General features: G+C 32.0%; 3 protein-coding genes across 3 annotated transcripts; 1 reads left to right on the top strand and 2 right to left on the bottom strand.

Annotated features, from left to right (window-relative positions):
* Window positions 1-34,235: 34,235 nt before the first annotated feature.
* On the bottom strand, window positions 34,236-36,368 carry LOC119661931. Its single transcript, XM_038071447.1, has 5 exons — window positions 36,099-36,368; window positions 35,654-35,822; window positions 35,499-35,594; window positions 34,484-34,677; window positions 34,236-34,417 (listed from the first exon to the last, which is right to left on the bottom strand). Exons 2-5 carry the CDS (start codon window positions 35,706-35,708, stop codon window positions 34,373-34,375), a joined length of 390 nt encoding a protein of 129 aa, XP_037927375.1. The 5' UTR covers window positions 35,709-35,822; window positions 36,099-36,368; the 3' UTR covers window positions 34,236-34,372.
* Window positions 36,369-40,923: 4,555 nt separating this feature from the next.
* On the top strand, window positions 40,924-42,069 carry LOC119690004. Its single transcript, XM_038104970.1, has 4 exons — window positions 40,924-41,067; window positions 41,139-41,240; window positions 41,382-41,536; window positions 41,603-42,069. Exons 1-4 carry the CDS (start codon window positions 41,010-41,012, stop codon window positions 41,741-41,743), a joined length of 456 nt encoding a protein of 151 aa, XP_037960898.1. The 5' UTR covers window positions 40,924-41,009; the 3' UTR covers window positions 41,744-42,069.
* Window positions 42,070-58,218: 16,149 nt separating this feature from the next.
* On the bottom strand, window positions 58,219-59,916 carry LOC119688708 (tRNA-splicing endonuclease subunit SEN34-like). Its single transcript, XM_038103375.1, has 5 exons — window positions 59,826-59,916; window positions 59,173-59,241; window positions 58,844-59,116; window positions 58,737-58,782; window positions 58,219-58,636 (listed from the first exon to the last, which is right to left on the bottom strand). The coding sequence occupies exons 1-5, from the start codon at window positions 59,914-59,916 to the stop codon at window positions 58,219-58,221; spliced, it is 897 nt and encodes a 298-aa protein (XP_037959303.1).
* Between the last annotated feature and the right edge of the window lie 12,173 nt (window positions 59,917-72,089).

Below are 72,089 nucleotides of genomic sequence, written 5' to 3'. Positions count from 1 at the left end.
TTGCCCAAATTTCAGTAATCTCTTGTCGTAACAGGCTATAATGCAAGCAGTGGCGACGTTATGCGTCAACTACCACCGACGGCCTCCTTCCGAAAAGGAGATATCAAAATTTTAATTTCAAAAAATTTGATTATAATTATTACTATACACAAGGGCTTAATTTATTGACCTTAGAAAACTTATTATACTACGACACTATATATAAAAATGAAGTTTGTTTACAAGAATAAACACAATGGATTGAATTAAAATTTCCACACAACACAACGTTTCTATATAAGAGTGTTAGTATATATATTTTTCACTTCGAAATTTCGACGAGACGAAATGATTTTATGAGTTTCACAATATAGTTATAGAAACGATTATATCCCACAAATAACTATATTTATCAACATTTATTTCATACGACTATTTTTTAACTTCCACAGATCATACTCATTTTGAGGTGTAAAAATATGTCAAACACCTATAATTCTTACTGTCAAAATTGGTCTATTTTATAAACAACAGCTTGGAAATAAACGTATCGCTATGATCAGTTGACTGATATACACATTAAGTTCAAAATGTGACGGTTAGCTATATCTTGTACGCCATTGCTTCTTTCAAGTTAACGATGTTGCAGATATAAATTGAAGATTTGTGTTTTCATTTTATATAACGAATATAATATTCAGTTTATTTATGCAAAATCATAAACTTAAAAGAAGCGTTAGGGGACAAATTATATCCAATTATAGAAAAATGTTTACAACTATGCCTTATATAGTTAAACGAAAAAGTTATTGCAGATTAAAAAATCAATGTACACGATATGAGTAACATCATTCTTAACTAAATCGTAAGTCTCACTATTCACTCAGTGATAAATAATAGTGATCTAATAAAACTTCTACTATATACTCCTAAAATATCATCATACATTCTAAATTTGAAAATTGAACTGTCAATTATATTACTCTGAATATTAAGTGGTTAAATGAAAATTCACGAATATTCCATTTGACAAATTCCAACAAAGATCAAACGATTTCAGTTTCCAATATGCCTTGTGTTCGATATGACTATCAACAAAGCACAACTCCGATTTTTTTAAGTGTGTGGTTTAAATTTAGGAATTTAATGTTTCTCTCAAGCGCAATTATGTTCCAGAAAATTAACAAACTAAACATGCAGTACATTCACAACGGTTATAGTAGACAACAGTTTTAAGTGAAAATCCATTTTTTTTTCTTAGCATACAATGAAACTATCTTTTTACTGATGTTGAAAACGTGAAATTCTTAAATAGTGGATATATGGCAGTAGTTCCATTTCTCCAAAAGTTAAAAAATGTACTTCTAGCCTTACTGATTATGGAATTATTATCTTTATCTGCTGTAGTATGATAATTTAGAGACATGTTGATTGCTAATGTACCTTAACTGTTTCATAATTAAATGGAATGAGAAGATGCATTCCAAAACTGGAAATTGTTATATCCATAGTTCTTCAATCGTTTCCAGAGGGTTTATTATTTTTAAGTGATTTGAAGGCATTTAATATTAAAACTTTCTTTAAACGTGTCTAATAATCTGGTAAGGCATCGTGAACAATGTGCCATTATTCTATAATTAAGTGATCATTGTAGTTACTTATTGCAGCTTCACTTCAAGTTGTTCTTCTTGTCCTTGATAGGAATATTCCATTTCTTGTAAGATCCTGATAAATAATGGCTTTTAGTTGAAAGCAAATTGAAAGTAATGAATTTAATATCGTGAATTTTAGGTGTTATGTAGCGTAGTCACTGGCTGAAAACAACAATACTCTTAACATAACAACGATTTGTGTATATAATAAAGTAGCATGGATTGTAAATATTTTAATTAGCCTATTTGTCATTAAATCCGATGTGTCATCTTTCATTAGTCATTAAAAATTAGTCTGTTTTTAAGGGATCGATCTCTTTATTAAGGATAAATTCTTAATAAAGCATCTTATATCAACCTGAAAAATATGTTTTTTTTGGATCAAAAGACAGCAGCTTCCGAGGACACTTTTACCATGTCAACAATAACAATAAGATGTAGTTAGTGGCTTTTATAAGAAACGGAGAATATTTATACACCATATTTTCAAATTTTAGATCACACTTTTGCTTTATTGTCCTCTGACTGGATCCGTTAGCGTATTCTATCATGTGATATATTGCAAATTTTAGCATTTCGACTGTTAAGAACTGTAAAAGTTTTAATCAATTTCAATTTCAACATTAGAATTTCTATTTATTGATTGAGATAAATCTGACTATAAAACTCATTGCTTTAGAGAAGATAATGTCTGGAGTACAGGTAGTTTAAAATTTTTGATTTTTTTAAATTTATCATTATTTAAGAAAATTTATCTAGTTTGAAGAAGCATATCTATTGTTCATCCATGGTTTCAAATTCATCGCATTCCTAGATTTTGCTGTCTCTTACGGACGTCCGGGTTGTCCACCCCTGGAGTGGGCATATGCTGATTGAAGTTAAACAGTGCATGATAGCGGTACATTTCTGTTGTAAAAAATATTCACAAATGATAACGTAATGATACACAAATTATGAAATGCCCAAGCTAACAATAATTTTAAAATAATTCGGATTTTTTTTCAGTTATATGTTTTTAACACTCTGCTTCTCGTTAAATATTGAAATTGACAATCCCTTTAATTTTTTGCATACCTATATACTACTTTGTTGAGAAGCACTCTGTAGATATACACATAGTAATGTTGAATTAAGATGTCGAAAGGAATTAAGATGTCTCCAAAGTTATGTCAACATTATTTGCGGCTGCATTAAACCTTCGCCAACCAAGCCAATACTGCCAGTTACAAAAACAAAACCAAAAACAAAAACAAAAACAAAAAGAAAATGAAAACGACAATAACAACATCAACATTAAGTAGTACTCATAATCACTATCGCTTCCTGAAAACTTTACACCCCATATTCACATACTAAGCAAAACTTAACTGTTTGCCTTCCTTGAATACTCGTATTTGTTTTTATTACGTTTTCTATTTTTCTTGTGGAAAATATCTAAAGTGATTTCCTTTTAGAATTTTCAAAAACTTTCGTTTAAGGTGTTTGCTTATAACTGCCATATGTGCATATGGATGTGTATATAAGTATGGTACGTGTTTGTAGATCAGATATTAAATGTGCACACATAACCATTAGCAGAAGCGGCTTTAGCTATTGGTATTGGTAATGCCATGGCAATAGCAATGCCAACATAATATAACGCATCACATTACACAACTCCAAGCGTCACACAACTACCACCGCAGCAACTGTAACGGCTCTAATGAACCAGTAGCTCCGGCTCGTTCTACCACCTGAAGCAACAGCAGCAGGACGAACAATCTGTAAAAGCATTTGTGCTCTTAGCCGCAACTATTTTAATCCTTAATAACTTTTTAGCATGTGACTTTATACATACAAAATGTCAAAAATCGCACACTCACGAATGAGTAGACTCAAAGATACTTAAATCTATTGGCTAGGAATCTTTTTAAATATTTTGATTTTTAATAACGTTCTAATCTAATCTTTGTTTGGGTAAAACATTAAGCCAAACCGTCGTAATTACTTTGAAGTGGCAGAGAAGAGAAGTGGAAGATAAGGAATAAGTAAAACCGAACTTAATAATACCGAAATTGTACATTAACAAGTAAAAAGGGATCAAAGAGCCCTTTAAGGAACATTTGCTTTGCAATTATTTGCGGTGAATCTGATTCGTGCTATAAACCCAGTATGAAGAAGGAATTTATTTATCGCTACTTGTTTAAGCAAAAATCTTATAGAAAACGACTATTTATCAACAACTGTACTTTAAATAAGCTTGAGAGAATCCTGCCCATTTCACCCAAAATATTGAAGAGACATCTAGTTATTCTCAAAAGTGAAACTCAACTATAAACGAAAATAAGTTATATTCTTACGCTTTATTGTGCACTGGACTTCATCGAATATTAATAAGAAATATAGAGACTTGAAAACATGTCACATGTCACATATGTCATCTGTTGGGCATATGACATTGAATAACTTATTGCCAGTTTCCTAATTATTGAGACGGTATATTTTGCAATAGTTCACATAATTCAAGTAAGAATCGTATGCTTATATATACGTGTATATCCAAAACCAATAAAAGATATGAAGCAATCGGGATCATCAAAAATAGTCAATCATATGAAATACTTTTTGTTGATTCGGACATAAGTCATAAGAAATGCTTTAAGAAAAAAAAAAGTTAGAAACGAAAAGGAAATGGAGAAAAGAGAGACCTTCTTTAAGTTAGAAGGATCAAATACTGAATAACATATCGCAACTTTTTGTTTTAGTTTGAAGTCATCGTGTGAAATACAGAGGTGATTGGCGGGGAATATTGGACGCGATAATGGCTATTTAAGTAAGTAAGGAAGGACATTCAACTCATCAAAAATGTTTCAATTGCTATGAAAAAGTCGAAATTTTACTAGGTACGTTTACTTGATGCATATGATAATATACCAGATTTTTTTCTGAATTTTTATATTTAAAATCTTTTATAGAAAAAGGTAATTTTGTGTTTATAGGTATATAAATTTATTCATAAAGTTCTTTTCTATATGGAATTTGCTGAAATTTCTAAATATTTTAAATACATAAATATTGAAAATGAATACATTTGAAATAATATCAAACGACCTCATTATTAGAGTACAGTTATTATATTATTAGAATCCAATGAAATATATATATATTTCATAAATAAATCAAAATTTAATGCAATGCGTTTAATTTTGTATTAATTATGCAGTTATTCCAATACATAATTAAATTTTTAAGTTTCTTACGTATAATTTTTGTTTGATAATTCTGCCCTTCATTCCAACAGTGTTTCTATATTCTTTGGGAACCTAAATGTAAAAAGTATGTATATGAGAAATGTGTTAAAGACTTCTAGGATATTATTTATGTGCATATTGATTTATTTTTAAAAAGGAAGACATTTATACTGTTGGTGTATATATGTATTATTATGTATCTACATATCTGGCATTTATATATTATTATATATATAGGTATTATTAGCTCTATTTTTAATTAAATTAACTTACAGTTATGGCATTTAAGCCGTTATATATATATATATATATATATATATATATATATATATATATATATTATACTATTGTAAAATATGATTTAGGCGCTACTATCTCAAAAACAGTATAATCAATTTTATAATGATTTGGATATCTCTTTATTAGATATTGGATCATTCAATATCACTTAGTTAGGCGTCTGATGTCCATTGAGTTACTTTTAGTTTTACGGAAAAGCTTATACGTGTAAACATTTTTTTTAAATTTATTCGGTTTCGTATAGCATTATTATTATTTAGCGAACATGTTTTGCTAACAAATTTTTACTCCCATCAATCACTATTTTTCCGTAATCGATGTTCGGAGCGAGACATTTTGTACTTCTTTCAACAAAATTGCACAATTTTATTTATTATCATTTTCAAGCTTCAGCGTTTTTCCTGAAAAAATCAGTGCTTAGCTGGTTGCAAAGGACGATTATAGAAAAATGGGTGCCTGATAGGTGAAAGATATTCCGCTAAAAATCTTCAAAAGAAAAAGTGGAAAGATATTGATATATGAAAAATAAACAAAAAATAAACGTAAAATGAACATTAACTGTTTTTAAGATAATAAGGATTTATACTGAATCTTTCCTTTAAAATCCGTAATTAGATAAAGATTAGATAGAATTAGATTAGATTAAATTTGCTTATTGGATATGAAATTGTTCATTAAAATATTTAATTAAAAAACTTCTTGTTCTTTTTTTTGTACCTAGTGATGCATTATCTATATGAGAAGCTTAGGTATATTTTATTCGTTATATTAATATCAGAATTGCAATTAATTAATTTTTCAGATAATATCTCTAAACAGAAGTATATTATTTATATCAGTTGATCAGTTGATAAGTACAATAAATATTGCTATAAAAAACAATTCACAACTTTTTTATATTTAATGCTACAGTAAGGTGCTTCAATATATAACAAGAAAAAACAGATCCTTTAGGTACTAAAATATTTGAACCCACATGAGGGCTTTGAAAATTAATTCCACGAAGAAACCTTTACGATTTTAAAACCAAGGAAACAAACAATTTCTGATATCCATTTTTTCAATCAATCCATTTCTTGTTTTTTGATTTTTCAGTATGAATGGAGGGGTAAGAGTGTATAGGTGGGCCGCTGCTATAGAAGGGGAATAGTTTATCTATTATAAACTATCGACAACTAGATTTGTCGAAACGACAAGTAAAACGATACAATTTGGTAGCTAATCTTGGCCTTTGAATAATATTTTTAATGTGAATTTATTATAAAACTCTGTAATAATCATTAAACTGATTTACTTATGAACAGTTTTAATATTTCAATACTCAGTTATTCTGTTAATTGCATAGAAATTGATCAATTCGAAAACAAGAAATGATCGACAAATATCAACAACGACTTCAGTTTTTAACCGCTTTGGCTGATCAATATCGTTACCCAAGATAGAAATGTACGTTTAAAAGTGTCGAAATAGTTTGTTTATTAATTAAACTAATTAATTAAAAAATGAATTTACGCAGAATTAAAGTTTTTTCTAGGGAATAAATCTTGTTTTAATTTTTTGATCCATTTTAATGGAATAATGGTGTGAGGAGTGATTACTTTATTGTGCTACTTAGAAATAACGAAGCGAAATGCTTAGTGCCGGTATTGTAGACAAATTTCCTGTCTAGTACAAAAATCACGGTCATAAACAAAGGCTAAATTAAGTTTTTACTATAGAACTAGAAGTTATGAACGGAACTCTGTGATGTTAAGTTACAAACACTGTGTTTTAGTTGTAGGACGTCTTTTAATGAAGTACGTATCCCATAATGTGAATGAAACTAACTTAGTAGAATTCCCTCTAATATCTGCTTTTCAAAAGGTCCCTGTAAGACATTGATCTCTCGTTTCGAAATATTGATCATGTTGTTTACATATATGCATAGAAACCAGTAATTATGGTTATTGAGTAAAGGAATACTGCAATAAGGAATATAAGGAATATATATTTGTTCGCAGACAAAATTTAAAATGAATACATAAAAATCTTGCCACTTTCCACCCAGTGTAGCCGTAGAGTGAAAACATAAAAGTTATAAAATTGTGTTTTACTTGCTCAACAAAAGACGCCAATTTTGTAAAAATCCCAATCTATTATCCATGTTATCATCATATGACTAAAATTTTTATTTTGTCGTGTTGTAAATCTATTTAAAAATATAATATATAAATTGGAACCTATAATAAGAAGATATCTACCTTAATACTAACTGCCTTTGTCTAATTGAAGAACTCCATTTCCCTTAAATAAAGTTCAATTAATTAATGAACAATATAACAGTTGAGATTAGAAAGTGATAAATACAAAAAGAAAAAAAAGAATATTTTATGCCGCGATTCAAATTTATTGAAAATTTTAGTTCCATTTTTCCTCTATGCTATATGCCGATTTATATCTATTAAAACCATTTATATCAATTACACTAATACAACACAGAAGCCATCTAATGGCAACTATTACAAGCAGTTTTTACTTTGATTACGCAAAATCTGGTAAAAATTAAGACGTGCTAGATGGCGCTTGTGGAAATGTTCAACCTTAAAAACCCATACTTTATATATTGCACTATATAGCATTAAAAAAGTTATGCACAATAGATAAGTTAACGAAAATCTGTTGTCATATGGGCATGCCCGTTATTGGGATCGTGTCTATTTTATATATGAAACAAAACATTGACTTAGTTACATTCAATCTGAATACGAACAACTTACCTGTGTATTTTTCCAAAGCTGTTCATTACAAATAACGTTTCTCAAGTTCCTTTTAATTGGTTTCATAAAAAATCATATAACAACTAATATTAACTAGTACTAGTTGCTACTGAATAAATTATAACCCTTGATTTGAAGATTTAATCACTATCTGAAGGATAAGTAAAAAAATAACTTCGATGACAAATTTGCTTCAAGAATTTTTTTTTGACAGCCTCATGGTCAATCACAGTCTCATCATTTTCATCGTACTCGTCTGATGCTTCATATCCACGTTCATCAACCGTTTCAGCGTCTGGACTTTTCTGAATATCATCTAGCTTATCTTTGCTATCTTCGATTGCCGGAGGATCCATTTTGGTATGGTTCGAATAAGTTACTATTGAATTTAGGTGATTGCGAATTTAATATGAATTTAAAGAATTAGCTAACAAAAATAAATGTACAAAAACATGAAATAAAAACAATATTTCAACTAAAATCATTTATTATTAAATCAATGCATTGTTGATTTATAAATTTAATTATTATTTTATTCATTATTGATTCGAAGAGATTCGTACAGATCTCACAAAAAATTAGAGTTTCACTTAAAATCTAAATTGGCAATAATATATTTGTCGTGTGTCAGATTGACATCCAAAAAGTCGTACTTATTATTAACATTATTATTCATTATTCTTCAAGTTCTTCTGTAACTTAAAATAATTTTTATTAATTTACACTGGTTATAAGTATTGCTACCGTTTAACAAGACTTGAACTTCTTCTTCAAAACGAAGTGCTTTATTAAAAAAAAAAATACTAAATATATCTCTAAATATCGAACATACTCCAATAATATGACATATATTTTCTATTTCTAGCGTTCAATTGTTTTCGTAATAAAAATTATGCATAATGTCATATTGTAGCTGTGGGTACATGTCATGAGGTCCCGACCTAGCATTCGCGACAAAGGAATCGTGTTCACTCCTTTTGTACAAAGTTATAATATTATTACACAATAATTTAAGATCCATACTCTGAAAACTGGTTATTGAAAGACCCAGTTCTACATACATATTTTCCCAATCTTTGGCCCAATCTATGCCTGTGACACGCGAGTACGATTGAGTGAAGTTGAAACCTTGCAAAAGGTTGTTTTTGATATTTAAGCAAGAAAGTTATTGCCAATTTATTTTGTAATATTATGATTTTTTTAAATAAATTTCTTTGCATTTAGTGAAAGAAAATAATATTCTATTATAAACTATTATGTTCTATGACAAGAAATCTACTTCGAAAAGAAAATAGATTTAGAAACAGAAAGAGTTTCTATTCGAAAGAGGAGAGTTGTATTTTAAAGCCAGCGATGAAAACTATAAATAAAGACAAGTAAAGCAATTGAGTTAAGTAACAACTTCTTAGGTATGTCAGTCCAATAAAAAGATCCTTATTAAACTTTTTGCGGAAAAACTCAAAGGTTTAAGGTAGATCTCTAGAAGATTTACATACTCATAATAAAAATTCAGCTGAAAATTAGTAGGAGATGAAAGCTTTTTCATATAATGGAAAGACGATCTTGGCCACTATTTCAACAATAAACAAACAAATACAATTGATTAATTACTTTACCTTCATATTTGCTCTAAAACGTTTTGATCATATACGTCATATACGTCATGTATGTAGTCATTCTATTCTATCCTAAGCATTTTATCGAAATCATTAACCAGTTATCCACATAGAGAAAATTAAGTCACAAGAAAGAAAAATCGTCATCGAAAAAGAAGTGGTAGTTGGTAAAGATAGCGTAAAGATAGTCTATGTTTGTGGTGAAGTACGCATAGAGCAGGGGCGTTTGGAGAGGGGTGTTGCATCAGACTGAAGCCGAATAACGGGTTGATGTTGTCATTTTAGCAAAGTATTTATTGCATATTAACCATGTATTCTCGAGTTGTTTGTTCCATGAAATAAATGAAAAAATCTAACGGAAGCATTTGGAGGTCTGTTTTTATAATTTACACAGAAGCAGGACGTCAAAGTATAGTTTGTTCAAAAAACTATGCAATCAAGTAGTTCCTTTTTACGAATTTCAGCTTTCTGTTATTGGTTCCAGATAGCACCTCAGAAATGTTCGAAAGTTATATGTACAGAAAGTACTCTGTGTATTTGTGCTGGGTATATGACGACACATTAATCATCTGTATGGTCAACCCAAAAATAAATTTAACTTATAATTGAAATACTTTATTAATTATCTATTAACTTTAAGTTTTTAATTATATTTTTTTCCAAAAGCACAATTTAATTGATGATTTAGAAGTCTCAATAAAACATTTATTGCAACAAACGCTCTCTAAAATGAGAACCTCTTAAGAAAAAATCATTTGAATCAAATTCTTTGAATATTTTAGTAATATATTCAGTACATTACTCACAAGTGGTGTAATTCCCACTTACAACAATTTATAAGCAAGTGCGGGTGGGAAACCCGCACAAATGTGGCAAATTCCTTGTCAAATTTAATATTGGAAACAATTCGTTCAAAAGCCATACAAGCACCAAACCGAAAGTAGTAAAATAAACTATTCCCGAAATGAGAAACGAACACTCTCGATAAACCATTAATGAACATATACTACTCGATAGTACCGTACACACATATAAAAATAAATATCAACTTACAACGCTTCATACAGCGCTTCGTACAAACTAATTCATAAATGCACTGCTGAGGAGTTTCTTTGAAAGGTTAAAAATCAAATCCAGAATTTCTTTGCCTGCTCCAAACTACTGAGAAAAACTTCGAGTACACCATATAGTATGTATCTGAATGCATTTCTATAGTTGCATAAATTCATAAATGACTTAAGGATATGCCTTCGTACGTGTAAATATGCAAGAAGGTATGCTATAGATTACAAAGCAAAAAATCTAACAAATACAAAATTGAAATACAAATAGAAAAAAATAAAAAAAATAAAAAAAATAAAAAAAAACTAAAACAAAATTGCCAAAAACTCAACAATCGACTTTAAAGGCTTCTTTCTATATTATTATATTTTATAATACAAACACATTCGTACGGCAAACACAAACGCTGCAGTGAATTATATTTTATTTGTTTTACAAATTGTAGGAAAGCACAATTCCATTTACTTATACACATACATACATACACACATACATTTAAACACAGCTACATGATCACATTTCCCACTTGAGGTCTCACGAAAAGGCAATGGTTCCACATGCAAATATGCAGATGCTTCAGCACATAGCCAAATGAGTAAGAATAAGACGAAGTTTATGTTATTATGCGTTACACAGGAGCATACAAATAGCAATCGACATAAGCGGACTTTGATGAATGGGTACGAAGAATCATTATAAATTAAGTAATCTAAAGTCCAACTATTACTTACCATACAATGAACACATATTATCAACTCGAACCCATAAAAACTTCAATCTCTAATAGTTCTAATTCAGAGCAGGGTTGAAGTTTGCATTAGTGGTGCAACATCTGCTCTAAGACTCAAAGCCACATCACAATAACCATGAACACTGTTCCGTTTTAAAACTTTTCAGTCCAATGTCGAATTTCCATTCAGAGATGTTTAGCTGTCACGGGGCCCCTCCTTCGTTAAACCCTCCCTGTTTAACCAAATATACTGACGTATCAGAAAATAGGAGTGGCGGAGGAAGCGGAATTTTCTCAGCAACGCTGAATATATTCTCTTACTATAGGCTTCCAGATCACTGTAGTATTTTTCAGGCATAGATGATCATTATTAGGGAGACTATAGATTTTATAGAAGTAGATGTACTCAGATAGTACTTAATAGGAATATATGCATACTATCTGACAGTCAAACTGCATTAAGGTCTCTAATCTCAGTCCAGTTTATACTCGTATCTAAAACAGTCATTGACTGCTACGCATGGAGACGTAATACAATATTTCTATTTAATTTAGATTCCTGGTCATACGAATATTTTCTGCAATTTTAAAGCAGAAGAGCTAGCTAGACAAGAAACTATTCAGAACACCTAAACAATCTGGAATGAACATTTAATAAAAGATCTGTATGCAGTTTGGCCACTTTCCAACTGTCTCACTTAGATGTCCCGTGGAGACATCAGTCTTGTAGTAGGTTTACTTACAGGTCACAGCATTTTAGATTACCATTTTAGAAGATTAAATCTCCCTTTCAATCACACCTGTCGCAATTGTGTTGAGGACGATGAAAGTGCCTCTCATCTGATTTGTTTCTGTCCAGCAGATGCTTGCGGCGCCGCGTTACCATTTTAAGTGCTTTCTTTTTTGAACAACAAGACCTCTTGTTGCCAAATAGTTTTTTGTAAATAGTTTTGAGTACTGAGTTTTTATATATACGGTAACACAATGCGCTTATACACCTAAGTCGATCCCTTGTAATCTAATTTATTTCTACATTTTTTAATCCGAAAATATAGTATTTATATATCGCATACAATGTAATTTATAAATGATTAGAAGAAAAAAGCGCTTAATATATACAAATATACAATTATGATTAAAGATCAATTTACATTAGCTAATCCATGAATATTTTCACTTCATATTGAACAAAGAAGAATACAGTTGTTTTCTGTCTTTCCAACTTTAAGTCCGCCTGTGTAATAAAGAAGGTCTGAAGATGTTCTATGCTGCAGTACCTCATGAACATTGGAGGAGGTTCTCATACTCTTGCAGAGCTGCTAGAGCGCTTAATTCACTGCTTCTTTTGACGTCGACATCAGCAACAAATTCCGATAGCTCCTCACGTGTATGTAGCGAAATAATTTGTACAATCGAGGAATTATTACGTTTTTACAAATTTATTTCAGTTTCAAATGTACACCCACAAAAAAGATCCAAAACAGTGCTCTAACAGTGCATAAAAAGCAACTTTATCTAATTACCGTGGGTGGAACAGTCATAGTGAGACCAACAGCAAAAGTCAGAACTAAAATCAGAGACTCGAGCATTATTTGCCAAAATAAAGTATGAAATAAAGGACAAAGTGTGAAGTTGGTTTGTTCAGTACAGGCAATTATACCAACTGGAAGATTCTCGCGCATTTTTCAACTCGTTTGCTCCACTGTAAGGAGCTCATAATATTTTAAACTGCGTATAATGTGTACATGTGTGTGTGTGTGTGTGTGTGTGTTTTATAAGGATGTGTGGAATTATCCGGTATTTGGCACTTTTGTTTATTTCTTTGTGATGTGGCAATTGTATATGGAGACGATGGGTGCATGTATCGCAGTAGATGGGTGCATGTGCTCCATGCATGAGTTGAGGCATGAAAACTGTGCGCAACGACTAACAGTGTTTGGTATGCAGACGGTGCTAAGAATGTTAATACAAAGGCTGGCAGTGGGATAAACAAAACTGTAGCATGAACTTCGTTTTCTAGCAATGCTCTGCGAAAATTTTTAATAAAAATATCAATTGTGGATGATGGTCAAAAGTCATTTCAACAACACTAAATTATTATTATCTTCAAGAGGTTGCACATAAGAATCATAAATGAAAAGTAACTAAACGGAACCAAATTTTTGAATGTTCTAAAAAGTTTCCGAGTATTGCACATGTGAAATGATTTCCGTTAAAACTTTTATACTAACACTAGACTTTCTTATACAAAATAGTGCACACACACACAACAACAAAATTATTTTAATTTACTTTTACTCTACAGAGCATCCACCTAATACGGTGGAGCTTCACTAGGCTAAATGAATATTTAAAATCAACGCATCTGAGGGATAGTACAAGGGATAGTACTACAAAATAAGAAATAAAATAAGTACTTAAGAGTATCACTTATCTGAAAGCCCGTCTCTAACGCGAAAGAGATTTTTTTGCAGTGACACAAGATCATTGCAAAGCACTCCACACAATGACTAATCTTTCGGAATATGGAACGTTTAAAACTTCATTATGTGCAATTGATAATACATAAGTCAAAAATAAATGCCAACTTAGTTGCGATGCAAGAAACCCTTTGGGACAAAACTATATAACAATATTTTTCGTTCCTTTTTTTTTATAGAAGTTAAATAAATATGTTTAAATTCCAAAGTTATCAAACGCTTTTAATAGACTTCAAGTCAATCAATTTTTGGGTTATTCTTTCACAAATCGGACAACTTTTTGACCTCATGATCTCCGATTTGAATGAAATTTATTTTATGAGCTCATTTCATAATATAAGAAGACCCGTATCTTTGGAAAAAGTTTTGTATTTTTTTTCTTTCTAGGAGATACGGACTCATGCGGTTTTGTAAATTGGCATTGTAGACACATGGTAGAAATGGTAGAAACTTAAAAGTTATTGCGTTTTAAAGATAATTGATTGAACTTTCAAGAAATTGTTTGAATAACTAAGGTTGCTTATAATTAAGTACTAATATTACACGTTAAATTAATAATAAAGAGTGCTTCGAATTTGTTATACAACGGACTGACTTCCTCTTGAGCTATTTTCGACTTTGCTGTAAGTATTGCCTCATCCATGCCATGAAATTTTCATTCCATGGAACTGCAAACATAATTCCTGAATTTTCTTATGCTGTTCACACCTTCCGGAAATCGTAACAACGTTATGACAGTGAATTCGAATCTTTCGAAATTCTCGAATACTTCCAATGCTTCATCAATGTGCAATACCTGTTCTTACTTACCTAAGCACATAAGCGTACCCAAGGCCGAACTTAGAGGGACGGGGTGTTGATCGCTGGTATATGACATTATCATGTATTTTAAAATGTGCTCGCCACCAACTTTTTTCTTTTTGGCTTATCTTAGCCAGAATATTTCACATCTAGTTCACTGAAAACTAGAAAATTAGATTTTGTTCACAAAAAGTTCTTTTTATTTGTGCAATTGTATATACACTTCACTTTGTATATGAACGTTTTAAAAATTATGTATAACAAGTTCTGTGGTTTGTTGACATATGCCTGGTCTATCAGTGTTAGGGGATGTGACACTGCGACCGTCGGCTCTATTGTGCCCCCCTTCTGGGTTTAGGTTAGGTCTTTAAGCCCTGTTGCGTCAATAGTATAAGTAGTATACTACTTTACAGTATAACTTACTTTACAGAGTTTTATTACCTCTTCCGTAGAAAAATACATTCCCAGGAGCCTATTTCGTATGTGCATTAGCAAAGGGCATTATAGCAGCACATGTGTGGTCGACTTCTTATTCTCTTGACATAATCTACAGTTTCCATCCATAAGTATACCCAATCTTGTAAGGTGGTGTTTTAGTCTACAGTGCCCTGTTAGGATTCCTGTTTTGATTCTAAGTTTTTATTTTGATAGGTTAATACAATCCTGGTATCTCTTATTGTTATAGGTACCAATAAGTGATTTGGATTGTTTTAATCCTGGCATATTATTCCAGTAGGCCTTTTTATTCTGGTTCTCCCTTATTTTTATGAGAGAAAGGAGCATATTATTTCCTAATCCTCGAAAAGGTTTCGGTCCCATCATCGGTGTGGCTGTTCGGTGTGTTAGATGTGCTGGGTTGTGGTTGCGTCAAATTGTGTTGTGTTATAAGAGTCCAAATAATTATGTTAAATTAATAGTTAATTAATTAATAATTAATTAATAGTAGTCTAAGGAAAAAGCTGTTTAACAGTAACACTCTATTTATAATGTTTTATAATTTAACTCTGTATTATCCACTATATCAGTTTTAAAATAACTATGTATTATTCTCTAAATCAGTTTCAATGTAATTTTATATTATTCCTTAATGAGTTTTAAACTATCTTTGTATTATTCACTTAATCAGTTTATAAAGTGTTTTTTCAGGCTAATTGGTCAAATCTTTTGTTTTTTGTATTGTTGTTAAAAATATAAATAAAAATTAAGAAACAAAAAGAAATTACAATTTAATTTTGCAATAATTTTCATTTTTCTTTTTTTTTTGTTGATAGTTCGACTTTAGTCTAGAATCATCATCAGGAAACTGATGACTGTAGACTAAAGTCGAAATATCGAAAAAATAAAAATAAAAATTGTTGCAAAATTATTTATTTATTTATTTATTTATTATAAATAATTTCAAAATATAAAATCTTATAACTAAGATCAGAAAAACGAGCGCTAGCTGCCAGGGCCTTCAGCTCGGATATTATAAATTAAATTTTATTTACTAGATCACTGGCTCTAATATATTTATACATCAAAAGTATATTTTTAACAGTGATTGTTTTTAAAACGCTGGTTGGTGAGATATTGGGAAAGATATCACTCCGAATAGAATTAAAAGAATGACAATCGTTAAGTATATGATCTATGGATGCTGTGCTATTACAAAATGAACAGTTTGATGGCTGATCGCCACTCAAAAGATGTTTATGAAAAAGCTTTGAATGTCCTATTCGCAATCGGATAAAAATCTTACATTGTTGACGAGTGCATGATTGTGGTTATAAAGCTTTTAAACCACTGGTATTGATCAACTTGTAGCGATGGTTGTACACTGACCATTCCATAGCCCATTCGTCTTCCATATGTTTGTTTATAAAATTTAAAACGTCTTTTCTTTCGGATGTCTTGAATAAGAACAAGGGAGAGCGAATGGCAGCAGAGGCAGCTTGATCTGCTAGTTCGTTTCCTTTAATTCCTGCGTGTCCAGGAACCCACATGATTTTAATTTTGTTTGAAAAACATATGCAATTGTTTCTGGTAGCGCAAATAAATTCGGTGTTATTATTGATATTTTTTACAGCTTCAATTGTAGATTTGCTGTCGGTATATATCAGAAATTTGCCTTTGTTGCATGTTGCGTGGTCAGTAGCAAGTTTTATAGCCAGAGCCTCTGCAGTAAAGATGGAACAATGGGGTGCAACTAATCCAGTCGTGATTATGGAGCGATTTTGTTGTATTATAGCAAATGTGACATGATTTTTAGTTTTTGAAACGTCTGTGTACAATAGAGTCCAATTGTTTTTTATATAGCAATCAGAGAATTCTGCAAATAGTTGTCTATACATTTTGGTGGTTGTGTTACTTTTTCCATAAGTTTGCAGGTCGATTACAAAAGATGTTGGGCTAAGAACCCAAGGGGGCTCATGATTTTGTATCGTACGATGAGGTTTGATGTCGAGGTCGATCAATTTAGCATATTCAATACACCGCACAATTGTCGACTTAACTCTATTTGTTCGCTGGAATACATTCACAACGTCTTTATGTAAAATAGCGTTGTTGCTGCACAGTAGTTTAGGAATAAGTTTATAAGTTGTTGACTTAACTCGATTTGATATTGTAGGTAGCCCAGCTTCTGTCAATAAGTTTTTGATTGGAGTTGTGGGGAACGCAGCAATACTCCTTCGAACGGCAGCATGAGCAAAATTAAATTGTATTTTTTTTTTATTTTTAACAACAATATAAAAAACAAAAGATTTGACCAATTAGCCTAAAAGAAAACATTTTATTAAAATTGTTTTGTCACAAATAATTAACATTTAATCAGTTAATATAATTTTGTATTATTCACTTGATTAGTTAATATAATTTTGTATTATTTTCAATCTCTCTAACAATTTTCGTCTTAAAATTATATTCACGTAAGTTGAATTAGAAGCACAAACCAACTTGAGAACAGGCAGCACTCCAATTCTCCTGTAGACTACTCTTAACTACTCTTAACTCTTTTAACTGCTGAGCCCAATGGCTCAACAGAGTTCAACTGCCCAACTGCAGGTTAGACTATTACTGACCTCTAGACTTCTGCTTACTGTCTTATTTAAAGCAAAAATTTCTAAAAGTCGTACCTATGCTGGATGCCGTAAATTCAAAGAACCCCAATTATCTCACTTTAATTATTAATTAATAGTTCAATTATTTAAAAATTTAAATTGCATTTATTTTCAATGACGTTTGCAGCTTGACACAATTAACAGAAAACCAAAATTTAGCATTTAGTACCGTCAAGCTGCTGAGCTGACCTTGGTTTCTGCTATTGTGCAAGCCACAAACGATGCTGCCTACTTTTAGGCATGCTTCCTGATCGAATAGAAAACAAACCAAGAACGTTTTCCATAGTCTGAGCATTTCGACTCACAACAATATTATTCACAATCATTTAAAGAATAAAATATTTATTGCGTGTGATTTTATTTTATAATTAATGTATTTTATTAACAATTCATCATTATTTACAATCATTTATAATAATTATTTACTAGCACTTATTAACAATAACGTACACTAAGAATCTCTCTTACGAAACAATTTCTGATTAACTTCTCTTCGACACGTGCTTCAAGGTTACTCGTTCGCTTGTTTGCTTTTATTTGAATGTCGAAATCGTCCAGAGTTGCCAACTTTATAGAAATTATTAATGCACCATATATTCTTACCAATAATTTGAAAAAATTATTATTCTTTTTCGAAACTTTAACTTTAACTTTAAATTTTATTACGTGTTCTGCATATGTAAGCCTGACAAAATTTCCAGTTCTTCCAGAGATGCCATCAAAAGTAGTGCTTATTTTATATTGTTCTTAAGTCTTTACAAAAGAAAAGACCTGTTATTATTAGAATTATTTGTATAATATGCAGAAAAAGTGTGCATTACATGTATGTAGCAAGTTTCATACTGAAGGGCTTTGTCTTTGAAAAACGTCGTATGGTGGGGTCCGTTTCCACTATTTTTCGAGGTAAAGGGTATCAAGGGATTGTCTACTGCAATAGTTTTGAATTATGGAAATCGCTGGATTGAAAAAAAGTGTTAATAGTTGCAACTTAATGTCTGTTATAAGTCAACTTAAGACTTATATACTTAATACATACACTACTGTTGCCTTTATCTATATTCTTTTTTATTGACAATATTTCTCGTCCTAGGTTTAGCAGCTGTTAGGTTTTTATAAGCAAACACAGTCCAATTGAACGAAAGTGAATATCTTCGGTCGTGCAAAGTTCATCATGCGCTGCTCTGCAATTAAAATGGCAACAAATTTGCAAGGCACACAATTAAAGAGTAAAACAATAATAGCATCAGTATGAACAATAATAATAATAACAACAACAACAACAACAACAATAACAATGCAATTAGCGCATCTAATTAAAGGCACTAAATTAGCTAAGAAATAGCAAACGTACCAAGGACCAATGGAGAATTCGTACAGACGCGAATGTAATTTCAATTACGCTATCTGTGCTCGGTGTGACAGCATATGGCGGTGCAATTTTTCAACTTCCACAAGCAAATCGTTTTATTGCAGTTTTTGGTGGGGTCTAAGCGGTTGCCGAGGTGTAGAGTTGTAGAGTTGTAGAGCTGTGGAGTTGTAGAGTATGTACCGTCAAAATGGGTGTACTCATCTCAAAAAAGACAAGCTACATAAATGTTAGCCGCCATTTCGAATCGAAGCCAATCAAGTGAAATTGAATTGAGTCGGCTAAAGTCGAATTGAGCTAAGCTGAACTAAACTGCGCTCAGCTGAATGTAGCCACGGGCCGGAGTTTTAGAATGCCCGCTTCCGTTCCATTTTTGGCGAGTGATTGGAGCTTCGCAATTGCCATTGCCATGCCATTGCTTCTCAATTGCCGTTTGTATGCTGTAGCAGTTTTTGAGTTTAATTGTTTTTGTTCGTGAAAAATTTCATTGGTAATAAATATCTGCGGATGTAAATTATACGTTCCTGCATCGCCGCGCTGCTGTAGTGTGCCGCAGTGCAAAAGTTGAGAAATTTTTGAGAATTACAATCTGTGCGCAGTGATAATTGCGCGCAGATAAATACTTTCTTATGGCAGCGGCTCGTAATTATCACAGACAGATTAGAGCGCAGTGCTTAATTGCCGCCCATAAAGCGTGGCGCTATCTTAGCCTGGATTACCACCAAACTATTAATGTAATAAATATTAGCCAGAGAGATGCTTTAGGTGACTGCCGCACACTAATAATGGTACAACGGATATTGCCCCGACTGTGATGCTATTGGTGTGAGCCGAGCCAAGTGCCAGCAACTGCAAATGGGACAACGGCAAGAAAAACAATGAATTTTGCAACATGGAATGCGAATAGCAAAGGCAGATATCGCAAAGGATTTTAATTATTCGTCTTTGCATATTCATTTCAAAATGTGAAATCGCGTTTTAAATTCAAGGAAGCTCAGAAAAAAGTTCTAAAAAAACTTTCAAAAGAAATTGAAAGAGAATGAAAAATATTGAAACTGAAAAATAAATGAAAATTAACTTTGGAAAGAAAGTTTATATATTAAAGGAATTGCGAACCCCGCTTCCACTTCACTATAACCGTATTGCGGCCCAAAGAGCTGCGGATGCAGATAAGCTTAGTTAACTGGCCAAGTCATTGCAAAATGGTTGCTCCCAAAGAAAAAGGATGTTTATGCGCGATTAGCGAAATGATTTAGTATTGAAGTAGTAAACAGAAATTAAATTAAAATAGTAACAAATACACGAAAAAAGGATGAAGCGAATGCATTAAATACTTCCTAGGTGAATTATTATAACATTATTTATGAATAGTTAGTTTCGGTATTAAAGTGGAATATAAATGATTTATGGATGATGGGCTAAGTGACTAATTATTATTTGCCAGGAGCAAGTTAATGGAATTGTTCATAGCAGCTCAACGGTTCCACAATATATTATTATAAACCCTGTAGTATTAAAAAATCTCCTATACTTAAATCTATTCTCTTACTTACGATAATAAAAGGAACATTTTTTTCATATTATATCCATATAAATAACGCATTCGTGAGACATCCTTATATGTACAATTTTTTTTGTTCTTCCGATAGAACCTGATCCATTGAATTTAAAAGCAAAGGTGGGATCGCTTCATTGTTATAATACTGGATACATGCATTTTTCACAAAATTTTAAGATTTATTACGACAAAATGATTAACATTTCAGTGTTACATATCGTCAGCCACTACTTTTACCCATCTTTGAATACATTATGTGACTTATTTGAAGGAATGGGCTCTTCAGCTTGACCATGTGTTACTAATCTTATTAAGTGATACTCAGAAGAAGCGATTATATAAGTAATTTATAAATAATACCAAAACAAGTGAGCTAAACACCTGCCTTTACTTGATACTATCGTATCAAACCAATCAAATAAATATTTACGGTTTCATACTGTTGACTTAGTCACAAGTAATATACATTTTATTGTCTTTAGAACTTTTGAAGTTAGCCCTAAGTTAGTTCATTTAAAAAATATACATTTTTGTGTACACTGCAGCTTTAAAGTTTAGAACTCATATTATTTTGCGGCATATATCTATTTGCCACAGTTGTGAGAATAAATATATTATCTATATGTTTTTTTTTAATCTCGATTGAAACTCGTTTACTTAGTTATATTATTCGCCCTAATCTAAAGATTCTGCATGAAAGATACTAGTACAATTTTAAGTTTTAAGAGTTTTAAGAGTGCGTAGCTCTTCCGTTTAGTGGATCATTTACCGGAAATTTTTCGGCACCGTTCTTGTGTTAAGAATACTGTTGAGAACATCTATAAAATTCTGTGGAAATTGTGATGCCGAATAGCACTGAACTCAGCGGCTGATCTTCTATATATAGAAGTATATAATTGAACGAGATGTTACTTTTTCTGAGATTTAGTTACTCACTAAAATGAAACCCTAAGCATTCCCTCTGTAATAGATAGCCCTCACTCTTCACTAATGGGGAAGTTATAACTTCAACTGTTGCCGGCAGAATATCTCGGAGTTCCAATGGGGTCTTCATCGGCGCAATATACCGATGCGTGTGTGAAGAACAGCGTGGTGTTAAGTCTTCACGGCAGATATCCACGTAAAATTCTGGACCTTCATTCTTTCTGTACTGTTATGTCCTTTAAGTGACTGCCTCCATTGACTTTTCAAAGGCTTTTTCAAAAAATGATGCTGTCATTTATAGCAACAACAGACCATTTACGTTAATTATAACAATATTTTCTTTTTGATTCCCAAATATCTTTATTTTTGTTGTTGCTTCTTAGTAACATATATTTTAAGCACGAGTACTGAACCCGGAGTACATAGTATTCAATTGATTTACTTTGTTAATATGTATATAGAGCGTTTTATAATGTTTCGAATGCATTATAATATACGAGTGTATAAAAAATTTGATATAAATATATATTCCTCAAGTCTATATAAATTGTATAGACTTGAGGAAGAATATTCTTAGTGTTTGTAGTGTTCTGTTGTATTCACATAGTAATTAAATACACAATATCATTTGGAAAAATTTGATAAAGAACGGAATGGATTATTTTATCTGAATATGCGTGACAGATATTATTTTTAAGAACTCTTAACCAAAGATACAAACATATTAGATTTATTTAAGCTACTCTTAATTAAAATGTATTTTATTATACCTTTACTTTACACAAAGAATTCCCAATTTAAACTGCTTAAATCTATATTAATTCGTATGAATAAATCAACTTAACAAATCGTCACATCCACATAACCTCCGACTTCTTGCTGTAAATTAAATATTCTATTTATGTAAATCTCACTGTTTTTTTAGGTTGCTTCGTAGAAATTTAGTTACACCTTCAAAAATTTATAGCTTCAAGCCATGTCTACTGCAGTGCGAATGCTTCGAGAATATAAATAAATTGTCCGAGCACGCATAAAACAGATTATTCCATACGAAATATCAAATGTAATTACAACGCAGTGAGCACATATGTAAACGTATCCTTTTTAGCCACTCACAAAACAAAAGGCTCGATGCAATCCATTATTGTATTAATTAACAGAAACAGGATCACCAATCAGGAGCTTGATTAATGATGTCACTACGAGTCGTAAATCTCGATTTTAAATTGTGTAAATTTGGTTGCAAATATATGAGATACACATCACTGCCGCTGCTCCTACCACTACCACTACCACTGCCGCTACTCTACACTACTCGTCTACTCCTTACTCCTCACTCCTTGCTCCTAGAGTTCCTTATGTTGCTTTTTGCTTGAACATTTGCAACACTGCCATTACCATTGCGGTTGCCGTTATTGTTGTTGTTGATGTTGTTGTTGATGTTGTTGTTCTTCTTCTTCTGCTGAATGCAATCCTGTTTGTTTTATTATATCGTAAGTAAAGCACTTAGGCTTGTAAGGATACTAGTACAGTATATATGGTATTGCGTATGTGCATGCACGCATACTTTGTTCATTTGCCGAAACAAAATGTCTAATGTGCCTACACAGTTCCGGTGAGAAAATATATTTCCGCTTGTTACAGCTACCGTCAGCGTTGGGGATATGCTGTATGCCATTTGACTAAGAGCAATGATGAATTGTTTGGATGTGTGTGTATGCATTGTATTTAGACCAATATACAAGTAATGTGGCAAGTCTCTGAATACCTGTTGCGCTTTGTAATATCTACATAAGTTGAATAAAGAAAGGCTTATTAAAAGTGCTGTGGCATAATCACATTAGAACCTTAAAGTGTTGACCTTCAGCATTATACTATCTGTACTGGAAAGACAGTGTACAGCAGGATTTAGAAAAAATGAACACAAAAAATTGTAAGACAAAAGCAAAAAACATAGCAGAATGAAAGTATGTTGTTAAATAGGTTTAGGTCCTACATGGACTGTATAGTCGGATAACGATGATGATATGTTCTTTCTTAAAAGAATCTATTACACTTTAGAATTTACTAATCCATTTGGGTAAATTCGTTTAACATAAGTTTCTGCACATCGACGGCGCTAATTTCGCTTAAAAAAATTAACGTAGCAAAATTAAAACATGATCAGATATACTTTTCACTTTTGCCTCTCCTCTTCTCTCCTATTTTCTCTATTTTTATTTACATTTTTCTTTTCCGATAATTAGTTATTCTGTCATTGACAAACAGTGATATATGTTATTTGTTATATTTGAAATAATTATGACTCCCTTATGTTTTCTACGATGTCGCTGACCCCAGCTAAAAAAGGGGAGCTTCTAGACTGAAACCATGAGGATAAATGAATCAGAAATCAATTGCTCCAATAATAATATGGAAAAATATGCGTTTCCCGTCAATGAAAGAAAAATGCCGATAACATTGAAAAATAATCCCAGAAGATTAGAAGAAAGTCAGCTAAATTAACTTATATTAAATAGAAACAATGCCATTCTTAGTTTACTAATTATTCCAATTTTTTTACATTGTTTTCAATAACTAATTTCTTAATTAATTACTTTTAAATATCAAATCACAAAATCTGATTAAAAACACTTTAACAAGACAAAGCAGCATGGCTGTTCCTTTCTTGGCTAGTTTGTTCGCGTATTCGTTTCCGCGTACGCCAGTATGGCCCCGTATCCAAAGTATCGTCACCTGATTTGATTCGTCAAGCAGATTTAGCTTATCAAGGCAATCTAACATAGTCTTGAGGTTACGTGATGCCAGTTCAGTGTTTTGATCGCCGCTTGGCTGTCTGTCAGTATTGCGATATTTTTACCCAAGTAATTTCGTTCAATTGATAAGTACGCATTTCAAAATTGCATAAATTTCCACTTGGAAGATACTAGTATTTTTCCCTAGCGCTTCCCCGAGTTTCTTGCCTGATCCGACTATGTCCGATCCGACATCTTCCTCCGTAAGCGAGCCGTCAGTGAACTCATTATACATATGCACGCCAGTTTTTGTAGCCTGTTTAGTGCGTAAGTGTTGTTCTGTTGTCTAGTTTCATTTTCATAGATGAGTGCCCCATATTAGATAATAGGTGTGATGACCACCGAATAGACTCATCGCAGTATTTTCAGTGTAGAGCCCCAACGTTTTCCTGCTATGGATCTACAGGTCAGAAGAGCTCTAGTGGATTTCTTCGTGATCTCCTCAATGTGCTGTTTCCAGTTGAGTTTTTGGTCGAGATGTATGTCAAAAAACTTGACTTATTTCTATCTCAATTCCATCTAGTCAGATAGGCTTCAGATGTTTGAGTTTGTATTTTTTATTTTTTTTATAATTACTCACATTTACCTTTGTAACTCTCCAGTTCTTGTTGCGCTAGTTAATGTTCTAACTTAATATTGCATTCGCGCAGCTCAGATTGATTATTATTTAATACACTCTCAGCAATTCCATATTCTATTACTGTAGGTGCACATTTAATATCATGTTCTTCCTTACTCTCAACCACTCCTGTGCATATGAAAGACATGCGCTCGTTAAACTCCTTTTTGCTTTTGTCCAGAAGCTCAAGCGTTTTTTTCTTGTTCTACATCTTGTAAAAATATACTTTAAAACACTTGTTTCGATTATAATACTGAAATACCAACCTTTTGTGTTTTAATCCGTGCTTTTTCTAAAGTTATTCCAACTGTTGACAATCTAAAGTTTTCCAAATTCATTTTCCCAACTTAATTGATATATAACCGATCCCCTCACCAATAAATGTTAAATTGTTTGCGTTTATGTTCCTCGGAAAAAGTTGACAATTCTGTATTATTGAGTAGGCTAACTCTTCGATTTTTCTTTTGAAAGGGGTTTAAGGGGTTTGTTTTTGCGATCCATTTTTTGTCTCGTATTATTACTTATGCTGTCTATTAAATTTATGTGAAAATCACAAAAACAATATACATTATTCCAAACGAAATTTCTTCCTCTACTTCTCTCTTTTCTTCGTTGTCTTTGTCTCTGATTTTGTTTTCATATTTCTTATAGCTGAATTAGGGGCATGTAAGGACTGCAGTCACGTCACGCATTGTTTTTGCTTTCAACGCAAAATGAGTCTTTTCAAATTTTTGAAGACAATTGTCAACAACAATTGCAATGGCTCGACTGCAGTCACGACAGGGAACGCAAAGCAAAAGAGCATCAAAGCACAAACAACACTAGTTTAGTTGAATCATTAAATGCCAAATGCACAAAAAAAAGCAAGTCTGCACCTTTGAATGACACTCAACAACATGCCGCCACGCATCAAAATTTTGGTAAGCACAACAATCAGCTCGCCGCCAACATGTTGTGAATGCTTCCGTCAGTCAATAGCAAATTTTTGCGTGGTTATTATCATAGTAACAGTGTGCGCAAACACACCTGCTATGCAAAAATTTTGCTTGACTGACAAATCTTGACTACGAACTTGAGTATGTTCGTATGTGCAGTCGCTAGAATAAAATTGATCAAGAGAGTGCGCAACTTGTCGTAGCAGCTGCGATCAGGAATACGAGAGCATGTTTATCGCGAATAGCGGGTGCAACTAAAAAAATTTGTGCGATAATGGGAGTACTTTTCCAATAACACTGTCATAATACAAGTGAGCATAAGGGAAGAAACAAAAAAGATATGTATTGGTATGAAATTTGAAATAATGCAAAACCATTTGTGGTTCTCTTTTTCACAAAGTTTCTTTAAAAAAAATGTAAAGTTTAAATTAAGGGTACTCATCTAAACTGAAAAATGCCTTATAAACCTTATAGACGTGTAAATTTATCTACTTTATAAATTAAGAGTCAAATCTTGTATCAAAAATAGTTGACGCAAACTTGACAAATTAAATGAAAATTTTACCGGCTAAATTGATCGCATCAATTTTTTTACTGTCAATTCAGATCTTTACAATATCTTTGTAAATCCTTTTTGCAAAGAAGATACTTTCTGAAGAAGAAGAAAGAGGAAAAAAATTAAAAATTTTATCATGTTTGGAGCCAAATCTTTGTAGGTTCTAATGATCTGATAATGACCAAAATAACTACACAAAAGACGATCTAAAAAATGATGTCTAAGAAAATTTTAAGATAACACGTTTTACATTAAAAATACTACTGGCTCAAAAAGTATTGGTTTTTGATCAACTTGTTCTGCTTCCGACACACTTTGTGTCATTATAGACCTTACTGACGGAAGTTATTATAAGATGCTTATTATTTTAATTTCCTTGTTTAATAAGTCGTAAATAAGTGGTAAGTAAAAATATAAATATTTAACTCCATCGGTTAACAGAGACCTTAATTGTTAATTTGCGTGGATTCGAGAATTTTAAGTTATTTATTTTTATCGCATATAATAATTGAGATTACGCCATTCTGTTCTATAAATTGTAGTAGAGAGGTTAATGGAGTTTTCAGTTTTTATCACATTAATTAAAAAATGGTCCTTAAAAACAATTAAAATTAAGTACTGTTAAAAAAAGCATAATAAAACTCTAATCCCATCAACTCAAAACAACTTCAGTAGTGTCCTTAAAGAGTAACACAATAATTTCTAATACATTCTCTCTTCTATAATGATTCATCTGTGGCCTTAAAATATGCTTCAGATAGTAATTACTAGGGGCCAAAACTGACAAATACGGATGATGCGGAAGCAGTTTGAAGACTAATTCGTATCTTGGTGAAAGAACTCTTTATTGTATTTCATGTTGTGCCGGTTTTCTACATCAAACGCATTAGTTGGGCCATGTAACGATCGTTATATGTACAAAATTCTATACGCATCCCAAAATATGCACGCCATAACCTTTCCAGCAATCTGTTGCGTTTCTGGCGTCTTTTGTCGTGGTTCGCAGACCGCTGTTCTCTTAACTTACTGTTGCTTAGACTCTGGAGAGAATTAAATGATACAAGTTTTGTCCATTGCTATCTACCGATGCAAAAACTCCTTTTTTATCTTGCTTTAATGTTTCCAAACAGTTCTTAGAATTAACGAGACGAGAAACACATATTAAAAATCAGAAAATTTTTAGAGCAATTGAAAAAACATCAAAATGATTACTATTTAAGAAATAATGAAGGTTCTTACTTATGCAGATTATTATCCTACTAGCCTTTTTCCTATGCACTCTACTCACTCTATATATGTGCGAGAATATAAGTAATTTTTGATCGAATTTGCAGATGAGTAGGTAGTGAAGAGATCTGTGTAAGATGCTTCTTAATGCATTCGCCTTTTCTAGACTTGTCTCAACATTTATTTTCAACTGTTGCAACTGTAAATAGAAGAACTTCTGCGCCGAGCTTAATTCGTATTTAAAGTAATTTTTAATTAAGGCACTGCGTTATCTTAATTTATGTGGATATTGTGTAAATAATCATATTTGGTCATTTATTATCATATACTACAGTCAACGAGTACAATTAAGTACTCATACGCCCCCACACACCAGCACACCAGCGCACCAACACACCAACACACCAGCGCACCAACACACCAAAGTGGCTTTACTCGTACTCAATCACAGCATTTGCAATGATAATGCATCTAAAATGCAAATTTCAATTTGAATTTTGTAAAATTTTAGTCTCAACTATAAACACAATTTATTTATGCACTTTTTGGGTATTAAATTATTTAGCACATAAGTAACTGAGAGTTCTGTATCAGTAATAGTATTTTACAGATTTTTTGCTGGTGCTTTGTATTTAGTTCTGTTTCAGTTTATGCAATTTTTCTAAATAAATTTTATACTAAATTTTGTGTAATAAATTAACATTAACTACAGTAAAACCAGTTGGTATTCGGTATTTGTACATGTGAGAGCTAGTAATTTTGACTAATAATGCAAAATGGTAGTAAAATACAATAATAACAACAACAACAACAACAGCAACAACAACTAAAATAACATTATGCAGAGCTACTGTAATAATATTAGTAATGGCATTCGAATTGGTTTACATATCGGTGTCACGGACTGCAGACTGCAAACTGCAGACCGTGGACTATGGATACTATAAATTGTAATGGCAGTAAACATTTTAGAGTCGACATTGGCAGTTCTATGTACTTCTAATAATGTTTCCAATTATAAATTGTTGCGTACTTAATTTCTCAACCAAAATAATAACATGAGTAATTAATTTAATGTGCCAGAGACACAACGCAACTTTGTCGCAAAATATCGAAATATGCGTTCCAGCATAATTGCACTAGAAACGGTAACAACTTTCGAATGCACTTACGTACATTTATTCGAGCGAATGGATACTTAATTGTATTAGTAACAAATAAACTTAATTCTGTATAATTGTAATTATGAGTTCATATAAGCCAATGCAGAGATCTTCAAACACAATCAGATGCGTGTAAATATACATATCAAAATAAATTTATATAAAAATTTCGATTATGTAAATGAAATCAAACAGATACTTTCGAAAAGAAGAAAGAAACTCAACCACTTCAACAGTTAAAATACGAGCTCCATGCAGGTACATATACTTATGGGTCATTCTTTTACAAATCGGACGTATTTTGGCAACAAAAACCTCATGATCTCCGATTTGGTTGAAATTTTTGTTTGAGCTCCTTTCATTAAATAAGAAGACCCGTATCTCGAGAAAATATTTTGTAATTTTTTTCCTAAGAAATATGGACCCTTAGGGTTTTGAGAATTGCCATTGTAGACACATTTTCAAATGGCTATATCTGTGACTCTATTAAGCGTAGGAACTTGAAATTTATTGCAATTAAGCAATTAAGATTGTTTATATTTAAGTACTAATATTAACCGTTAAGTTAAAAAAAAAACATTTCTCAGAACACCTTCACAGAACTTTCATTATTTATATTTTATTTTAATTTAGTTTTAAATATAACTGGGAAATAAAAATTTTCAGGGTGGCATTATTTTTGAAATTTTTTAAAATTTTTTATCTCCCGCAAAACACATCAAGCACATGCGTAGTCTATTACCATTGAATGAATTTTCAAAGAATATACTACAAATATTCTTATATAATATTTTTGATTTCGATTAATAATAAAATTCTACATAAAACCCAAAAATTTTAGGACGATATGTCCTCCGAAGTACCTTTAAAAAATTAATTTATCCTTTACATCGCACTAAACACATGATTTGTCAATAAAAAAAAAAAAGGAATTTGAAATTTTTAATATTCCTGCCGATGACTCTAACAATAGCGATGAAGCAGATGAACCGGATCAATTTTAAAGAATCTACAGGAAAAATTTAATGGCACAGTAGGTGGAACTATGAAAATAATATGGCGTTTACATTGGCCGAAAATGGCTCATTTTGGTCAAAAATCGAAAATGAGTATCGAATGGCTCATTCTTGCATATAAAATTTCAAGCACAAAAATGAGCAATTTTATCACATTCTGTATGAATGACGTTCGAATGCATTCCACATATGTTTCAAATGCAAAGGAATCTATTGAACATACCCTAAATGAAAGCTCTTCATGGCATTTTGACAGTTTGAAAAAGCTGTTTTGACATATTTACAAAAAAAGGCAAACAAGTGTTTGGTGGTTGCATTTTCTTTAAAACAATGCACCAATTTTTGGAACTTCTACTTCCCAAAAATAAATAAATCGAATCTAGAAACAAGTTTTCAGTTTATATTGTAAGGTTTGAAGGTATATTTAACCTTCCTGTAACATTTTTTTGGCACAGAGCAAAAATTAAATCAACATGCAAGTTGAAAAATCAGCTGTTTGAATGAGAAAAAATGAAATACAACGAATGTAAACACTTTCAAATGATTCATTCAGAATGAGCCATTTTCAGCCAGTGTAAACGCCATATAAGAGTATTGAGTGTAATGCTTAATAAGTAATTCCGAAGGGTCACGACTTGCTTCCCGAACGCTATAAAGCATATGATCGCTGTTGCTAAAACAATTACTTCAGAAAATCTGTAAAGTGATTTGCATTGGCTTCCGATCATATCTGGTCTGGACAGCCCTGCTTTATATGAATTAATTTTTTTTTGGGTGAGTAGTGGAACTGAGACAATATATATATATACTTACCTATGTACGTATACATTTAATCGTATAGAACCTATATCCAATACGGCAATGTACTGTAATGTCGGTGTTTTTTAATTTCTGCTTAAAACGTTACACATAACATAAGGTCGTCATCAGTTGATGATCCTGGCCAAGTCATCATTCAAAAGATAACAAAGTGTCCAATAAGCGTGATCTATAACTACTCATTGTGACAATTATTAATAAAGTAGAATACTGTTTTAATTAAGATTAAAAATGTGTTTGAAACATTGATAATAATTATGTGAATTCAAATAGTTTATCACAACAAAAATAAATAATCTCTTAGAATCACGGAAAATTTTTCCTTTAAAAAGCAGTTGCGTTGTATGTACTATCCTGGCAATCCGTAGACAAACACACAACTATACAAACAAATTATTTACTCATCTTTTATTACTAAGAAACCCATTTTTACTTTTTTGAGGAGCATTTCCTTAATTTATAACAAGGATTACAGTAAAGAAACTAATCTGTAGCAATAAACGCTAAAGGTATGCTGAACCAAAGGAAACAAACATTTTCCATTGGTGATTATGTTTGTGTCGTATTTGGCGGTGAAATATAAGAAGTAAATTTGGGTTTGGCAGCTTTTTTGTCGCAAAAACAGTATCTAACAGGAATAAATATTGGAAACCCAAACTGCTTTGAAATGAGCTTTAAATCCTTACTAAATCTTGTCATTTTATTCTTTACCAGATAGTTTTCTATTGTATTAAGAAAAATTTAAAGCGTCGAAACTGAAATGTCCTGATTTCAAAAATATATGATAAAATTTCTTGATAAAATTTAGTCATTTTCTAAGAGCAAATGACGGCTTCGCTGGCTTGGTCCTGCCTTGCAAATTGAAGAAGGAAGAAAGTGGTTCGGCTAGAAAAGTTTTTCATTCAGTACCGCAGGTGGAAAACGTGGTAGAGGACGTCCGCATCTTAGGTGGGAGGATCAGTGGATCAACGATTTAAGGACGATCGGTATTACTCGACGCGGCTCACGTCTGTAATGGCCAACTACGTAAGTAGTAATGAGTAATTACCTAATATACGAGGTGTCATATTAAATTTAGACGACTTTTTTGTGGTTAGAGGTTGATCAAAGTGCTTATGTGAAAATCTGTGTTTAAAGCAGAATTAAATACAGCGAAGCGTTAAAAATATTTAAGAAGACATTGAACGATGGTAAGATGTCACCGCAACAAGGTTATCAATGGAAGGTTATAGTATCACGTTCATCAATCACAAAATGTTCGGCAAAATAAAGCAAATTATGCTTGCCAACACAAAAATTACTATTAAAAAGATCTCTGTATACTTATGTGAACTGATTTTTCGATTGCTTTGGACACTGGATGAATATGTCTGGCAAAATCTATTATTTCGAGAATTTGTTGACGAAACATAATATCATTGTAACACAACAATCCCATTCCTCTATTCAAATACCACACTGAGAAACTACTCTATTTCCTAGACCCAAAATTTGCCAATCTTTCAATACACAATATAAAGAAAAAATGGCGAGCTTAAAACCTGATCTAGGAGACAGTGTTTTCAAGTCAAAAAGATTCACGTTCCAATAGTGTTTCCTAAATGAAAACTACAGTAAGAAGAGCACATAATAAGAAAGATGGACTTCTTTGGGAGCGAATAAAAATAAACATTGATGATTGAAGATTAAAGAAATACTTTTTGAAAAAGTTAAAAATTGTTTTTACTTTTTGAATATAATTCATAAATAAAAAATATTTATTATGGCTTTTATATAAAACTATTGTTACAGATTGATTAAATATCAATAACCCAATCTTCCTAAATTAAGCCCTTGCTTTCTGGCTTAGATGAACCTAGCACCCTAGGTAGTAAGACTATCTGCTCCCATCTCTCCTCCATGACTACTGGAATGAAGTTTACACACTGTTGTGGATCTTCTTCATTCATTCCTAAGAGGTGGTTTTAGTGGATTCAAGTTTCACTCTGTGGCTTTCGAAGCTTTCCATCTACTACACAAAAAAAAAAATTTGTTGGATTAATGTGTATCAGTTTTTGGTAATTCGTTGAAGTACGGCTCTGTTATTAAACATGTTTTCCAATATTATACAACATTCAGTGAAAATATGAAATATGCATTTAAGTACGCAAAAATGTTTTTATAATTTTTTTGGTTAATTGTTTAATCGTACCAATACATTTTTATCTGAAAACACCTTTTGAAAGACTGTGTTTCGTCTACTAGGCACCGATTTCTTCCGTTTGGCTTCTGAGGGGACACATCTTTTTTCTGCTAAAATATATACATTTATTTACTTCTACCCTCATGCTGTAGCAGAAGCTATTTCTATAATTATTATTGAAGTGAATAACAAACATACCCATTTAAATCCGAACGCTTCACTGGTCATCAAATTAGACCCAGCTATTTGCATATAATTTATATTGCATTTATTTAGAAAAAAAAAAATTAGAATTGATGTGATTCTCAAGAACTAATAAGGTAAGATCAACCGTTGTGAAGCTTTATTATAAAAAAATGTGTTCAGTATCTATACTCGTAGTTTCTATACTCGTAGTTTCTATACTCGTAGTTTCTATACTCGTATAAGTTGTTACTGCAAATGCCTTTCCTGTATCCATGAGTTTCAAGTATGCTATGGCCCGCAAAATACATATGATGGTTTTGTAGTCCTTCGGTGATAGCACTACTATAAATCTAGTATACTTTCTTTTGTTTGATTTGAGCATAATATTTTTAGTGTTGCAGATGATCACACCATTCCATTTCGTTAAGATTTTTTTTATGTCTTTATTAATCTCAATGTACACACCTTTTTAAGTTTTTTTTATTTGTCTTATTAAGTTTTTGATGAACTGCTCTCTTATCATTCTCATAGCCCAATTCGTTTTCTTTAAAGCCTTTATGTTTTGACAGCCGTTTATAGATACTTAGCTATCTATCAACGGGTAAGGCCTTTCTGGATTGCATGTTTGGTACTAATATTTTTTTTCACTAAAGATTTTCCTATCAAAAATATTTGAAATTGTTAAAAAAGTTTACTCCTTAAAATCGTTAAATGGCCTAGCTTTATAATACTCGTAGCTAGGTAGATAACATTTATTGGAACGGAGAATATTGCGATGAAGCTCCTAAGATCTTTTTGGTTTTTATTTATAAGATATGTTTCATTATATATGGTTTCATTACTTGTTCTGTCCTTAATGCTGCAGCAAAGAGAAAACAGCGTAAGAAAGAAGTAAACTTTATATAAATAATAAAAATCTACTAAAAAATATATTTACTAAAAATATAATACAATTTTCGTGAATAATTATATCCAGAACATCTTTCAGTACAAAAAAAAATCTTTGATTTGGTCTACTTTATTGGACCTTTGAAAGTATCGAATTTACGTGCTTTCTGATTTCTATCTATATCTCAACAAATATTTAATACTCAATCTGAACATAATAAACAATTTGTTAATAACATTTATTTAGTTATGTTATAAAGTAATTAAAAATGTATTGGTAAAATCAAAGGCGGCAGTTAAATTTATTAATAGCTTATGGTAAATTATATCGCTGCATATATTGAAATATATTCTTTTTTTGTTCGAGAAACTTTTAGATTCTTTTAGATTTTAGATGTCTAAAGACAGCGCCCTTTTTTTTTGAAAAATACTCATTTCTTTTTTGGAACAACATAATTGTTGGGCATAAGGATTTTCTGCAAAAATGAATTAAAATTTGTTAATTTGAATATGAATTATGAGAGAATTTCAATATGTTTAACCTTAAGTTCCATCTTCTCGCGTGGACTCTTTGTGCCCAAGTCCTGCAGCTTCCTTAGCCTATTCTTGAAATTGTCATATGGTGCTGAGCTAATTGTTTTCTCCGGCTTGATTTTTTCTTCACTTTTAGTTTCGGCCTTGGCTTCGCCAGAGCCTACAGATTGAGGTTCAGATACAGAATCTCCTTGTTTTGGAGCTTTAAACATAAAGTCATGAAACTGATTAACATTTTATAAAATAATATTTTCGCTAAAGTATTATAAATTATTTATATTTCTTCACTATTAGCCGTGAATGTGATTGAAATTGTAAAAAAATTAAAGTCGACAAAAAAACAAAAAAATAAGAACCATTCACTAAATTACAGGTGTTCAATAAGTTCGCTGAGTGCTGCCATTTCGTCGGTCAAACAACTTGGCATTCAATGTAAATTACATCGAATTTCCTATTGATTCGTTGCGAAAACCATTGAAATTGGTATTCAAACTTTTCAACCAACATAGTGAACAGCTTTTTATATCGCAGTTTTTGGGTTTCGAATAGATCTACACAATGGGTTCTATTGTACATATCTATTGCATGTACAACACTGCCCGCACTATCTGTGGCGTATTTGAAATAATGAAAAATGTTTTGTTTGTCATTTTATTGTTCTAAGTCAATGTAAAGCTCTAATAGGCTATTTGCTGAACTTGTCATTTGAGGACTTCTGATTCTTCTTACCCAATTTTATAGAAATGATTTTCATTAAAATTTCATAGATATTTTAGAATTTCAAGTAAACTCTTAGAGATAGTTCCAAAAAACTTAGAATTTCTGTCCTTATTTTCATTTTGCGAACTTGTGGTAGAACTGAGTAAATTTCAAAAAAGGCTTGGATTGAATTAATAAGTTATGTGTTAACAAACTTATAAACCCAAATATTTGCCCATATGTGTGCTCAAAATGCGCTGAATATTTGTAAGAGATGAAGACCATCTTTTGACTATCTTTTAAGGTAGCTACGAGTGTACTTACAGTGACGAGGCTCCTCAGCAACCGTTTTTGGCGGCAAGGGTGCTGGAGTCTTCTTGACTGGCTTCTCACAATTATCAAGTTCAACCCTGCTAACAACTGCATAAACCATATTTTTCGAATTAAAATACCAGAAATCTATGATAGCAAGTACTCACCAGGTTTCTTGTTCCAAAAAGGTTTAGCTAGAAGTTCAATGACGCGCTTACTCATTTCGAACAAGTCTTAGTTTAGAAAATAAAATAAAATATAGTCTATGAAATACGTTTCGTAGAAATCTCTAAACTTTTTATAGCAATTTTTTTTGGAATAATGTTTGACAGGTTACTGAAAAAAAATTTGATTATTTTACGAATGTCAAAAATTCTGAATATATTTTGAATATATTTTGAATATATAATAAATATTTGGGGAGTATACTATTAACATATTTTTGCATATTAATATTGTAATATATTATAGTATATTATATTTAACAAGGTTTTATTTATCGTGCAGTGAAGACGTATTACTGTTGCAGTTGACTGTATGGTGATATATACCTATGTGTATATATATATATATATGGGCTTTTAATAAATTCCGAACAATTAATGTGCTCACCATAAATAATGGAATATAATAGGCGATATGTACGATTTCCTTATTAATAATTTGAATTCATTTTGGTATATACGCCACAGACTTTTGCGCTTACTGACGTCTTAGACACACACACATTGAAAGCAACTGATAGACACAGCAACTACAATTAAGAACGAAAGAACAAAAACATGCAAAAACAGTGTTGTAAAACGTGAAGAGATTACTCCAAATAAGGCCGTGTGCGAGTTCGAGTAAATTGATGGTAAGTGGTATTTACACGAATTTCGAGTAAGGTAAATTAGAAAAAAATAGATATCATTGTTAAAATTTTTTAAGATGTTTAATAAATGAATTTGAATACTTTTAACAGAACAATAATTGCTTTCAATATGTTTCTTTCTTTATATTATGAATATTTATGTCTTTTAATAATTGTATCACATTTATTTAAAAATAAATACAAACGTTATTTATAATAAAAGTAATATCAATGTGCAATGTCTTAAAAACGCAAATATAATGAAATATATAAGTATAAAATACTTTTTAAGGAGATTTTCAAACATTAGTGAACTACAACAACAAAAATTCATTTTATATTATTTTAATTAATTGAAGTTTCGGGTGACCATACAGCTGTTTCGAGTATTGCCAAATACCCATCATCAGTGGTCTTGGAAATAATTCTTGTATTTAATTATTTGTAAACAATTATTTTTGAGACTGTAAGTACCAAGAATCGAATTCGGGTCCTGCCAAATATGAAGCTCAGAATCAGCGCACCTTAACCAAGTAATCCAAAGCCGTACTTGACTTTTTTGTTCACATATTTTTCTGGAGTTTTGTACTTTTGCTATGAAAGTTTCTATTAGCAATTTTACTTGCTGTGTTTATATTAGAACGAAATCATAAACCAACTGTAGAATAATTGAGTTAATTAATTAATTGTATTTTTATTTTTAATTGTTAAATTTTAATACTTTTCCGTTTGTAGGGGCATTATTTGATGATATTCAAATCATTAAAAAATAATATAAAATGAATTTTTGTTGTTGTAGTTCACTACTGTTCAAAAACCTCGTTATGAGATATACTAGTTTCTTTTAAATATAATAGCCACTTCCGTCAGAAAATATGACGGTAAATTGCAACTCATATTTACAAAATACTTTTTATTTATTTAAGAAAATGGATGATTTATAAGTAAGTGCAGTGCAAAAAATCCCTAGGAAATTTCAATTTATCTCATCTCAATTTACTCGAACTCGCACACGGCCTAAGATCCACTATTATTGTGTAATAGAACGTTGTGAGTGGACACAAATATTCAATATTAATAAATAAATAATAATAATAAATAAAACAATTAAGTTATTAAGTACTAACTACCCTCCAGAAAAATTTGAAAGTAGATATATTTTCGTAAATACATAAATTATGATTATTACATCAATTCCAAAATAATATAAATTTAAATATAATTAATTTTAAAAATGAGTTTTGCTCTCTTCCAAGTGGTGGAAAAGAAACTAAACTACAAATTAACTTAAAATGCTGAGCCGCTTTCAGGAAAAAATTCATATTAACATGAGACCACCGAAAAAGTACTTGCAAAAGAAAAATCGACGAGTCTCCTGATATGGAAAAGAAGGGACCACTAAGCCAACAAAAGCAGACAACAAACCAAAAGGACAAATTAAACATCATGTATGGTCAACTATGGTCTATGGTCCAACTATGGTATTTCAACTTAAGGAAATAAGCGATCACGTATAGTACAAAACATATTTACAAAAAAATTTATTGTCAAATTATTAAATAACAATAAATTTAAAATAAATTTGATGTCAACAAACGAGATTTAGATTAGATTTAAGACTCGATTTTGAGATGGGTTGGGAACTTGTCACCACGTCACTGCATCCTTTGAGTATTATTGTGACATACCCACTTCAGTTCCGTAGACGAGTAGCAGTTAAGAACGCCATTATGTCCTTTGGATAGATGTTGCCTGATTCCGTTATAAGTGGATAGGCAGTGGATGAGTAACACAGAATGTCACTGTGATATAGGGTAATTACAAAAACACTCAGATAACAGCAACAAAAAAACTGCCGACGATTTCGTTTCCAGATGTGTTAAATGCGACGGAAAACACAATACAATTGATTGCACTAAAGCGATTGATAAACAGCCAAAGTTCTCCAATTGTGATTAAAGTCATCAGGCAATTTACCGAAGGCGCTACAGAATATTCGTAACAAAAACATCAGTAAGCAGAAGCCATCCACAAATTGTTCCAAAACCACTAATAATACATTCATACTGGTCCCAAACGACTGACTTCATTTGTTCTCATTTCAAACAGCTGATTTACCAACGTATATTTTATTTGAAAAGTCATTTATTCGATTTATTTTGTTCGCATTTATTTGTTAAAAATGAACGATCAAAATAAAAGATTGATTATTACAGAACAATTGAGTTATTTAGAAAATATAAAAGCTTTAACTAAGCTGGAACTAGATTAACAAGCAGTATACATAAAGCGAAACGTCCTCAGCCAAAAATAGGATAACATAAATAAACATAAATCACGATATGATAAAACAGAAATTAGCCGATCAATATTCGTTAATTTTGGAACCAATTTATGTTCACAAAAATAAAAGAAAATTCGATTGCTCTATGTTTTATATATGTTTTAGGCCCCAAAAGTCACTAAATATTGTGCAAAATATGATCTTTAATAAAGCTCATTTATTTTAACAACAAACTCAATAAGTGATAATATAAGGGCATTTATTATTTTATAAATTTATTTATATTTCAAATTTCAACCAAATCGGTTTAAAACCAATGAAGTTAGGGGGTTTCAGTAGCTCGATTGGACTCAAATTAGACTATCTCAGAAACTATATTTTAGGAAAATTTCATATCAATATCTGTATCTGGTTCCGAAAATATTGAGTTTTAATCGGCTAGTCCTTGTTTTGTCAAACTGTGCGCAGGTTGACATTATTTGAACACCACCCCAATGTTGTCTAGAAAGCATAGAAACCATCGGCATAACCATCGCACATATTAGCTCTTTGAGGTTAAAATATTATAAAAAACAACAAAACATTATAATTTTATTTAATAGTTTCCAGTTGGAGAAGGATAGGTCCGCCTTCTCAAAGACTGCTTGAACACATGAACGCAACCTGAAGACTGATCGATCTCAATGCACCAGTCTGCGAAGGCATTTACCAACAATTTATATAAATATCTGCGATGCTGTATTATGTGTGAGTCTTGAAGAGTATTCATATCTGCATCCATATCTAAATTTTGAATAAGTTGTTTCTACGCAAATATTTTATTTTGAAGCATTATTTTTTTTAAACGGTTTAGTCACTAACAAAATTTATAGTTTTATGGTTATTAAAATCCATAACTTCTGGTTTAAAAGGTCAGCGCTTAGTTACTGTGAAATTTCTAGCATCCAAAATTTTTACTATGATAGATATGTTAGATTGCATAGAGGTCCGTTGACTAACGTTAGGGTTCCTCCTAGTGGTTTGGAAATAAATAGGAGCAAGAACTATAATGAGAAATTGATATATATAGTTTTAGAATCTATATTTTTTATAGACTCTATTTAATTAATTTTTTTAAAGAAGAATGACAGACGTCTTTTTTCTATATTTTTTATTTGATCTCTTATTTATTGAAATTGCCGGTCAACACACGATTTCTTAATACTAGCACACTTTTATAATTGAAAGCTTCGAGCATCTACTCCACAAAAAAAGGTGTCATTTCATCTGTGCAGAAAGAGTTCATGTCGTGTTGCCACATTATGCTACTCCTGTTATACAATATACTATTCCCAAAACATTCTTGAAGATATGTCTTTAAAGAGGAGTTTTGCTGATATTTGGAGACTGTATGCATGAGTGGAACGACCCTATGGTTATTGTAAATTTACCACAGAATAGATTTCGTGAGTGACGAAACTTCTTGTGAACTGCATAATAAAACCATCAATGTCTTGGAGTGGCATAAAAAGGTTCCACAATCATTGTCAATTTAGTTCGTTTCTTTTTGGTCATATATATCATGAACAATCAAAAAACAAAAAAAAATCACCTGATGGTATATTTATGACAATTTATGACTCATATTGTTTTATGTTGGTACCTGTTTGTGTTGAAGTGTTTTGAAGCGCTTTGCGTAGAGACCATATCATAACCGATGAAGTTCTACTAAGGTGCGATTATTGCTATAATACTATACAATTAATAGCTCTAATTTACAACTAGTATGTATAGTAAGATCTTAATATGAACTATAGCCATATCTGTAAAAATTACATGTGTATATAAAGTTGCTGAAAGTTAGTACTTTTAATTGGTAATATCCATTGTTCATTGTGATGCACTCAAAGTTTCCAGGAAGAAGCAAATTACACTAATCACTATTGTATTGTATACGTGTATTTTTTTATTAAAATATCAATCATCCTTCAGATAATGTTGAGGAGACCCATAAGTTCATTTACGTTATCTCTTCTACGCCAGTTAAAAAATAGTGTCCAAGATATTAAAATCGCTTATTCTGTAATCAAAGACAGAGCCATAGAAAGTGGTAAATGGATTTTATATCTTTATCATCGTGACAATTCTTCCACAGTCCACTAGGCAGAATACGTCTAGAATTGTGTGCTAAATTGTCATTTATTCATAATATATGTTAAAAAATATTTTTAGATTCAGAATAGTAGCGTTTGAAATTTTAAAACCAATGAAATATTTTATATAACAAATTTTATAATTAATTTTCAGAAATAAAATTTGAACTCATATTTCGGTCGCATTTTTCTAAATTTCTGAACTTTTACAGTTTTTGTTTTTAAAAATCCCTCTTGATTCCTTATCTGCCAAAATGCAAAATAATATTGCGAAAGGTATTTGCGGAGCCGCAAAAAACTTTCGTTCGCAAAGTTAGTTCGAAAAATGTTTAATTTTTTTACTACAAATTATTTTCTGTATTTAAAAATTTTGATTTTCGTAGTTACTGTGACCAGAGGACGAGGTTTCATGGCTGGAAAATCCAAATTTTGCTTCTTACTTGAGAAGTCTAATGAAAGCGACGAAGGCTTTCGTCAATTCGATGGTAAGTTTTAGAAACATTTATCTAAAGTCCAAAGTCCTAATTAAATGGATTTATTGTCTTCCAATATGTTAGTAATTAATTAGTTAGTGATATATTATTCTATGTCATCACCTCATCATCTTTTTGTTTATATCTTTGCAGCACTCTCTCCATCTGCTTTAACTCAAAGAATTGGTTTAACACGCGCTTCAGTACTGCAAAACTCAATAAGTGTTCTGCCAGACATCCGTAAGAAAAGTAATTGCAATTCGGAAAGGATAAGGAATCAACTCGCACTTCAGCCCAAAGTAGTTAAAGTATGTATAATTTAAATAATGTAACCATATATAGTTCAGAAACATATATAATTTTGACATTTATAGGCTACCTTAAGTGCCCAGCAAATACTCTATTCTATTGCTACCGGAATTGGTGATACAACTACCACAACTGATCACTCGATTTGTGGTATTTGCAAAACGCGCCCTTGCTGTTGTTATAGAAGGTTCAACGGCAAGTTTTAGGATTGCTGCGGGTCTTACGGATGAATGAAACAAATTAGCAGATTAGCTTACAATCTGTTGGGAATTCACAAAATAATAGTCTTGGAAATTTGTTCCAAATGGATCTACTGGTGCTCATACATATGAGTTAATTATTTCCTTATTCAATATCATAACAATTATTATTAACGATTGAAACGTTGTAAAAGTTATTATGATATCAAATCAGGCGATAATTAACCCATATATGGAAGATCTGGAGCGGCATCCATATTTTGAACAAAGTACAATTATTAAAACAAAAAAAAAAACAAAAATCAATAACACAAAAATAATAAAGAACCAAATCTTACAGTTAAAAGTAAATAACTTATTAATGAATAGTTCGGGACTTGAACTCAGGTCAGGTCTCGTGTAGTAAGTGTTAAAATGAAGGAGTTCAAGTACTGCATAAATGCAAATATGTACTTATTGGGCATAACTTGAAGGCGAAAAGAGAATAGAATGTCCACATTTGTGCAAACTCATTCAATAAACCATAAGATAATAACTAGAGCTTCAACGGCAAGTACTAATTGTCATATTTATGACCGCAATTGCTTTAAAAACACTCAATAACTGGCGTGTGGTTCGCTTGAGTCTGATATAACACATTTTTCACAAACACCATTATGTTCATTCTATTATTGGGAATTTGCACTGCGACCTAATCATAACATAATAACATCATTATAATAATAAATAACAGAGTTTTGTTTCTTCATATGATATGAGATGCCTATGTAGGCACTTTTTTCGTTTGTGGATCAGTCCTATCTTGTGCTTCAAGATAAATTCTCCCTTTAAGATTTATTAGAGTAAATTTTTTTAGTGTGAGTTTTTTTCAGAATTTCTGTAATAATGCTTATATTATATCTATTTAGTTGCATATTATTCCTAAACCGTTTTAGATTGAAAGTCCCTATTAGCGATTTAGATTGTGATAGCCTTGGAAGAATTCCAGAATTTTCACTATAACAGCTGTTTCTTTCAGTAGTACTTTCTCTTGCTCCATATGTTTGACTACAAAGCTATAAAATATGATTGTTTTCGGTAATTCTCTATATAAAACCTTAATTATCTATATACCTTATTGTTATCATATCATAATTTAGTTTATTTTGTTATCTTAGCTATTTCTTCTATTCAACATATCGAAATCAAGTGGTGAAACCAATGCTATCATATTATCGGTCAACTAATAAATGTGATAATTTTTTTTATCCATTTAGTAAAATATTCATTACAGTAAAAATGTTTACATTTTCAATATAAGGTAACATCCATCCTGTTTTTTTTATCAGTCGGTGCAGGGCCCATCGTCTTCGCAGACTCTGTTGTGATTTTGAAGGGCGGTCAATAAGCTTCAGTCATTATGTCAAAGCTGAAACGCATAAAATTTTTGAGAATAATTTGACATCCAAAAGTAAAAACAAACAAACTTTACAAACTAATCGATTGTAAGAAGGATGTTTTGATATTTCATTCAGGTGAGTGAACAATTTATTACCGTGGAGTGATAAGATTTCCTAATGTTAAAAAAATATTAAAAATATATTGTTGATACATTAGATTGTCATTATACTTTGCACGATTTCAGTCTGTCAGCTGAGGCCTTTGCGTACTTTATACAGTTTTCAATAAACTGCGATTTCAAGCCTTATAGCCATTTTATTGGGCATTCGACTACAAAATATCATGCCTAAAGGCTGGGTATGTTGTATACAAATGTAGTTTAAACACTTTTGGACTAGTGATAGTTACATATTTTCTATACTATGGTATTAGTTTGTATAAAATGCAACTATCACTTGGTTATTCATCTTGGCATTCATAATTTTTTGATTATTTATTTTTGTTGATATGACGTATAAGCATGGGAAGTGAATCATAGCCTATACGATCTTCTAATCAAGTACTCGTAATTATTAATAAATTTATAGGGTGACATGTTTAGAAATTACTTTACTCTTTTTACTTCCATAATCTCGTCTACAGCTGTTACCGATATTCTTAACTCTATTATATCAAGTTTGAAAACCAATAAAGACCATGATTTTAATTTACATTACGTTTATCAAAGCCATTGTCTCAAAGGCCATTAAGGCAAAACGTGTACGCCGAAAAAAGCTATCAGCCGCAACGGTTACATTCGCAACTAAGCCATTAATACATTTTTTTTTATTATTTCGGAAATCACATACGTCGTAATTGCAATTGCAACAACCCAAAAATAAAACAGAAATCGAGCTATAGCCAAGAAAATGAAAATCTAAACACTAATAACTTCACCAAAAGTACACTAGATACATGATGCCCAATGTGTAATTACGAAAAGCTAGAAATAAATACAAAAACAATAATAAGAAGGAAGAAGTAAGAAGCAAAAGATGAAGGAAGTAGCCAAATAATAGCAGTAAAATAAGTTTAAGTTTATAACAACGCCTGATGTCCCAAAGTGATATGAGTCCGCAAAAAGGACATCAATATAATGTCTACTTTATATCGTGGATAAAATGCATGAAAATGAAATCCCATCCACAGTTCGAAATGTTTAAACAACCTGCTTTCACCATCCACTTTCCGAGCCATACCCGCATGCATTCTTACTTAGTTCGGAAGTACTGGAGTCACACAAATGCCTCCACCTATGACAATGGCAACATCACTGGCCACTGTCCATGCATGCAGATAATTTAAGAGCAAAAAGAAGGAATAAATACTAGTATGCCCACAACGTAAACACGTAAACACACACACACACACAAACGTACCCATATACCTACCCATACACGTTCATGTACACGTACACGTACACGTACGTCGTAGAGCGCATATGGAACTGTTGCCAATACATTACATTGTGGCATTACGATTTTGGGTCTCAACAAAACAAATCCAAATCCGAAATCCGAAATCCGAAATCCATACTCATAAACAACTGCAGTTAATCGCTTTTTATATTAAACATGTTTACGGAATGACAAAAGCCAGAAGCGTGCGACACGTTGATGCGGTACGCTCAATACCTTCGCAACGTGTAACTCAATGTAATGCTGACCAAAGCGTATCAAGCAGTTTATGGTTACGGCGGCGGAGAGCACCAGTTGTGGGTGGATGGATTTTGTGTAGCGGTCAGATTGCTTGCGTCCACAGCTGAAAGCTATATTTTCTCACAATAAAATTGTAGGATTTCCTTCTAATTTTTCTTTATGGCAATAGCACTGAATTCGAAAAAACTCCATTCTCTGGTTTTCACTTTTTTAGTCGAATCCTTTTGTTTGCTTATTTCAAAAATTTACTGCATATAATCATCTTGATTTTGAATGAAATTTTATAACCAAAAAGGCAACAAAATCTTTTGGACACCAGCAGAAAAATTAATCATTTCATTCTATTCCCAGATAATTACCAAGCACACAAAATCAGAACACAATCCTAAAAATTGAACTATAATAGGAAATGGAGTGGAAACGATGGAATGAGATGAACAGGAACTGATGATGTGTAGACTTATATATAATTCTTAAAAGTTATTGAGTTATTTTACAAAATTACTTGATTAAATGTACTTAATTTAGGATTTTAACATAGACAATAAATGCCACAATTATTACTTGAGTAACGAAATTCGAAAAATTGGTTCCAATAAAATAGAGCCACTATATACCTCTTCTTATTGTTACGTACAATGCATCTGTGTACAATGCCATCATAAATAATCGCGAAAACCACAAAAAACTCTAACTATCAAAGGCAAATAAAACTGGAAGACTCTAAAGTTTAAGGTAGTATTCATTTCGTTACTACGGAAGTATCTGTAAGGTGCACGTCTTCAAAACTTTTGCAAAATTATTAAAGCAAGCAGCACTTGTTTCAGAGTTTATGGAGTCATGCTAAACCAACGCTATAATATACATTGAATGTTTTGGTTTTCTATATAACTATCAATTTATCATACAACTCCTTGAGATATACATGTATATTGACCAAAAATATCCCATATTCTTTGCACCAAATTACAGTTTAGGTTACATGGGTCATATCATGGTTTACTCTTTTCAATTGCTATAATTTTTTCAGTGATAGTGGCGCGTCAAGTATTCCACATTTCCTTTCTGAGTAAAAGTTTCAGATTTTTTCTAGTATCTACGTGAGTTTAAGGGTATTTTATTATGTGGTCTAGACTATTAACTTTATCCGTGATATACCAAATCTTTAGCTGCTCGGCTTATTTACGAGGGTCACTATTTATATTTTGAACCTTGGCAAAACTGATTGCTGTTAGATGTCATCTGACGTTTCCATATGAAATTTTGACATTAATAAACATAACCTACCTTAGACCTTTTGTCAAAAGAGCATTATTTGTGTTTTTTACAATGATTTGTAAATTAAGTGGTACAATAATTTTAATCGTAGCCGCAGTTTGCTTACTGACGAAAATCGTGAAATTTTCATGCTATGCAAAAAGTGACACTCGTAATGCAAGATCGTCATGCGACATACTGTGAGATTGAGGTTGAGGCGGAACCCTAGGCATAAGTCCCACCAGCATACAAGCATATAAAATGTTGCACGATAATCCCATCCTCTATTATTGACAAAATCTTAAAAAGACGTTCGTGCCGATTGGTGAACAAATGCTCAAGAAATAAAATGGTAGTGCTTTAAAAAACGTAACATATACGAGTATAAGATTGTTACAGGTGACGAATCACGGATACGAGTATATGCGTTGAGCCGAAACATAATAAAAGGGAGGTGGAATTAATAATTATAATATTATTAAAACTTAATTTAAAACCAGATACTACTAAAAAATGTTTTTTATTCATTTTTTCATATTATGCGAATGTGCGAGTTTTTCTAAATTGATACTAAAATCAGAGAAATGCTAAATTGTGTCGATAAGGCAGCGAAAATCGGATTTAATCTATTTTTAACGTATCTAAATGAGACTAAGGACGGGTGCGAGTTAGGCTAAGTTGATACTAAGGCAAATGGGAGATTTTTTGGGATTTTTTTGCACTGCACACATTTAGCTATTTATCAACACGTATCGACACATCACTACATTATCGGCAAAACTTAGAATTTCCTTCATTTAGAACGCAATTTAGCCTAACTCGCACACGTCCTAAATGAGACTAAAGTGTTAGTGTTATCAGAGTGTGTTAAAAAAACAACTAGTGAGTTTATAGAAATCAGAATATAAAGTAAAGTATTATTTATAATACATGCATTAAATAATGTACTGTAAAAACAAATTATTGTTTTAATTTGATTTTTTTTTTAACTGGATAATTCCTCAGTTGAATGGAGCTGTCAATTTGTTGAGGTTTGCGTCAGTTTAATAATCATCATTCTTTTCCACTTTTAACTTTGTTTTAATTTCTTAAATAGCCTTAATTTTCAAGTTCTGTGTAACTGTAGACGATGGATTACTGAATTTTGAGCTATTGTTTTAGTTCTGCTGAGCACACATCACCTACTATAATCGGAATTTAATAATAGTTGAGTTGTTAAAAGACTTGTTGAAATTGATTTCTTTTGGCAATTGAGTTATATTTAAAAGCAAAATGTATTAACAGTTGACATTAGCCATCAAAATTCAACTCGCACACTTCGACTAAATATGAGCAATTTAAATAATTCCTGGGAAATTCAAGCAAGTTTAGTCATATTTAGTCAGTTTTCAAAATGCGGACATACTTTAAAACTGGGTAAATGAATAAAACTGGTAACACTTCAGAATAATTAAATTATTCTAAAGATTATTTTGTTTTTGTTTTTATTATATAAACACAATCTGTAAAAGAACATTCAGTATTACTTATGGATATAAAATAGAATAAAATGATATGGAGATATATTCTAAAGATAAATAAATTTTTTTAATGATCTTTAATAGGTTTGAATTACATGGACTCTAAAAACTCAGTTCAAATTGTGAGTTATACATACAGTATTTCATTGAGCTAACAAGTTGAAAAGTTGGATATTAATTATTTGTTTACTAATTTATTAAAATTTTTTGGAAAATATATCTTAAATTTATCGCAGAAATTTGATTTCACGTACTATAATCTCTCTCAATCTATAATCTATAGTCTCTTTCCAAAGTAGATGGAAGCGAAGCTCAACTGTCCTTGTTGTACTTTACTCCAATCCAATTCAATCATTCAAACGCCCCTATTCGTCTCCTGTTCGATGAGGATGACAACGCTGACGTACTGCATTAAACGCCACAAAACAGCAGAAATGTTGAAATGAATTTGTCGTTGGTTGGTCTCAACATTGCGTTGCTGATGTTTTGTTGTTCGTTTTTGCAATGAAGGCGTCAACAATATGAACAGAACATGACAACATAAAACAATGTACCACGATGTATGGTGAGCAACAGACAGCATAAAACACCGACGCGGACATGGATACGGACACGGACACGGACATGGACATGGACATCAACATTATCAGGAGCGCACGGCAAAACAAACAAAAACTGAGCAACAAAAACAATAAAAATAATGAAAACCAAAACTATTTTCAAGCAATTGAGGTGAACGAATCTGTTTTATGTCACATAATGCGCAGCTCCCAACAATGGAGGAACAGGGAATAGCACCTCCAGTTACAATTCGAACAGAGCACAGCTGCAAATAATGTACATGAAAGGATGTCATTTTTGAGATTTCATACCATTTTCGCTTAAAATAAAAACAAATATTTTATATCAATTTTTATGCCATTTTCTGCATCTATTAGATTGCAATCATTGAACACAAGAAGTGATAATTCAATTTTGTTATCAGTCCAATACGGTTCATGAACGATGGTCCGAACCATACACTACATACCCATAAAATATATGGTAACGTTTTCATGTATATAAAGACTAAGACTTGAAAAAGTTATTTTAATTTTGGATAAGGAAAACGGTTTTAAGTGAATTATTGCAAAATTTTAGTTTACCTGGCAAAACCTTTATGCGAAATAAATAAGATATATCTAAATCTGTCTTAACTTAAAATAAGTTCAAAAATTAGATTTCATATTAAAATTTAAAATTACACCTTTTGCTGGGAATCTAATTTAAGCCTAAACTGATGTATACATTTTTTGGATAGTAATGCTTGGATGAGTTCCGATTTTAACAAATTAGAAGCAAATTTATCAACAAATAAAAAAAGTATTTAAATATAAATACGTATCTCAACCATTATCTCATTTTATCCCCATATCAGTAGAGCGAGGACTTACGTTAACACTCTTTCCGCACTTCCTTCACACATCCAACTTTTCTGCGACTACTGACTTCAGTCGATTTACCATATCATATATACATACCAAGCGATCCCTTCAATTTTTTAGAAATATTACATATATGTAAATAAGTGAGTTATATAAAAATTAAGTTATAAAAATATTAGGTATTTTTAAAATCTAAACTGTTTTCTTGGAATTAAGCAAAAAGATAGAATATTTCCAAACCACAATTTCCAAACCACTTCTGTAGAAGACTGCAAGAAGAGATTCAAATGTAAGTAGTCGATGTTAATATATTGATGTTTATTCGTATTTAACAATTAAGAGTTCAATTTTTAACTTCATATGTAAGTTTATAATATATATGTACAGGAATAGTATTATTTATGTATATCAAATATGTGAAAAATAAGTAGCTGTAATTTCTGCTAGAACTTATAGAAGATAATCCTAATGTTGCTCGAGAACTTCATAAATTCCTCGATTAGAATGAGGAGAAGATGTAAGATAACATATAATGGATATATATAGATAATGGAATATCTCACTCTCTTGACAAATTCTATGATCTCAAAATAAATACTTCCAAAATATATATGTTGAATAATTTCGAAAAATTAATTCTTCAGGATTAATATGTGGAAAATATGAAGATGTGAGAAGTTATGGAGCTTGTTATGGTTAGTTCACATCCGAAATGTAACATTAACTCAACATATTAATTCTCCGTTTTTTCAAACAGCAAACACCATAATATGGGTTCTAAAAAATTTTAATCTGGATTATATTTTTTAAAACTGCGTGGAAAAAGATTTTAGACACTTTTTTCTGTGGTGATTTTAAAGCAGTGTAACATATAGAGTTCAGTTAATTTACCTTAAATATGTTTGTAGCAGCACGTCTTGTTCAAAAATAGGCGAAAACAGCGTCGAAAATAGATTGCTAGAGACATTCTTCCTCGAGTTCTATAAAAGGATGTAAGAATATTTTATGCAAACAACTCAGCAATTGGCTCTTATAAGGAGTATATAGCTGACTGGGTTAATCGTTGGCACATGTGGGAACTGCTTTGAAGGCGACAGAATAGTTTTGGTGTTTAAATGAATTATGTACGTTTTACTAATGAATTCAATACATCACAAAATGATCGTTTTGACAAATAACACTTCTATAAGTTTCTAATTCTAATTACTTATTGTTGAAAATTCAGTTTCTTGAATTCTTAGCTCAAAATTTCTCTTACGAGTATTTTGTTTGTCTTGTTTCGATTTATATGTTTTTTCTATCTAATCTGTAGGTGCTGCCATATTTGAGCTGTGAAAATTTTATCTGTTTAGATGTCTTCGGAAAAGACCAGCATCTGCAGGCGATCGAATCAGAGGCGGTGACATCAACTTTTCAATTGTAATTGCTTTCAATGCAAATTGTGATAGTGATTGATACATGATACATGATAGTGATTGATAGTGGGGGAAAAACAAAATGTTGGTTTAAATTTGTTTATGAGAGACGAGACTATCAGTAGTCAAAGCAGTTTTCTTCAATAATAAATATCATCATTTGTTTTATTAAGTGTTATTAAGTAACTGGGATTTATTTTTCAACTTTTTGAATATATTTTATAAAAATAAAAGGCCATGATTCAAATAGAAATCGGCCATTTACTATTATTTAAGTCTACATTAATATAAGTATAATAAGATGTACACGTACTCTTATAATAGTTATTATGATAGATAGTTTTGTTTGAATTATTCGAATTTGGAAGATACACAAATTGAGCCTTTGATTTGCATGTGCCAGGCAATCACATCCTAGATCATGTTAAAGCATTCGTATATCATCAGAATAAATTCACATAATTGGATAAAATCATTTATTTTTTCCAAAAAATTATAATAAAGAGGTTTTTTCGAACAGTAGTGAACTACAGCAACAAAAATTTTATTTTTTATATTATTTTAATTAATTGAAGTTTTGGGTGATCACACAGCTGTTTCGAGTATTGCCAAATACCCATCATTCTTGTATTTAATTATTCGTAAATAATTATTATTTTTGAGACTGCAAGTACAAAGAATCGAACTCGGGTCCTGCCAAATATGAAGCTCAGAATCAGCGCACCTTAAGCAACTGATCCAAAGCCGTACTTGACTTTTTTGTTCACATATTTTTCTGGAGTTTTGTTGCTTTTGCTATGAAAGTTTTTATTAGCAATTTTACCTGCTGTGTTTATATTAGAACGAAATCATAAACCAGCTGTAGAATAATTGAGTTAATGAATTAATTGTATTTTTATTTTTAATTGTTAAATTTCAATACTATTCTGTTTCTTATGTATAGAACCTAATCTAGGAATGTAATGCTGAGAAACTCATGCTAATGTTACTTCACTAGTCGCACGGGTGCGACCAATATTTTGTGAATGTAAGTTGAAATTTAACGTCAAATTTTCCAGATGAAAGTGAATTTATAATTAAATTTTAATTGACCAGGGGGCTCTATCTCCTGCTGGCTTCACTCGCTGACCCCCGTTATATTCATACGTACTCCTTCATAGTTACTCATCTGTATGTGCTTTTAACATTCTCTAGAAGAGGCATCAATTTTTGTGATAGTTTTGAAGTTCTTAAAAAAGTTTGATGTCTCTGCTAAAGAATGTTAAAGCATATACATATGTACATATTGTTCAATATGAAAGAGGACGTATAAATATCATGTTTGTCCTCCTTTGTGCAATCCCAATATTAAGCCTTCGCGTTTAATTTAATTTTTTTGATATAAATCACGTTGGTTACGTTTTTATTGAATTTATTCCTCTGATAAATGTTCTATATGTTTTCGTTTTCTATTGTTTTCGATTGTTTCCAAACTTAAACTTCGGATACGTTTAGAAGCATTAATGCGATTATTACATTATCGTTTTGCATTTGATTCAAGTGCTCGTGAACGACGATGTTTTTTTCTTTGAGCATCAATTAAATTGAGTCGTAAACGACCCATTAATTCTTTTTTTTTGTTCTTTAAATTCTATGAATATCACTGTACTGATGATGTCATAAATGAATAAAAATACACTGCCACATATTACTTATTTTTATAATACAGAGATATAGAAGACAGTTTTACGACGCGGTTTCCACAGTGGCTGACGTCTAGAGCCTCCACAGATACAGATTACAAAGACATTTTTTTAAGGAGAATAAAAATTTAGGACAAAATCTTTGCCTGTTGGTATTTAGAATCGTATTCTTTCTATTTTCTTACAAATTCTTTTTAATATATATCACAAAAAATAAAAGTATATAAAGTGCTTCAGTTTGTATATGTAGATTGCATTCATTTTACTAGAATATTTGAGTGGAAGAAATTTGTAAATAATTGCAATTTAAGCTAACCATAGAGTTGTTCATTTGTGAGTCGATTTGTACATGAAATCGAATTTAAAAAGGTTTGCCAATATAATGCCAATAATGCTTGCTAAAATTTTTCTCAATAGAATGAAAAAATTGCCAATACTACGAGTTGTATTCAGTAGAAAATAAGAGTAGAGCAGGAGGTTCGAAATTTGATTCAAAGGACTGTAAATGGTGTATGGAGGTTGGAATATACACCCGTACTTTGCTAAAATTTTAATGCCGTCACATAAAAAAGTAGCGTAAAAGGGCTCTCATTTCCATGATATTAATTATTATTGAAAAAATATTTTTACATTTCAACCAAAAAGCAAATGGCCGATAAATTTCTTTTTAAAAAAGTCCACATACTATAAACAACGCACTTCCTCATATCACCCATAAAAAATGTATGTATATAAATGTATTGGTAATATTTTATTTACATACAACATATTTAACGCACACGTCTATAACGGCAAAGGATTGCATATAAATATTTATCAGCCTGTAATATGATAATTGGTCAGAGTTTATAATCCAGTCGGTAGCGTTGACAATCGTTTATTACGCAATCAGTGCATCGTCAGTATTGTTATTATTGCCTCAATTACCACCTTTCACATCACCATAAACGCAAACAGTGATGCCAGAACAGCACACATATTCCGAAATGTATGTTGTGTATTGGATTATATGTGGCATAGCACTGCTGTTGCACAAGATGGCACTGGATAATGCTACACAGTCGTCGTAAAATATAATTTCAACAATGTGAAAGTTCTTTTCTTTACCAGCATCGATGGGATCACATTAAATAACAATGAACTGCAGCTGCTGAACGTACGTTGTAACATTGTAATTCCTTTGTAATGCATGAGGAATGAATTGGACGAACATATAACATGCTTCCCATTGGATTTTCGAAAAACGTTTTAATTGCTGCTTACTGTGCTCTCCCTTTGCTATCTGCTATCTGCTTTCGAGCTCTTCGTCCTTTTTTCCATCGCTAAATGATTGTTCATTGCAAATGAAATAATATTCGATTCAAAATTGCACTTTATCGGTATAATTTTAAGCTCTACGAAATCCGCTTAAGTGGGCATGTAACTAGAGAGGAGAATTTTAATGTGCAGTCAATTAAATGAAGACAATTTCACATACATTCCTCTGAACGTATTTACAAATTCCGAGTTGTAATTGCAATTTTTGTGTATCATTGCATAAATAATATATTATATAAATATTGTACATAATTACATATTTATATTAACAAATTACCCAAGAAGGCCTACGATTCGTTAAAGAATCTACGAACTAAAGAAGTTTAACCAAAAATTTTCTTCATTTCTGAAGTTAACAAAACAGGAGTAGACTAACAAAAGTATATTTAGAATATTTGTATAACCCCAAAATCCATAATGTATAAATATTAACAAAAATGTTGGAAAGCTTAAGTATGAAGCATGCAAGTAAATACAGAAAATACAGATTATAATACCCTAAGGAATTTTGATAGAATCAATATTAGAACAAAAACGAATTATCATAATAATATCGTTAAATAATATTAATCAAACAATAATATCAAATTTTAATTGATTTTTTTTGTTATTCCTTATCTCATAATATCAATATTATAACGTCTTCGATAACGCACCCCAACATCAATCGATTTCAAGTTTTTCTCCGAAGCCATATTTCACTGTAACACTTTTGGATAAGCTATAGTCAATAATCGTGTATTTCTCTGATTTCTAAGTCCACTTCGTAAAAGAAGTATTGTAGTTTCGATGAAACACTGACTTAAATAATAAATTTTGATAATATTCTGAAATATTTGCAATATAATAATAGTGACTAATATATTTAATCAAAATAAATAAAATTTATAATAAATAAAATCACAACAATGCAACATAATACCTCATCTCCCAGAGCTTAAAGCCACATATAAGGAAGCTAAAACTATCTTTGAAGCATGGAATCTAATATTTTCATCCCTTGAAATATTTTTGTAATGTCACGAATCAAAAAAGTAAAATTGTTTCACAGGGCTATAAGAGGATTCGTAACGTGAGCGAGACTAGTTTTAGCGAAATGAGGACTTTAATTGGCATAGTCTATGTTCCGAGACTACATAAATCTTTACACAGTTAATTGGACGATGTTTTAAACTCTGACGGTACAGGACTTGATATTTGATATATGTATGGCAGTAATGTCAGCCAAGAGATTCGCATCTTTTTTGCGAAACTTACGATTTGATAAACTTACACCACTATTAGAACGTTGGTCTGTAGATAAGTTAAGTTCTATACGAGGATGCTTAGAAAATTTCGTTCAGAGATGTCACAAATGCTACGCAGTGTGTGAATATGTCACTCTTGATTAAATGCTTGAAAATTTCACAAGTCGATTTTCAGATACTCGACAATATTTGCCAAGAAAGCACTGAATTTGGAAGTTTGTATAGACCACAAACCAATCATTTTTTGAAAACAGTTCGACAACGGTTGTAGTGAAGCAAATGATAAGTTATATATCTGAATCCTGGCGAAACATTACAATGGATAATATGTACATAAGTGTTCCATTGATAGAAGAGGTGCTAGAAAAGCATAATTTGACTATGGTTGGTATTTAACAAAAAAAAAATTAACCAGAAATGCCACAAAAATTAAGAAGTTAAAAACAGGTTTTCTCCTTTTTTGGTTTCAAACCAAACCATAAGGCTTACTTTACGTACTGTCCCAAAAAAAACAAAATTGTGCTCCTGCTTTCCCCTATGTACGAAAGCAATACTATCAACCGAAATTCAAATAAAAAGCTGCCCGATATAATAGAATTCTATAATATAACTAAAGGAAAGGTATTGATGTCGTTGACGGACTAAAATCGAACTACTCAGTAGCACGTGTTCGCTTTAGATGGTCGTTTCGTCTTTTATTTTCAATGCTTGACATTGGCTGCATTAAGGTTCACATAATTTTTGATTCTTTGCATATATAATAGAGCAAAATATGAAGCGAAAAAAATTGTGTTAAAACTTTGTCTTTTTTTCTTATGGAAACACAGATCGCTTGGCGAGACACAAGGAGTCATTGCCTTTGGAAGTGAGGTGTACTATTCAGCGCTTTACCGAGGCCTCACGATCACAAGAAAACAGAAGCACCACCAAAAAAGAAAAATAGATGTGGATATTGTTCACGACACTTTAAAATACAAATTAAAATAAAATTAAAAACTATTTTCTTTTTGTAGTTAATGTTTAGTATACTAAAAGGTTCCAAAAATGGTAGAAAATTTAATACAATTTGATAAAAATTATATTATTAAAATAAATCAATGTTTTTTTCTTTGCTGACGTACGAAACTATTATTTTTATTACTATCAAAAAGCATATGTTTTATCAAAAATTTTATATGTTTCATCAAATCATTTAAACTTACTTTTATTATTAACAATTTGCAATAATACTTTGTGATGTCCGCGCACTTTATTGTTGAGCACGCCTTTAGTATAGTTTTTAAACAAGATCTTTAAGCTTAAAAGTGCTTTTGCACCTGATAGACACGTGTGCCGCAGTACTTTCACAAAGGGGTCCTAACGAAGCCCACGCGATCCGGAAAAAGCTTCATGGTCCGTGTTTGTTCTAACCTCTCTAGGGAATTTCCTTTTGCAGCTGGTGTCCCACAAGGGTCTGTCTTAGATCCTATACTGTTCAATATCTACACCTCTGACATTCCAGTTGCTCTCTCTGATGTCAAGAAAATCTGTTTCGCAGACGACTGCTTAATATACTCCAAATACGCACATTCTTCTACGGTCTCCAACTCCCTCAACTAGCACTTAGCCACCCTTTCCAGCTACTTCTTTACGTGGAAGCTTGAACTCATTCCCTTCAAAGTCTTCGCCATTGCGTTACGATGGAGGGAATAAATGTTCATTTATTTATGGAGTTGGTAAGTCAATCAATGGGCCTTTATAGAAAAGCATTGCTCTGATTGGACAGATCAGAAATTTGAATCACATTTTAGGCCTCTTTTGTCTTTGTTTACAGCTGATGTGCGCAATCCAATCAAATTGTTGGATGCTTTTCATGACAGTTAGGTCTTACAACATTCAAACGAAGATTATAATCAATTAGTTAGGGTTTATTAGTTTTTTCCTTGACGAAGTTATTACTATGAAATAATAACAAGGTTGCTGTTAAGAAGAGTTAGAGTTGATGGTGACCATGATTTGAAATATAAGGAATCTTTACACTGTGAGTAAAGTATACAAGCAAAGGTAACAAGGTATGAATCCTATTACTGGAGACACCTTATATCAAAATTGTGTTACCAAATAGTGGAATATTCCTGTAATGAAAAGTCACAACAAATACTTTAAAAGACACTTTAGATGCCAAATAATGGCAGACTCGCTTTCAGTCTTACTGAAGTCCGTATCATGACTTAAGTTATGACTATGAAATAAAGCCTTATTGTGGCTTAATACAATAAATATAAAGTACTTAGTAAGTTTTTTCAAATTGAGTTTATAAATTTAGGTGTTTATGTTTTTATTCAATGGTGCCGGCTGATGTCAATTTATTAACAAGCATATGTCAAACGTATTTTATCGTTTAACCTTTTACGATATTTTTGTTATAGAAACACTAAAAAGTTAAATATAGTAAAATAGATTTTATTTACTGCTCTGCTTGTATTTTATCTTTATGATTTATGATTATATATATATATATAATAGGCAAAATAATTATGAAATTATGATCACTTGCATTGACGAGTACCATTTGACACTTGCTCGTAGGTACCTCACCCGGCTCCATGACCTTCACTCTCACGTCTCTACTCCTACAACCCTTCCAGAAGTTCTTGTTCTAGCCTTACGCTTTAAACCTCCCAACACCTGTCCCACTACCTTGATGAGTGGGACCGTAATCTCCATTCCATTCCCCTATATAACCGCGGCTTTCTTGACCCCAGTCATAAAGTTTACCGTTAACCTCGCCCCCGCTTATCTGCTCTTACCCCACCCCCTTCTCTATAACCTAATTTCCCTAATGTACGCCCTTGCTTTCTGGCTTGGATAAATCTAGCTCGTTAGTTACTAAGTCCATTTTTTCTCCTCTCTTTCCTGATTACTGGAATGAAGTTTTCACAATGCTGTGGATATCTTCTCCATTCATTCCTAAGAGGTGGTTTAGTGGGTTCAAGTCTCACACGGTGGCTTTCGATGCTTCCACCTACTGTCAAAAAAAAAAAAAATTATAGGAAAAGCGTGGGTTGTAGCCACGCGACCAACAATATCTCAATTTTGTTCTGTATAGATTATATATTTTGAATATTACGATGACAATTGCTTGGTTTTTAATAAATTATCAGAAATTGTGAATATTTCACTTCTATACATTTTTTCAAAATATATGAATTGCTTTGCATACTTTTATGAATTTTTAATCTCGTTAAATTGTTGTACTATAGGTGAAATATGTGTTGAATAGGATTTTATGAAATTATAACGATACTTAAAACTATTTCAGAACTACAGCTGTAATAATCCATATATGTTGCCTAAGATATGCAAGTAAATCCCATGCATATGATATGATCTTTGGGTTGAATTATTCTCCATTAAAACTGGTTTATTGCTGTTTAGGTTGATTAACTGTCGTCAGTTAGCCATTGCATTCCATCGATGCAATGCCTCCTTTCTCGTAACATTCCTTCAAGTTTTAAAATTAGTAATGATAATTTTGGTGTCTGTAAATATACTAAATTACATTAATTTTCTGTGGACGATTCATTTTCAGTGGACACTTCATTTTCAGTGGACGACTCAATGTTATCTTCTTTAAGTGAATTATAAAACTGCCTGTTCCATTTAAATGTGTAGTACTTCAATTCAGTGGCTTGGTTTTCATCTCCTTGTATTAAATAAGCGACTACACTATTTTTTCTTACAGCCGTCGCCATTCGTGACATAGTCCGCATTTCATAATAATGCAATTTGCCATCTGCTATTAAATTAATGATATGAGAAGAATGATATCGCTCGGGATCTCCATTATAAATAACAAAATCCCCTCCATATACATCGCCACAAGTTATATAATAACCACGCATCCATAAATCCCTAAATACTCGGTATTGAAAAGAGTTGATATCTTTAACACTCACAATTCTAGCTTCTAAAACAAAGCTGTAATTAAAAATAATTTATTTATATTAAGTGCATCTTACTATGAGGTAGCGGGAATACATTGAAAGGAACGTATAGACTTTTTTCATCCGCTGCAAACCTTCTTTCCGTATTATGCACATTTTCCGTAATCTTTTTATTTATTTCTGCACAAATAGAATATTGTTAATAACTTTTCATGTGTGATATTTTTGTTAAGAATTTTACCTTCAATACTAGGTAAAGGTGCTGTTATGGTCGCTGAGAAATGTTTTCTTTTGCCCAGATGTTTTCTTGGAACTGATAATTCTCTATCTGCAGTTTTTTCTGCGATATTAACTCGAATACGTTTTTTTAGGTGCTGCGTTAAACGGTCTTTAACGTTCTCTTGCTCAGCAACTGAGAATTCTCCCAAGAATCTATCTTTTTTGGACACCAATACAGCAATACCTCGTTCTACCAACAAACGTGTTTCTAGCGGTGTCAGTCGCACAGGAATAGCTTGATTATAAAACAAAATGGGTTAACATTCTAAATTAAATTTTACTTTTTCTTACTAAAACGAGCATAGCCAGCTTCTCTTCTCGCTCCGATTATACGATATTTCCTTCGAAGTGTAACATAATCTGTAGAAAAGAAATTAAATATTTAAAATATTACAAAGTGTTGAACTATAGATTATCAAGAGCACTTATAGAAATAATGATAGTCAAAACTGAGTAAGATAATTTCTGTGTTTATATATATAATAATTTACAGAACAGTTAGTCTATTTCAAAAACAAAGTTATATATAAACATTTTTATAATGGACACATACATATTGCATTTATTAATCTGCTCTCTTTTCATAAAAACTAAAACTTTTTATCACACTTTTTACGTGATATTTTGTTTATTGTGGAGTTACGCACAAACTGCTTGGGCCAGTAACGTCTACTACTTAAGACGGTAATTAAAGGCCAGTAGGCGTTAATCAAGCCTTTTACGATTAACGGAATAAAACAAGGGAATAATGGGCGCCAATTGGTCTTATTCAATACAACAATGTATGTATGTGTAAGTTTACAAAGTACTTCTAACAGTACACACTATAAAAAATGTTAATATAGCGCACAAACTACATGCAATAATATATATATTGAATCCTTTAACTCCTAGGAGAGGCATAGGGCCACAATAATGCTTACAAGAAACGTTTCCATTCTTACCCTTACGATTGAAAACAAAGCCGGTACCATCTATATATGTTAAATATATTTTCCTTTGCGCTGTTTCTGAAATTTTAGAATTTTCGTCCATTGAGTATAGTCCACAGCACAGAAATATCTAAATATTAAAAATAATTAATCTTAGCCATTTATTAATAAATTGTATTTACTTAACACAACGAACCCTTCCAGCTGCTTTTTCGGCGATAACCTTCTTTGCCAGTAGTGTGTGTCTTAAGTCACATTTTTTGACACTTCATGTAACCATTCACAATAAATAAAACCATATGTGGCGTTACTTGATGATCGAATACACACTGTGTAGTGCACTACGTAAGACATGTTCGATTCTATTTGGTTTTGTATATATTTATTCACTTCTAGTATATATAATAAACTATTACAAAATTTGATTCACATAAAACAAAACTAAATACATTTAAAATAAAATCATTGCTCTTCAACATATCGATTCACTAATGGCGTTTTCGATTGGTAAATCTGGTTTCAATCTACATTTACTCTCGATCTATCAAATTTTGTTGCCCAATCGAACATTTTTAGAGTAATCTGACATTTTTCTAATGTTAGTTGTGTTAGTAAGACAAGACCTATATTTTCTAAAGGGAAATTTTCCATAGAACTCGGAAATCATGTCGACTAATGTAATTAAAGTAAAGAAATCTGAATGGAAGAAATTGTAAGTAAGCAGATTCAAATGAAAGTATCTTGGATAGTGGAGGCACGACTATTTACAGCAAGCTCAAAACAATTACTTTTTGGAAAGGTATTATAATATTGAATGGTGTAATTCACTACGAACGGTGATTAAAGAATTAGGTGATGGATACAAAATTCATTTTGCTTGAGTAGTAATATTGTATTTGAGCCACCGTAAGGTATTTAGGAAAGCTTATATAAATAATAGCTTATACATAAACTTATGCACCGCACATTATTTTTTTCATTATAATTAAATACACACAAATCTATTTTATTTAAATGCCTACCAGCAAACACCTGCATCTAAATCTCATAATGAATGTGTTTTTAAGCACATTAGCCAGCATCTGGCCAAACATATTCCTTGGCTCACAACTGCAACTGCTGTGATATATCATAATTTAACGAACAACATTAGAAAGATACGAGTTGATAATTAATTTATAACTGTTGAACATTTGTAAAATTAGATTTAACCAAGCCCACAAACTGGAAGTTTTTTCAAGCATATTTCCGTTTGGCACATTTACCAACACAATTGCCGCACTACATAAAACTTTCACCATTTAACATGCAAAATGCAATATCCAACATGCATTTAGCCTTTGTTGCACCAATCAAACACTTGCGCAATAATTGCCACAAAATTTCCGGCACTTTTCATACAACGGAAACATAAACTGTTGCCAGCTGTTTCGGTTACCACTACTAGCCGTAGTAATTCAACATAACACACAGTTCTCAAGGCATACCACATGCAGAACCAACTAACCCATTCCTCATTTGACAAGGCTGATGACACTCCTAGTTTTGAATGCTTCACATGCAATGCGCAATGCATATCGCATGTGTTTGTCTGTGATAATATTGCTCGCATTGCACTTCACTGCATTTTATGGCAGCTTTATGGACTTCTATCTCGGATGCAGCATATATTCATTTGCGCATAAATTGTGCACATGTAAAAACTTCCTAATACTTATACTTTCATCCGCCAACACATCAAAGCATAATGCAACAACAACAACTACAACAACTACAACATCAACTGCAATAACAGACAATACGTTTATCAGCAACTAATATTGTTGTTGTTTCTGCAGCTAAACAAAACAAACCCATCCTTCATGATGACTTAATCTGAACCCTTTGTTTACAAAGTCTTGCTCGGTATAACTAATTGTATTACCCATACGCCCCACTTGAAGAGTAAACTGCATGTGAATGCTTCCCATTTCCCTCTGCAATGACATTGAATACTTGCTTATTGAATATCTAAACTATACTGCATACATTCATTTATAGTATCTTCAAAGCAATTGTTTCATTATTGTGTCCTTTAACAAAAACAATCGGGACCATCGAAACAACGAACCTCACATACCGCCTAAGAGTTGCTAATGCTTTGGTTTAAAATTTTTTAATTGAATTATAAATAAAAAACTATTGAATTAGCTTTTTCTGTACACACATAATTATTGTCTATTAAATCGCCAACGTATTGACTTTTTTTGACTTCATTAAGTTCAAAAAAGCTTCAAATCTAGCTCTAAGTAGTGGTGTGCTGTAGTAAAATAAAATGGAGCTGTTCCCTTCTTTGTTCATTGTTCAGTTAATATCTTTTAGTATGTGTAGAGAGCCTCTAGTATTAACCTTTGGTATTATTGTGTTATTTTCTATATCCTCTGTGCGTTCAGTTTCTACTCTGTGTTGAGCTAGATTCTCGCAGTAAAGTGGTTAGAATATTCCGGAAATGAGTTATGTCTGTCGTAAGTTATGACTACAATCCAGTAGACAATACCAGACACTGCTTACTCTCATTCTTCTCCCCATTTCCATGAATTTCAAGAAAGTGAAAAGAACTAGGACCTGATGAAAATCTTAGTCTCGAACGTTCTGGAAAGCAGACAACAGACTGAACTACAATCATCTTAAACCGAGCGCTTTGCTCTTAAATTCTGCCTCATGACAACTGATTTTATTATTTGTAAGCATATCAAAAATCTGTGATAATGTGGTAACTCTATATTTGGCTGGAAAACCTCAAGTTGTGATGCTCTCCTTTGCGTTGATATTATTGATGGACTTATCTGCGCTGGAGTTGATGATATCGTCTGTAGTTCTTTGATTGATAGCGCTGGCGCTATTTGAATTGAAATAGCGACAAAGTACTGCTGTTAGCAGTTGTGTCTCATTACCTGTCATCAAAGAGTTCTGGCTGCATTTGGTTCACAAGTTTAGCTGTGATTATTATGGAATTTGTCGAATTTTGTCTTTATGCTATCTACGTAGAAGTACTTAAGTTGATTGACCATTCCAGAACCTGCCATCCAAGAGACGCAGGAAGGGATTGAGCTATTCCGAAAACCTGCAGTCAGGGTAATCTTTAGCACGCATTACTTATTGGTCAGGCTTTGGAATGACTACTAGTTACTGTTTTCTACTATAACTTTCAAGCGTGGGTACTCTATCAGAAAGCAATTGCTCTCTGTAGGGATATATTAAATCTTTGAGTTATAAGTGCAATCATTTTTATCATAAAGATACAATTATTTCAAAATTGCATGAGACAACTCTAGGGTAAATTTTATTTTTGGAAACACTGGAGACTTGATCTTGGGAAGATGCAAAGTTCATACATTAAAGAATTGCATACCAAACGATTCTATTGCCATGATGTTATTTATCGCAGAGTATGAAAGATTTTTATTGTCGCTTGAAAATGTGAGATTTCATAGATTTTCAAGACTGCATTCTGCAATTGTTGTCCTGAAGAGTCTTGAAAATGCTTGAGCGAATGTTGAAATTACGTTATATTAAAATGTCATTTCAGTTGTTTATTGGTCCATGTTGCAATAATGTGCTTCAGCGGAAGTGCCTAACACCTTTTAAAAGCCGTTATGATTAGTCATAAATTCTACGCTATTTTTGCAGTAGCACACATTTATTTATTTGTACCTTTTCCACGTATCACTGAGCACCCAGCCACTCCGCACTAGAATTTATTAGGTTTATTCTTCTTGCAGTCCTTTTTCCGCTTCCAATTTTTTGTGCTCCATATTTTACTTTTTTACATTCGGAGTTGCTTATTTATTATATCTTTTGCTCAGTTTTTGTTTCAACTGCAGGTATTTTAAGCAGTTAATTGATGCTGTGTCGCGTAAATTATAAGTAAATATTAAAGTGGACAACAAGGTTAAAATAAGAGAACACAAAAAGGCACAATAAGTGCAACGCAAAAAGCCAACAAGGAAGCCTGAGACTATAGCGAAAACGGAAGCGGAAGTGCTTTCTACGCAAGTAGAGTTCCACATAAAAAAGAACCCAAATGCTTGAAATATGGCATCACTGGCAGCACCACTAATAACGGTTGGTCAAGAGTCTAAGTTGCGCGCATATAGTGTGAGGTCAAGTGTGAATATATGGGCTTTTTGTTGTAGCGGAAGAAATAATGGTTGAATACAAAAACAAAAGCAACACTAATAAAAATGTTGTGAGAACATGAGCTTTACTTTTTGGGTACTAAATACAATATTCGCGCGTTGCATCGCATCCCATCGCATCGCATACCATGGCATTGGATCGCATCTCGACAACATCTCTATGTTACCTATGTATTACAACTACAACAACTGCAGTCGTAAGGTAGTGCACATTAATATATTTTTATATATGCATTTGAAAATTGTGTGGTGTGTAACTACTTTTGGATTGCAGTGCCCAGTACGAAATACTGTTAGTGGTTTGGAGTTTGGTTATACTGAAAACCTTAATAATAGCGGTCCTGAGAAAAATTTAAAAAAATGTTTATGGTTTTTTTTTTTTTCGAAAAAGTTGAAGCAACAAAGAAATGTACGCATTCCAAAACATCTTGAATTTGAAATTTAAAGTTTTTATCAGTACCCCGAACGTCAAATCAACTTTATCTAACGCATGTGAATCGTGGAAAACATTGGCCCCTAATCAATCGCACATCCACTGAAAATTTGGTGGCCGTGGCGCATATTAAATTTTGAGAACGCACGGAATAAACACAACCCGTCTCTGATCACAAACGAAAAAAATGGAAGTGGATTTGTCACAAGCTCAAAAAAAAGCATCTTGCATCACAAAACAAGCCTTACACTGGAATCGACAAGGTAGTCGCCAGTCTGGAACCTCAGCTAAGACATGGCGAAGAACCGTGGACTAGGAGCTCAAAGACGCACAGTACTCCTAGAACTAAATCACGAGAGAAGCTGATAATATAATTAGATTTAATGGAATCGGTGAGGCCCTATACTTTACTTAGGAGAGAAGGATAACAGTGAATAAGTAAGTAAGATCGACATATAAGTTAAATATTTGAATTACCTACTTAGTTATTATTGTTATCGAAGACAGCTCATGTATTACTTTTAAAAGTTTTCTGTTCGATTCCATGAAAAACTCAAACAGCTACTTTTTATTTTTAATAAAGGTTAAGTCTATTAACGAACCTTACAATTTCATTTGTTTGAAATGAAAAGCAATCATAGAAAAGAAATAATAGAAATACAAATCATTAAGTAAAAGACTTCCAACCAGTGAACTCAAGGATAATTACACCGACATTCACAAAGAACTACATCTAAATCAATACAGTGAAAACACCCTAAAAATTAGATTTTATTAGATGACATATATGTATCAAAACTTATGTAGTAGTTCTTTATACAAATAATATATATTTTTTTTTGTTAGAACATACATTTATTTATTGCATCTTCCCTTATAATGAGACTAACAATAAGTTCTAAAATCTTATCACTAATGACATAATATCACAAATTTTTATTTTAACTATACACTCTATAAAATATAATAAAACAAAATAAAATAAGTAAACCTTATATCACGAACCTCACTTAGAACAATGGGTTATAGGTACTTCATTGGAGTGAATGTTAGGTGGTTTATTAAGAAAGCAGTTGCGGTTTTCACTTCAATATTAATTAATGGCTGGACGATCATCACTTTTTAGGCGGGAAGTAGTGGATAGATGTGTGGGATTTCTTGCTGTCAGCCTTTTATGGTATTTTTTTCTTATATTGTCAAATTCCGTTTTAACGAAGGGAATTTATAGATCTCGATCAAAACTTTCATTCCATATATACCATAGGGCACCAGTGATTATTCTTAGTATTTTTGACTGAGCTCTTTGTACAATTTCAATATTTGAAGCACTAGCATTGCCAAATAGCTGGATATCATAAGTCCATATTGGTTTTATGATGCTGTTATACTAGAGTAATTTATACTCTATATACTTTATACTCTGTTATATTGAGATGTGTAAAGTACATACAAGATAGGGCCAAGAACACTGCCTTGTGGAACGCCAGCTTCTATTAGGAAATTATTAGAAGTATATGATTTGCATTTCACTTTAAAGCTTCTATTATGCAGATACGATTCCAAAACTGAGTGGACATTTGAAGGTAATGAACCGCGTATCTTATATAGGAGCCCCCTATGCCATACTTTGTCAAATTGTTGTTTAACATCGAGAAATGCCGCGGAACAATATTCTCTGAGCTCAAATGCGTGTCTTATTTCATTTGTTATACGATTCACTTGCTCAATAGTTCCATGTTTTTCCCTAAAACCAAACTGGTGGGAGGGTATTAGGTTTTGAACGTCAAGGAATGGTTTTATCTTTAAAAGCAGTGCACTTTCAAAGAGTTTAAAAAGGCATGGCAGTAAGCTTATTGGCCTGTATGAAGAGGCAAGCGTGGGGTCTTAACCTGATTTATGAATCATGATAATCATGGATGTTTTCCACTCTGTTGGATAAAAGCCATATTTAATAATGGCATTAAAAAGTCTTGTGATAAATTTATGGCCAAAAGGGGTAAATTTTTTATCATGATGGGTGGGATGTTATCATATCCCGGTGCCTTTTTGCAATCTAACTTGTTTGTGATTATTTGAACAAGATCATTGACCGTGATATGCATGTCAATGGATGGTGCATGTAGATGCTGAGTGGGAAAGGCATAACGTCCTGTTGCAGGATTTGGTTGGAACACCTCTTTTAGATAATCAGCAAAACGTTAAATTTTTCTTCATTACTTCATTCCTAGTTTCCGAGAGAGTTTCTTATTGGAGAATCGGATTCTATGGAGGAATTTATACCTTTGCTAGCATTCCATAAGGGTGAATGTTTTTTTGCCATTTGGACATAGATTTTGAATAAAATTATATTGCCCGGCTTTGGTTTCCCTACTTAATGCAAATCTAAGTCTCCTTTGGGAGTCCTTGAATAAGATTTTCGCTAAAGGGAACCTAAATTTTTACCATTCACTCCTTAAGCTACGTTTTTGTAAAACTTAATTACTATGTCACTATTTGTAAATACATAGAAAAGTATTTGGAGTTTTCTGCTGTTAAAATCAGAATTGAGTTTAAACCCGGGGTTGCGTCCTTAATATCAGACTTGCGCTTTATCTTGAAATTTGGGTGTATGTGTGAACTAATGTACTTTTTATATTTGACCCAGTTTGTTCTATGACTTGTTAGGCCATAAGAACAGTCATGTAACTGAGGACCATCAAGTAAACAAAATGTAACTGGAGAATGGTCAGAAGGCAAATCGCAGCTTGTGTATGTTTAGATAAAATTACTGCTTATGCTTTTGGTCATGTAGAAGTCTATTAGGTCTGGTATTTTGTTCTTATCGACAGGCCAATATGTTGGCTGCCCAGGAGAGATTACGTTTAGTGCATTTTTTCTATTTACAATTATATTGTAGAGCTGTTTTCCTTTTGCATTACAGAGTCGTGAACCCCAATACGTGTGCATGGCGTTGTAGTCTTCCGCTGCAAGAAATCTTTCACCTAGAGTTAAGAGGTAATCCGTAAATTGCGTCTCAGTAATGTTGAAGCGAGGGGGCAGTAAACTGCCGACAAAGGAGGCTTGTAGATTCTGCTACAAAGACCATTTTGCACTAAGGATCGAATCATGAACGGGCGAATGCAGTGACTCGGTTCACTACCTAGAACTGCGTTAGTAAAGTAGTAGAAGCACATACACAGTGAAAAGTTTGATGTGACGAAATTGTGATTAATCAATATAGTATCACTGTTACTTAGAAAATTTCTAGAAATCTTAGCAAGGACACCAAAAAAGAAACTAGGACTAATGAAATTAAGAGCTCGATGACGTCTTAAAGAATAATAAAATCGGGTCAAATTATGTTTCAAATAGCAGCAAGACATATACATAGACAGTCAGTTACCTTAAGAGAATTGATCACTGCAATAAGAAGATAGCCAAACTAACTGAAAACGAAAGGCGACAGTAGTAAGAAAGTAATGTTATGGACTACAAAGTGAAGTAAAATTAATTAATCTGTTGTTTCGTATTTCAGGAATCCTACAATTAGTCTAAAAACGGTTGACTGTATCTATTAAACAGCAAACGCTACAAAGTATAGAAGTGTTCTTCAAAGCTTTACAATTGTGTGAAGATGTTGTATACAGAAAAAGTTTTAATCTTTTTGAATAAATATTGGCCAAAGAAAACATTACAGAACTGTTGGAACTGCATTAGTACACAAAATAGGAGTAACTTAGAATGCCACTAGCATCACTATTAAGGTTTAAAGGAAATCAGTCAGCAATTAAACCGATTATTTAGTTTCTGTCAAATAATAGGTAAAGCAATGGTTAGAATATAAATATAAACCAAGTTAAGCAGGATTGGTATATTTTCTCCAGCATAGTGAATCGAACGCTGTGTTGGAGACTCGTATGGAACAGTTTAGGGAAACTGGAAGTTCCCTGCAAATGAATAACACGAGTTAAAATCAAAACAAATGATTGTAAAATCAAAAAAAAAGATTTGATATGAAGATTTTAAGACACTTTTCAGTAACTCAGCATTGCTTCAGATTGCTTATTAACTAAATGGTTGATAAAAAAACGATAAAACGTATGTTAGTGGAATGCTTTGGGGATCTAGTATAATATGTACAATCGTTGACTTTTTAATTTGCAGACTTCATGAAAACTAGAGCAAAAATTAGTTAAATAAATTAACAAATAAAATTTTATATTTCCTCTTAAGGTTTCTTGCGTTAGCTGAAAAAAAGAATTTTTTAAAACCCTGAACAAGTTATCCCAAATTGTGGGTATGAAGTATATCATGAGTGTGGATTGTATACGTAAATTGCAAACCAAATAATAAATTTTAAAAGTCACCTTTGTACCAACTCACTCAAAAAATGACTCAAAAAAGTCTCAGAGTACGCGGTTGCTAAATTAAATGATGAGAAGAAATTAAAAATCCATTATTTTAAAAAGTTTAACCGAATTTTAATATAGTAAGCTATTCTAGTTTTCGAAGAGACAGACTACACACATTTCAAATACTTGTCATATTAATACTTGACTAGAAGTTCGCACTTTCAAACAATACGTTTAGTGCAGTTTTAGTGCAGTTTTAGTGCAGTTTTAGTGAGGCATTAAGACATAACAGATGAACATAAAATGCAAGAAAACCGATGAAGGGGATTATAATCTCATTAAATATACTAACTTTAGAATACATATTAAATTTGTTTATTGCAGAAGTTTATTTTTATTTAACATTTAATAACATTTGTATTAGTAGGTATAGACTAACTGCAGTGATGCAAAGTTTCCTTCTGGGGTTCTGCACCAACACGAAAGAGCTTGAAAGGACACACTTTTAACGTTGCTGAGTTAACGTTTCTAAAAGCCTCATAGGTTTTTTTGTTCGTCCGAATTATTTTTATTCTAACAGTTGTGGTTGTTGTTGCTGTTATTTTATTGTCCTATGGTTGATCATTGGACACCTTCCGGTATAATTTAGTTGAAAATATTTACACTTTTTTGTGCTGTATTTAAATTTCTTATTTTTCACACTTTTTGCACACTTTTCTGCACATTTTTCTGCAGATTTTTCTAAGTTCACACTTCTCTCGACCGCACTCGTACAGGTAATAAATACAATTTTTAATGGCTTTGCGGCATATTTTAATACTAAAAGTCGTGTGATGAAGTGTTGTACCGTTTAAAACCTAATGGATATATCCACTTGCCATACATTTTTTAATAGTTTGGAGCATTTGCAATATGTGCGTCTTTGTTGAAAACAATTACGTGTTTATCACTTAGTATCCACTAACTACAATAATAATAACAAAAATGAAACTAATGTCAAATAACAATAATTATGAAAATAATAATAATTTAAATAAACATATAAAGGATCTAAACTCTAAACTAAGAAATTCCTTATGAATCTTATAAACGCATAAATTCATCTACGGCTTGCAGTGGCGACGCCAAGCCACTGATCTGCCAAGGACGACTCACGTCTGTGATGGACAACTAAGTAAGCAAGTAATCGAATGATTGTGTTATATTTAAAGCTTCTCCTGTGGGAACGAACTTGCACTATGGTGCCCCGGTTTACGCTAAATTTAAATTCATGATTTGGTAGAATTTTTTTATTATAAAATTATGTGCGACCTACCCAGTAAACAATTTTTCGAAAACTAAAGAGGATCGATCAGTATTGAATCGGCCTATATAAATTGATCCTAAGTGGGTTTTATATTAGATTAGACATACTTAGTGTTGCAGAGAATATTCAAGTACATGGAAAACAAGAATACCGCATAATAGCACTCAAAGTATTTTGTAAATACTTAACTAGAATTACAGGTAGTTATCCCATCATAAAAGCAGGAACTGTTCTAATGCATTCTTTAGTTCTGTTAAACTCTCGTTCCAAATGAAATCAAAACCCAATCGTTTTTTTTGTTCTTTAACAGTCGTTTTTTATGTGCAGATATCGCAGATTATAAATGTGATATAAAAGTATGAGGTCTGAGGTTTTCTTAAGTTCTAATCTAGAGGCGATGTTTTCTTCGCGGACTAGTTAAGCAGGCCAAGTTTACCCGCTTGCTAAGACGTCCGTTAGCAAAATGTCTTTGAGTTTATGATGTTTGCTAGCATTTCTAATGTACCATGATGTTCATATGATACCTCAAAGGTTATATTTACTGATTATATTCAGGGATCTTGTTATATAGAGACAACATTCAGTTTCGTCCAATAAGTAAATGCATTTTATTCAAATAATTGCAGAGTTCTGCTGCCTTTACTTTTATAGTTCTTTTCATTGTAAATTTGCCTCATAACCAGGTATTTCGCTGCATTGGCGTAAGAACGTGTTCATCCATGTAGGTGACATGAGGATAATTAATTTTTCTGTTAATGAAGCTGACACGACGAATTACTGCAATTTAGCTCAATTCGCCATTTTGAGCTCCATTCTATAACTACATCGACTGCAGTTTTTAATTTTATTGAGATGTGTTTTCTTGTTTTTTAAATCTCGATGGTTGTTGTATCATCACTTAAGTATTTACCTTATCGCGTTCATATAGCAATAATAACAACAATAATGAAATGATCCAAAAACATGCAATGATTTTTATAAAACTGCACCTTGTATTTTTCTAAGATTCTAATATGCATGTCCTGTTTTTATTTTAAAGTCAATTATTAATCATTGTATTGTTAATCAATAAAAACAACAACAACAAGTTGCAGAATACATATGCCATTGTTAAGGAGATTGACTTTGAACAATCTGCTTCCTTACTTCTATGTAGTATTGTTGATTCTTGATAGTTTGTTCTTCTTCTTCTTTATTTGCCAATTCGATTTCGAATATTGATGATCATATAACATACAGCTATATTACTTGAATTCGCGTTTGTAAAACACACTTACAAATTTTTTACGATTTCTGCATATTGCTCGTTGCATCTAGCTATATTTATGAGGCTGCCGACCTTTTGTATTTGGGTCCATTGACGTATGTTTCGCAGTCATGAAAATAGTTTCATACCGATACCGCGTTTCGTTTCGATCCACTTCTATTCCCGTAGTCGACAAAATTTAAATACCTCGGAGTTATTTTCTCTCGCAAACACAACTTCATTCCACACGTTTCCCACTGCATTCAGAATGCCACGTTCCGGCACTTCCAACTCAAAAACGCCTTGCGCAGGCACAACCTCCTCAACGTCCGGACCAAGGTACTATGTTATAAGCAACTCATTTGCCCCAAAATGGAATGCCTCCGAGTCCTTGAAAGGAAAAACCTTCGCGACTGCATCAACTACAGACGGAAACCCAATGGACATCACCACTCTTGTCGAGTACTCTACTCCGCTGCCAAAATTGAAAGACTTGACGAATACCTTCTTTCACTTGCGCGCAGACACTTAACTCGTCGACACAGCCTCCCCCCCCAATATTCTTCGTAACGAGAATCTTCCTTCTGTTGAAGCTATTTAAACCAGTGCACTTGAGCACTTTTACTCTTTCTTAACTGGAGGTGTTTTTAAAACCCCTCTTTACGCCTTGACTGGATTATTGTTTATGACTTCATCAGACTGAGCAATAATTGTGTTGCTGTTAATATTTCTTCCGCTTACAATCATATATTGTAACGAACTGCTCGTTAGTGGTGCTAACC

Source organism: Teleopsis dalmanni, chromosome X (assembly GCF_002237135.1).
Source record: "Teleopsis dalmanni isolate 2A chromosome X, ASM223713v2, whole genome shotgun sequence".
Lineage (NCBI taxonomy): Eukaryota > Metazoa > Arthropoda > Insecta > Diptera > Diopsidae > Teleopsis > Teleopsis dalmanni.
The sequence above is the reverse complement of the archived record's forward strand: the minus strand, read 5'-3'. Positions and strand labels throughout refer to the sequence as shown.

Bases quoted from the DNA above. Each gene is read 5' to 3' on its own strand.
- LOC119661931 (XM_038071447.1), bottom strand. From the start codon at position 35,708: ATGAGTAAGCGCGTCATTGAACTTCTAGCTAAACCTTTTTGGAACAAG. The intron at 35,595-35,653 runs GTGAGTACTTGC...TGGTTTATGCAG, and splicing joins TTTTTGGAACAAGAAACCTG to TTGTTAGCAGGGTTGAACTT. The intron at 34,678-35,498 runs GTAAGTACACTC...TTATGTTTAAAG, and splicing joins TGCTGAGGAGCCTCGTCACT to CTCCAAAACAAGGAGATTCT.
- LOC119690004 (XM_038104970.1), top strand. From the start codon at position 41,010: ATGCAAAATAATATTGCGAAAGGTATTTGCGGAGCCGCAAAAAACTTT. The intron at 41,068-41,138 runs GTTAGTTCGAAA...TGATTTTCGTAG, and splicing joins AAAAAACTTTCGTTCGCAAA to TTACTGTGACCAGAGGACGA. The intron at 41,241-41,381 runs GTAAGTTTTAGA...ATATCTTTGCAG, and splicing joins AGGCTTTCGTCAATTCGATG to CACTCTCTCCATCTGCTTTA.
- LOC119688708 (XM_038103375.1), bottom strand. From the start codon at position 59,916: ATGGACGAAAATTCTAAAATTTCAGAAACAGCGCAAAGGAAAATATAT. The intron at 59,117-59,172 runs GTAAGAAAAAGT...TTTATAATCAAG, and splicing joins AGCTGGCTATGCTCGTTTTA to CTATTCCTGTGCGACTGACA. The intron at 58,637-58,736 runs GTTTGCAGCGGA...TTTTAATTACAG, and splicing joins GTGCATAATACGGAAAGAAG to CTTTGTTTTAGAAGCTAGAA.